At 49.5% G+C, this 55,452-nt stretch overlaps 1 protein-coding gene across 1 annotated transcript; it reads left to right on the forward strand.

The window, feature by feature from the left end:
* The first annotated feature begins 32,458 nt into the window (after nt 1-32,458).
* PDX1 (pancreatic and duodenal homeobox 1) lies at nt 32,459-36,495 on the forward strand. Its single transcript, XM_086481849.1, has 2 exons — nt 32,459-32,858; nt 36,119-36,495. Exons 1-2 carry the CDS (start codon nt 32,459-32,461, stop codon nt 36,493-36,495), a joined length of 777 nt encoding a protein of 258 aa, XP_086337975.1.
* Nucleotides 36,496-55,452: the final 18,957 nt, after the last annotated feature.

Raw genomic sequence — 55,452 nt, forward strand, 5'->3', positions numbered from 1 at the left:
TCAGACACCCGCACACACACACGGAGCCTCCAGCCATTGTGAGCTTTTTTGACCTGATAAATGCGCTTGGCTGGCATCAAATAGTCCAGCTTTGACCGTTCCCATTTAAATATGTGAATTAGTCATGAAGCATGACACAGCTTGGTGAACTTGCTAAATTGCTGGACTCTATAGGAGCAAGGGCGGGGGGGGGGGACGGGACGGCAGAGAAAACCATTCAGCCTCCTGCCTTAGGCGGAGAGGTGAGAGCCGCGGGGCCGCGCAGGGCAGGGCAGGGGCTGCAGAGCGGGTCCCACCCTGACCCCCGGAGTCCTCCCCCCGGCTGCTGTGCCCCCCTGTGCCCCGGGGGCAGGGTGGCCCAAGGGCTGGCCGGGCTCTGCCGCCAAAAGTGCCCAGGCTTGGGCACCGTCCGCCCTGCCGCTCTCGGGGGCTCCCTCCTCGGGGAAGGTTTTGGATGCGTTCCCCTCCTTCGGGGCTCCTTAGGCAGGGACGGGAGTGCTCTCATCACCACCCCCACCCTAGGCAGGAGAGGCACACAGATGTGAAAGGAAAGGGTAGGGGTGTGTAAGCAGCCGGTTCCCCGTCAGCACAGAGGTGGAGGCGGTGGGGGGATGAAGGCGACCAGAGCGGCGGTGGCGGAGCTCCAGTCATCGGGCCCTTCCCCAGCGGCCTCCTGAGCAGGCGTTGCCCCCCTCTAAGGGCCGTGAGAGGCCCTCCTCCCCCCGGCGGCGATGCCCGGTCCCCCTGCGGGCACCCCCGCCTGCCCCCCTTGGTCCGCCCCGTCGGGCGGCGACACCGCACGGCGCCGCCAACCGTGGGGCCGCAGCGCCCCCTGGCGGCGTCGTGAGGCAGCGGCGGACGAGGCCAGCGGTGGTTCCGGGGGTGCGGGGCGGCCCCGCCGCAAAGCTGCGGCATGGCGGGTCGCTCCGGACGGAGCCGCGGCCGTCCTCAGGCCACTTGGTCTTCCCTGGGGCGGGAGGACGCACCCGCCGACAGGTGAGTGCTGCTGCGTGGGTGTACACCTCCGCACCCAGCGGCAATGCTGCAGGGGAAACGTAGAGCACCCTTAGGTCATGCGGGACTCGTCCTCGAAGGGGAGGCACTAAGTCGTGGTTGGCAGAGGTCAAAGCAGAGCGAGGGGTGCGGTTGCAAAGCCACCAAATGGCGGCCAAACCAGCCGGGGGTCCGCCCTGCTGCTGTCTTAGAATGACAGAATTATTAGGTTGGAATAGACCTCTGAGATCGTCAAGTACCACCGTCGACCCAGCACCACTATGCCCACTAAACCATGTCCCAAAAGTGCCACATCTACAAATTATTTGAACACCTCCAGGGATGGTGCCTCCACCACTTCCCTGGGCAGCTTGTTCCAATGCTTGACCACTCTTTCAGTAAAGACATTTTTCCTAACATCCAATCTAAACCTCCCCTGGCACAACTTGAGTCTGTTTCCTCTTGTCCCTTCATTTGTTACTTAGGAGAACAGACCGACTCCCACCTCACTAAAACCTCCTTTCAGGTAGTTGTAGAGAGCGATCAGGTCTCCCCTCAGCCTCCTCTTCTCCAGACCAAACAACCCCAGTTCCCTCAGCTGCTCCTCACAAGACCTGTTCTCCAAACCCCTCACCAGCTTCGTTGTCCTTCTCTGGACACGCTCCAGCACCTCAGTGTCTTTCTTGTAGTGAGGAGCCCAAAACTGCACACAGTATTCGAGGTGAGGCCTCACCAGCGTCGAGTACATGGGCATGATTGCACCACTGCTGCGTGGTCCTGAGGTGGCCAGGGGATCTGGGCAGCCCCCTGAGTTGGCGGGTTGCAAGAAGTTGTAAATATTGGATCATTCACCTTCCAGGGGCTCCTCCAAGATAAAGTACCATGATTTGAAACTTGATGCTCTTCCTTCTGAAGAGGAGGAACATGAAAAATGAGGACATGAGGAAAAACTTTACTTTGAGGGTGACAGAGCACTGGAACAGGCTGTCCAGGGAGGTTGTGGAGAGCCTCTTCTCCTTCAAAACCCTCCTGGACGCGATCCTATGCAACCTGTTCTAGGTAAGCCTGTTTTAGCAGGGGGGTTGGACTAGATGATCTCCGGAGGTCCCTTCCAACCTCTGCCGTTCTGTGATTCTGTGAGCAGAAGAGGTTGTCCAGCATGTCGCTCTGTGGCAGGGTAGTAAGATTTGTCCTTGGGTCTTAGGTACAAAGAGCCTAGTGCCAGTAATGCTTTTTTACACCAGATGGTTCAGAAGTGTCACATTGCCTTAGGTCCAGGTGCTTTTTCATAAGAAGGATGCTTTGTACCTGTGAGCCTGGACAGAAGGCAAACTTCTTGTGTCAAGGCAGAAATGTCCAGGGGAGGGTTAAGGGCTATCCATCAGGCAGGCAGCTCAGTAGGACCAGAAGAGACAGGAGCATCTCTCCAGGGCTCATGAAGGTCTCTGTGACAGTCAGAGAGGGCTGCTTTGTTCTGTTTTCTCTTTAGTTTTGTGGTTTGACCCTTCAGAAACCTAAAGAAGGCTCTGGGAAGGCCAAAAGCAGGCTGGGCCAGCTGTCAGCCTGGTGGGATCATTTTCTCCTTATTTCTTCAGTGTGCACAGGGAAAGTCTCCGGAGCACTTAAGCATGTTAAGCATCACTACGGAAATCCCACTGAAATCTGGGTTGGTGTGACCATAAAGGCAGCCCTAAATAATTTTATGCTTAAGGCAAGATGTGATGTTGCAGCTGAGCATTGCTAACTGCTGCTGAATCCACTTATCCCTAACACCAGCAACACTGCAGGGCTAGGTACCTGATCTAATATAAGCTTTGTTGAAAACACATTAAAGAGTTATCTAGAGCTCTGTTATAGGCTTGTAAACTACTGGCAAAACATGGAAGGATGTTAAGGGACAATGGGAGCTGGGTTGATTAATCCTGGAGTAAGAAAGGTGTGAATGTGGGCATAGCCAAGCATACATAATGGCTCTGGATAACGAAACCACACACCTGTACGCCCATAAAGGGATGGTGATTCAAAAGAAACAGACTATCAGTATTAATCTGCCATTAAGTCTTCAAAGATAAAACAACTTCAGGACTACATGTGAGATTTTCAGACATGTTTGGCACTGGCCACGCTTGGCTTTCAGCAGAATGAACAAAAAATGTGCTTTCTACAGAAGCTGATTGAACATAAGGCTGGAAAAGATAGGACAATGCTTTTTTTAAGGGTAGAGCTTAAATCAAAACCAAACTACTATGCTGCAGATTTATCGTTTGTTGCTGTCACTTCAAAGTTTTTAGCCTATTTAAATTCAGTTAAAGAAATTGGTCCAATGTCCAGACAAATGTGATTGGAAATGAAATGTCAATAGCTGGTCTGTAAAATGTTTAAATTTAGATTGGGGAAAGAGGAGATTAAATTATTGTCTAAATGTGACTGGAATTTGACAACTAGATTGGTGTTCGGGCCACACCTAGGACCCATGGTTATTTTGCACTTTTTCTACTGCTGCAGACTTCTGAAAATCCCAAAAATGATCTAAGAAATGACCCCAACAAAGGCTCAGTGTGATGGATTCACAAAAATTCTGGATGATCCCAGTGGAAGTTTCCCTTCTGGACTCCTGCTAACATACTGGGAGTAAGAGGAAGGTTCCCCTTATTCCAAATACTTGCTCGTTTCAGAAAATAGTACGTCCTGATTTCCCATGGCTTGTTTCATAGCTGCCACATCCCTTGGACTGTGTCCCTGCATGAGATGACCTTTACTGCCTGTGGGTGTGTAACCCCTTTTGGGCACATAGCATGCAGAGGAAGGGATGACCTGCCCCTCCTTGCCTTGCAGGGTCTGTTCCATGCCATGACGAGCGTTCCTGAGGCTCCGCATTCGCAACTGCTTCCCCTGCGCACACCCCATGACCGTACGGGTGCTGCAGCAGGTTCTCCACTCTGTTGTGGACCTTTTCCCTCTTCCTCCATGAAGCAACCCTCAGGAGCTGGCCCAGTAGTTGAGCACATCTTGGACTTGTTGCATCTCTTACCCTTGCCACAGCCAAAGCCGTCTCCAGTACAGCGTCAGAAGGGCTGACTGGAGCTGTGGGTCTGTCCTGGTTTGAGCTAGAAATGAAACAATTCTCCATTCAGTGATTTTACTTTTCAGCTGAGTCTGTTCTAAGGGACTGCACTTCCTGAAGTAATGACGTATTTTTTTCAGACGGTGTCTACTTCTGCTTGCGATAATTTACAGTTACTGCCAAGGAATGGGATGCAGAAATGCTCCTATAGAAACCAAAGTCACTGCTGAATCTTGTGCCCCATGTTGAAGCGCTGTAAGTAAAAGGCTGCACTTGCAGGGAGGAGCGGACAGGACAGCTGACCCAAACCTGACCAACTAAGTATTCCATCCCACACGTCATGCTCAGTATAAAGCTGAGGGATCAAAACGGTCCAGCCCACTTCTTCTATGGACACTGTCCGAGGAGGATTCCATCCATTCTTCTGCCTTTGATCCCAATCCATGGGATCTGCCTTCTGCCTTCGTTCCCAAACCTAGTTCCTGAATCCAGTTCCCGTCTGGGATTTTCCCAGTGCCTGCCCTGCAGTGTCCATGGTGACATGATCATCATTATTCCATGTTGGTTTTGTATATATTTCTATATATTTCATTAATTTTGTATTAATATTGTTATAATTTCTTTTTATTGTTTCATTGAAGCTGGTTTAGGTTTTTTTCCAAACCATAAGTCTCTCTCCCTTATTCTCTCTCCCTTCCCTTTCTGGTGGGAGAGCTTAAGGGTAGAGCTTAAATAAAAATCAAACTAATATGCTGCAGATTTATCATTTGTTGTTGTTGTTTCAAAGTTTTTAGACTATTTAAACTCAATTAAAGAAATTGGACTAATGTCCAGACAAATATCTCCGTTCTGGGTAAGGAGAGGGGTTAATAAAGAGCATCTGTCATTTGTTAGTGGCTGGTCTAGCCATTATCTTGGAGCTAGGAGCTCTCTGGAGATGCCTGAGAAGACCACTACCTTCTCTCAAGCTACTAGTTCATGTGTTCAGGTTTTCTTCCTTGGAAACTTAGGGAGTGTATAGGCATTCCTTTTAAAAAAAAAAAAAAAAAGAAAAAAAACCCTGAAATTCTAGTGGGATGACCTGAGTCAGAGTTACAGTCCACAGCACAGGCTGGCTGTGACTCTGTAGCCCTTGTTGAGAGACCCCAGGTTTATCTTGCCCCCTATGCACACCATCTTTTAGCCCAGTGGCCTCCAAACTTTTTTGATTGCATCAGTAAAAAATTTACAAGCATACATTCACAATTTATGTATATTTATTTATGAATTTTGAACATATGCTGCTGTACTAATATATTAAGTACATTATAAAGCATAAAAAAATCAGAAATTTCAAAGGGTGAGATAAAGATGAAATAAAAACTAGTCTTAAAATTTAATTTAATTTTATTTTATTTATTAATGATACAAAAAATCTTTTCTTCCCGACCCCAATGGCACTGGTTGGTTCCAGAGGTGGGCAACACTCCATATTTATCCAATTTAAATTAGGAAATGGCCACAGTGGCACAAGAGTTGACATTTCTTGTTGTGTTACTGAAGAGGCTACAAACCCAAGAATGCTTCACTGTTATGAGGACAAATGGAAACTTAAAGTGATATCAAGGCATTGCAAAGACCAAGCAAAAATAAACAGCACAACTTGGTACCAGAATGGAGGAGGTTATCCTTGGAGGTGGGCGGGTGATGGAAGGCACATCTCTGATGCACGAACAGTGAAACAGCGTACCAGACCTCAGCAGGGTTTAGGTGCACCTGTCACCCACTAGTGGGCATTTCCGACAGCACCGTGCTTCCAGATTAGGAGAGTTTTAAGCAATTATCACAGTGTGTTAAGATGTATGAGCTTCTGGGATGGAGCAGGTACAAGTGGACTTACCAGCTTTGGCAAATGGAGTGGTAGCGGAGATGTGGAGGAAAATCTGAAAGTCCAGGTAACAGCACGCTGCCTCCAGAGACTTCAGAGCGTCGCTTATCATCACCAGAGAATTTGGAATTACATGGTACAGAAATGTGACCTTTTCACAATTGTCATTGTTATAGTTCACTGGCAAAGAAAACTGTGGGGAACCGGTCCCTTAAAGGTTTCTGTTTTGCAGCTTAGGAGGCCCTTGGAAGTTAGCTGCTCTGTCAGGAGCCCGTCCTCGCGTGGTCACTGAGTGTGCCTCCGGTGGGGACAGCAGGAGAGGAGCAGAAGCACATTCCCTCTGCAGTCTTGAGCCTGGTTGTGCTTTCCCCTCTTCCTCTGGGAGCAGGGAGACTGGGAGGGAGGATTCCTGGCTGTAATGCTGTTTCCAGCTGAAAAGCAGGGAAGATAGGAAAAGGAATAAATAAAATTCCCTGATTTTTTTTTTTTTCCACAGGACAAGAAAAAGGCAGGGCAACAGCAGGCTTAGCCATGAGCCCCTCTGGCCAGCACAGATAGGAGGTTCCAGCCTCTCCCATTCTGTTTCTTCAAGGTGAACACCTCTGTTCCATGGGTTTTTGTGTGTTCAGCCAGCAGTGTCATGCACAACCCCTCCCCTTTACTTACCCCCTGACTTACACTTGGCTCCAGTAGTCTTTCCCTCACTCGGAAATATCCTTACTTAAAATGTAGCTATCACATTTGGTCTCATCTTCAGTGATGCAGCTGTTGCAAGCTGATTTTTCAGATTGTGCCATGAAGTAAAAGCTTCTACCCTTTCTCCGGGTCTTTTGATTTTTTACAAAACTGTTCCTGTGCTGTAGCTACCTTGGCTATATACTGTATAGCCCTTGTGTTCACTCCCATCTTTAGAAAACCATAAACTCTGTGTACAGCAATTGGCTCATCCTACAGCATGCAGGAATACACTGCTTCAAGCTATTTGAGTTCTGTGTCAGGTGTATAAGCTTCATCCTTACCTCTCATTCTTCACTGCATTCGTGACTCCTGTTCTTTGTTCAGTCTTCAACTGCACTGTTTTTGTGCTGCAGTCTCGGAGACCGGTGGGAATGACACCGACATTGGAGAGCACTCTTTGCCAGCAAATGTGCTGGGAAGTTTCTGGGAGAAGTGGCTTCCTTGTGTTGTCACCTCCAAATGGATTTGCGCGTCACTGTAACAAGAACGAAAATAAGCTGCTGCTTGTCATTAAAAAAGTCTTGGGCCCATCTGTGGAGGGAAGATTTGGAAGCAGAAAACCTTGGCAATTTTAACTTCTGCTTTGAACAAGGCAATGAGGAGAAGGCAATTGTCAAAAGATATAAAACTGGTACAATCTAAAGAATTATAATTAAATAAGCACGGAATATCTCATTTTACACAGGCCTTGGAAAAGCTTGACGTAAAAGATCTGCTACAAAACTATGTTGAGGGAAGGGAAACATAAGGAAGTTGTAAGAGATTTGTATATTTAAAAAAAGAAGTTGAATACTTTACTCTGTACTCTGGCCATGGCTATGTTTATGTTGCAGTTAACCTAGGTTTCTGTGCTCAGGTCAGTCCCACCCTTGTGCAAGATTATTCACTGCACAGCTTACACCATTACTGTGCCCTCTCTTTTTGCACATGCCAGCTGATGTCCTTGCGAGGGCGTAGCTCACTGTTCTTCACAGTGGGACACTTGAGACTGGCAAAATCAACCAAACCTTCTGTGAAATATTACTTTCCTCCTGGGATGAACTGTGGAAAGAGAATGGAAAGTCTCCCATGTCTTGAGAGAACCAGCCTGTGCTCATGCTGTGAAAGAGTTGGCTCCATGCGTGTTAGTGCAAGAGTTTTCGTCACTGCAATCAAGTAAAAAGACTGATACTGTCACAGCAAAGAGGTCTGAGGGTCTAATCCACGGCTTCTTGTAAATCTTAATTAAGCAGTATGGTACAAATTGCTAAATACAGGCTAGGGAGGGCCTGGGCACTGGACCCCTGCTTCGCCATGTTGCTTATGTCTTACCTCCCTGATGCTGTTATGGACAGACCTCTCCACCTAGCTCCCTGCAAAGGGAGAGTTTAGCACACTGCAGCATCAGCAACGAGCCATTCGGTACTTTTACCAGATACCACTCCCTGTCCCATTTTATTAAACAGTACAAATACAGTTTTAATGACCCTCACTGATGGCTAATGCATTAGAGCCCACTTTGGCTGGAGGGCACACTGACGTGGTGGATGAGAGTTTGCTTCTGAACCTCAAAGGTTTCTATTCTCCCCTTGACATACAAGGGTAAACACTCTCTAAGGTTGGGTTTCCATTAGTGTTACGGACTGTGGATGCAATGATGAAGTGAAAATGACGCTCTAGATGACTTCCCATGCTGCCATACGCTGTATCAGCCTGTCTTCCAGGCTGTGTTAAATCACTGACTGCAAAACATATGCCCTCTTCCATCTCACCCCAGGCAAGGGCAGTGATGCATGACCTAAGTTATCCCCAAATGCAGGGTTTGACCCCTGTCCTGCAGTCACCTGCACTGTTTAAGGGTGCAGCACACTCTCTGGCAGAGTTTCATCCCATGCCAGCTAGCCTGGACATGGTTCAAGAGTAGCATAGTTATTCCCAGTAGGTGCTATGGATGAACCACCCACTCTGGGGTGGAAAAGGGTTTAGTTATGTAGATGTGAGCAGTACCCTACTACTTTCCTCCAGTATCTGTTCTCTGACAGTTTGATTTACTGGTGTAGATGTCATCTACGAGTCCTGGTTAACCATGGAAGATTCAGGGGACGCCTGTTGAGACTGTGGTAAAGCATGATTGCAAATTAATAGAACAATTCTTTGGTTTTTAAGCCATCTAAGAACGAAGACTTCTCCCATCTCCATGTGTTTCTCCTACCAGCTCTGTGCTCCACCCCCTACAAGTGAGGAGACTTAATAATGCTATGGATGCTGAGACAAACGCACTCCAAAGGCAGGCAGCAGAAATGTTCACATATTACTGAGCAGGAATGAAGGCTGCAGCAGCCAGCTGAGTAGAAGAAAACAAATGGGATCATCTGACACACATCTCACCAAAGCCTCCAGATGTGGGTTGTGCACCAAAAAAGACATCCGTGGCTATATTCACTAGAGATCAAATAACAAAACCGTAGATGCCTTTTGTTGGTTGAATCCACCCAGCCTGGTAAATATGCTCTCCAATGTATGCAGTATCACCTGGGTACCAAATGATTTATTGTCACTCAGTTTTCGTTTATAAAACTGACAAAGTCTGGTCTGATAAATGCTGATGTATGTTAAATTCAACTAGCTTATGATAAAAGTTGCTTGCCAAGTGGCGACAGCTGGCCGCCTCAGTAAACACGCCATACAGCTACCTTCACCCCTGAGGAATGTTAATTGCTATTTGATATAATAAAGCATGTTTAAGGTCCAAAGGAAAGAGGCAAGAAGGTTAAACTCAACAGATACATAATGCCACCAGACATAATGTCTATCACTTAACATTTACTACCAAATAGGAAACCAGCTAATACCAGCTTCAGCCAAGCCTGCCAGGGCAGTGATAACAGTTGTGAATAGATGTGAGATAATTATGATCATGATGCTTCCAGATTTACAGTACAACACTGCTGAAGTGTCATCCAGATGGCTATGGGAGGAAAAAATATGCCATGGAGAGGTGAGGTCAGTACTGCATTGTACCATTAAGTTCCACTGGATATGCCTACATTGGCAGGCAAAACGCTGGCCAAAGCAAAGCCTGGAACCTGGTTTGAACCATGGTTCACAGACAGTGCATCCTCATCCCTGGTCCTGGGTGTGCTCACTGAATCCAGGCACCGAATGACTCCATCAGCCCTTGGTGCTCTTGAGGTTGGTCCATGTTGCAGGCACACATACTTTAGGTCCATGCTGAGAGACGGCATGAGTTCGATCTTTCTCTTTGCCTTACTCCACATGTCACCCCAAATTTGTGCCTTACACAGGCTTTACTCCAAACAGGTTGGGCTTGGGGCAAGCTGGAACTTGCGAGTGGGCTTTGGTTCATACTCAAATGCCAAAGGGTCAACAGCAAGCAATGCGACTGGGAAAACCCATAGACCTCGGGGGCATCAAAAGCCCTTTCAAACATGGCACAGAAGTGTGAAGAAGGGCTTGTGTTCAGGAAAGCCTGTCCATTTCTTCATAAGGTTTCCACTGGGCTAATTAAAGACATTGCTTCTCCCACAAAATTTGCCCTTTTTACAATATTGAACCTTTGGGCTTGTACAGCACTAAGAGCAACAGGACATTGGAAGTCTTCCCTGTAATATAAATCATAAAATACTAACATATAAAAACCTAACATTGGCATTTCCAGCTCTGGAAAACGTTCATAGCATGATTTACGGCCCTTCCTTGCACAGAATAGCAGCTATTTTATGAATCAGTAGTTCTGTCAGAGCTCTAATATGAGGGCTGTCTGTGATTTAAAACAAGCCTTTGCATTGCCACCCCATGACAATCTGGTTGCTGTGAGCAACCTGGATGTTTTTAAGCGACTCAAGTTTCTTTTGAATCCTTTTTACTGGGCTGTGGGAAGGACAGAGAACTGTAGGCTGGAATAACATATAAACATCTTTGTAAGAACAGGACATGGTAACAACCAAAGTATATCAGAGGTGGTAGGGAAGGCACTTAGTTGCCTAGAGCTTAATTCTCAGGGCCATCTTAGATGTCTAAGATATAGCCAAGACATCCATCCACACATGGCTAGCAAAGGTAACATAAGTCCTGTGGGAGGCTGCCCCATTGCAAAGCAGCAACAGGAGACCAGACACTATATTCCAAAGTAGCTACGTTTCATAGAATCATGGTAGTCAACATGGATTCATCAAGGGCAAATCATGCTTGACCAATCTGACAGCCTCCTATGATGTCATGACTGGCTGGATAGACTACAGGAGAGCAGTGGATATTGTCTACCTTGACTTCAGCAAGGCTTTTGACACCGTTTCCTATCACATCCTCATAGGTAAGCTTAGGAAGTGCGGGATATATAAGTGGAAAGTGAGGTGGATTGAGAACTGGCTGAAGAAAAGAGCTCAGAGGGTTGTGATCAGGGGTGCAGAGTCTGACTGGAGGCCTGTAACTAGCAGTGTTCCCCAGGGGCCAGTACCGGGTCTGGTCTTGTTCGATATATTCATCAACGACCTGAATGAAGGGACAGAGTGCGCCCTTAGCAAGTTTGCTGACAATACTAAACTGGGAAGAGTGGCTGACATGTCAGAAAGCTGTACTGCCATTCAGTGAGACCTGGACAGGCTGGAGAGCTGGGCAGAGAGGAACATAATGAGGTTCAATAAGGGCAAGTGTAGGGTCCTGCACCTGGGGAGGAGTAACCCCATGCACCAGTACAGGCTGGGAGTCGACCTGCTGAGAGCAGCTCTGCGGAGAAGGACCTAGGAGTTCTGGTGAACAGCAAGTTGACCATGAGCCAGCAATGCGCCCTTGTGACCAAGAAGGCCAATGGTGTCCTGGAGTGCATTAAGAAGACTGTGGCCAGCAGGTTGAAGGAGGTTATCCTCCCCCTCTACTCTGCCCTGATGAGGCCACACCTAGAGTATTGTGCCCAGCTCTGGGCTCACCAGTTCAAGAGGGACAGGGAACTACTGGAGAGAGTTCAGCAAAGGGCTATGAAGATGATGAGGGGCCTGGAGCATCTCTCTCTATGAGGAAAGGCTGAGAGACCTGGGGCTCTTTAGCCTGGAGAAGAGAAGACTGAGAGGGGACCTTATCGACACTTCTAAATATCTAAAGGGCGGGTGTCAAGCAGATGGGGCCAGGCTCTTTTCAGTGGTACCCAGTGACAGGACAAGGGGCAACGGGCACAAACTGGAGAACAGGAAGTTCCACCTGAATGTTAGGAAAACCTTCTTTACTTTGAGGGTGGGAGAGCACTGGAACAGGCTGCCCAGGGAGGCTGTGGAGTCTCCTACTCTGGAAATATTCAAAACTTGCCTAGACATGATCCTTTGTGACCTGCTGTAGGTGAACCTGCTTTAGCGGGGGGGTTGGACTAGATGATCTCCAGAGGTCCCTTCCAACCCCTCTGATTCTGTGATTCTGTGATTCTGTTTGGGTTGGAAGGAACCTTATAGATCACCTAGTTCCATCCCCCCCGCCATGGGCAGGGACACCTTCCACCAGACCATGTTGCTCAAAGCTCCATCCAGCCTGGCCTTGAACACTGCCAGGGAGGGGGCAGCCACAGCTTCTCTGGGCAACCTCTTCCAGTGTCTCACCACCCTCAAAATAAAGAGTTTCTTCCTTACATCTAATCTAAATCTCCCCTCTTTCAGTTTGAAACCGCTACCCCTGGCCTATCACGGCACTCCCTGATCAAGAGACCCTCCCCATCCTTCCATAGGCCCCCTTTAAGTACTGGAAGGCCGCTGTAAGGTCTCCCCGGAGCCTTCTCTTCTCCAGGCTGAACAACCCCATTTGTCTCAGCCTGTCCTCGTAAATAAGGTGCTCCAGCCCCCTGGTCATCTTGGTGGCCCTCCTCTGGACCCACTCTAACAGGTTTGAGCAACTGAATCCCAGACAACCTATTTTGTATTCTCAAGTGTTACTTTGTTCTTGTCCATGCAGCCACAGACAGCTCCCCCTTCCAAAGAGCTGCTCCCATCCCCTCATGAGGGTGCAATTGAAGGCAGAGTCCTGGCAGCCTGGAGGGATTCAGCGGGTGATGGGTGTGGGAAGGGCTGTTCAGTCAGGAGACAGATTCTGCTAACCCTCACTGAAAAGTCCTCCAGAGCACAGCGGCCTGGCTCAGGAGTGCTCATTTACTCTCTGGTGTGGTCCTGTCCACCATCTGTTTAACAACATATTCTTGTGTGATTTTCTTTTAGTGATGCTATGCAGAGGGTAAATGCGCTCCACATATGTGGGAAAGGACAAACCTGCCTGAGACCCTGCTGGACTTTACTGGAGAAGTTATACTGAATCCTGGGAATGGATGTCACGTCCTTTCCCCATTGCCAAACTTCAGGACAAAGAAATTTGCTGTTGTTTCCCTGGCAGGATCACCATGTTATCATGTTTCAAACTTGTAGTACTTTAGAGGAGAAGCATCTGCCAACTTTTGGGAACCACTAGTGTTGTTCTGGGTGTCTGGCATAGTAGGAATAACAAGCAGTTTGATGGTTTCACTGCACTGAATCCTCTTCCCCCAAAATAACTCTGAACACAAGATAGGTCTTTAGCTAAATGTGCCCATTTGCACAGTGCAAAAGAGCTATGGGTAGCCAAGCACAGCGGTGTCTCCTTTTGCATACTTCTTTTTGTAAGCTCACATTCATGAAGCTTCTGGGATGCATAACTAGAAGCAGTCACTATGCAAGAATGGCGGTGAGAACTGGGAGCTCGTATGTTTTTTAATTTTCCGTAGACATAGATGAGTTGGCAACCACATAAACTTAGGGATGACTTGGACTTCGGAGTAGGCAGTGTCAAACATGACCTATTGGTATTGGAAAATACTGTGATTAATATGCCATCATCTAATCAAATAATGAACTTCAGTCATATGAATAAGTATCAGAATGACTGTAAAACCCAGTATCAAGGCTATCTTGAAGAGCTAACTTGCTTATCATCTCATCAGTTCTCTTAGGAGAACACCTGTTACCTCTTGGTGAGAACACTTCTTCTGGACGAAAATAAAACAGAAGCAGTCACTTATGTTGGAAATACGCAAAAGCTCAGTCGTCCCGCAGCAGGACCTGTTTGATGTGGATGCTGGGGGATGTGTGACCATTATGGCTTGAGCTGTGCTTCACACCAGGCCAAGCTTTCAGATCACAGTGGATTTTTTGAGACCTTGCTCTGTTTGCTGGGAGTCTTTGGCCTGCAGCCCTTGAGCTTAGGTTGTGCCCTGGTGTCGTACCACCCTATGTCATTACTGCTTTTTCTTATGCCCTTGAAGAACTCATTGACATCATGGGGCTGCTCTGTACAATGTCACGTAACAAGTCAGCTTGGGGAGAAGACCCCCATGGAGAGAGGTCCAGCAGAAATGTGCCTTCATTAACCATCTAGCCACAGCCCTGTGCAGCAACTTGCTGGGTGGTTTGTGCCTGGACGAAGGCCTCTATCGTTTCTGTAGGAGCCACCACCTTGTCAGCACTTTTGAAGGGCACAATGTGTTTATGAAGTGACCTCGTGCACAGAAGAGTTCTCAGATGGCAGTAGCACTGAGGCATCCATAGACAGCATTCCCAGTGCCACAACCACCCAGCACTCTCGTGCCTTTTTGCTACACATTAAGAAAAGCACCACAGGCTTCTGATACAGATGGTTAAGGGGTTAATGAACAGCCACAACCCCACAGGTTTTCATCTGGAAATGTGGGTCCAGGATCTTCATCTCAGGAAACCATTTTGAGCCCCTGGCCTTTTTCTCTTTGCACAGCTGTAAGAAACAGTTCTCAGCTTTATCAGAAAAACAACAAAGATAAATCAAACAAATCCCATGGTAGGAAACAGTGGGAGTTTCATATCATGTTACTCCAGGTGTCTACAGGATCTGAGCTAGGTGTCCCAGTCTCCTGGGACAATGGCATTCATCTGAAAATGTTGGTAACTTGTGGCTATTTATCTCTGTTGACTTTGAAGAGAGCATGGGATGGCAGGATTGTGGACAACTCCTGGCCAGATGAATCTCAAAAGATTAATTTAGATAGCATATATCATTCTACTTTCTGGGATCTGCCGCAGCAGATAGATGGATGGGCTGTTAGGTAGATAGCTAGACAGGTAAGTACTCCAATATCCTATTTACTTGTCTTACCATTTAGCTATTTTCAAAATATATGCATAAATACATACCCACAGATACATACATAACAGTGACATGATTATCTGTTAAACAAATACATATGTTGCTGGTATAGCTCATTCCTAATTTTTGTCAGTTGTGTCATGGAATAACTGAACTGGTCGTTAGAACTAGGGCCTTAATTTTTTCCATAGACGACATTTCCTGTAAGAAGGAATTCTTTAGATTTCTTACTAGCAAAATGTATGGACTGAGCTTTGAATGGAAAAATCCACAAATTTCTAGAATAATGCCCAGAGGCATCTCAGATGACTGCTAGCAAATCTGGCTGGGAAGACTGAGATCCTCTGCTCTGTCCTTCTGGCAAGGATGCTGGAGAAACACGTCCATAAAATAACCCCATCAGTCAGTGAACAGCTGATGACAGTGGAGTTGCAGTAATGGTGACCACCGAGGTCACATTGCCTTCTTGCCACATTTGCTGAAGATGAGAGGCCAAGGGGACTTGTGGAGACAGCTGACAAGAGGTGCTAGCTCAGCAACCCACAGCTGCTCTGAACACTTGAGCAAAAGCCCTCAACATACCCAACACTAACCTGAACTCTGAGCTGCTTTAAGTTGGTCAGTTAAGGGTTTTTTTCTTCAGCTGACCCAGGTATGTGGCTCACTCCCTGGGGATACTGCAGAAAGCTTGAGCAATGGCCCACTTGAGACGTCGGTCAGGAAGGAAAGCTCATTCCCACTTGTATCTGTCTTGTGGTTTGGTACTTGTCTGCAAGCAAGGACAAGGGAGTTTGTTCCCTTTCCTGTAGGCTGAGTCTTCAGCATCCTTGGTAAGTGCTGCAACCAGCCACCCCTCTTCAAAGGCTATATGCTGTTCTGAATTCCACTCCAAACACTGAGAATGTGCCTGTGCAAACATATCCCTGCTGTTCCTTCATGGCACTGCCCAAGCAGCTTCCCACTCCATGGATGTGAGCAGTTGCCTGTACCACTGAGCTAGCAAGACTCCCTGACATTCCTGGACAGACTTAGGCAGCTCATGAAGAATCATCTTCGAGCATCTTCCTCTCTCCTTTGACTGTATATGAAGCTTATGTACTCAGAGTGACTCTTCTGGGCCCAAAGCTTCTGAAGTGTCACTGAAGATATGAAAGACCTGTAGTGACCTACCTCCACTAGAGAGTTTCTTCTTTTCCACTGTCACCAAAATGCACATCACAGATCAGAATCCTGCCTACTGGTCAAGATACAAACTATTTAAGAAACCACCATGTCCCAACAGTTTCTGAGATTAATTTGAACTCAAACACTGCAGGTTTTTACCTAGATCTTACTAATTCTTTTGCTGTTTCAAAGCTTCACTGCATGACATTTCCAAGGAACAAGGAACTCCTACATCTTCAGAGCTGTAAGTGTTGTCTTTTTGGGGAAAATGTAGTGATATTTTTTAGGAGGCCACATTTTCAGTTTGATAGGAGAACCGAAGCAACCCAGTGTATACAGCCCAACACACTTCACCAAAGATGGAGAGAAAAGCTAACCTGTCAGTGTCACTCACTGCTTCACAATCCCATCACTGCCAAAAACCAGGAGCTAGGAGCATGATTAGTCCCGCCCAGAAAGAGAATGTGGTTTTAATAGACTCGATGTGTCAGTACAAACAGACAAAGGGGAAAAAAATCAAGTGTATTCCTTCTGTCTTGAAATAGTATCTGTAGGTAACTGTTGGATGTAACACGCAAGGGCAGAAGGCTACAGAAGAGCTCATTGTGTCATGACTAGTGAAAGAAGTCTTTCGGCATCTAAATTTTCAGCTTAGTTTTCTTCTCCCTCTGGAGCTTCAAAGCAAAATCACTGCTATGCACTAATATATATCAGGTTTTGATGTTCAGAATGGTGCCAGTGGGGTCTAAGCAACTCACGGTAAGGCAACTCACAGTACTCAGACAGAGAAGGGAGTGATTACCATGACCAGCTCACAAAGGCTTGCTCAAAATGCTCTGGCAAAACTGTTTTTCAATTGAAAACGGGGTTCTGGTTAGGGGTTTTTTGAGAATGTGTTTGCCTCTCTATTTTATGAAAAGCAATTGCTTTTCCAAGAGATCTTCTCACTTTTTGCTGGAAAAATGAGAATCCTGAACCCAGTGCTTCTTGATTGAAGACCTGAGAGTTTGGGGGTTACTTTTTCACAAAAAGAAATAAACATTTTTTAAAGAACAACCAGTTTCAAATTTTGTGTTCAGGGATACTGTCTGATTTGACCATCTTGCCAGGCTGTCAAGAGTTAAAGATCCTGGTCCATAGCTTGTTTATTAATTTCATGAGATTCACAAAAGTGTACCTTTTAGCATATAACAGCATCTGGAAAGATTCTTGCACCTGAAATGAGGTGACCCAGGACTTCAGCTTTATTGGAGATGTTTCCATTTTAACAAGTTGTGTATTTTAACCTGTTGAAATGGGTGTGTATTTTTGTGTATTTTAACCTGTTTGTGTATTTTAACCTGTTGAAATGTGTGTCCTTGAATGTCTTTCACTGAAAAATTGCTGACAAACATCAAGTGTTTGTCTGTCAGCCTCTGGCAATCTAAACATTGATAATAAGCCAACAAGAAGTTTTGGTAAATAATAATCCGATCTGGATTGTGATTGTGTAAAGAAACCCTCAAGGCTCCAAATCCCTAAATTGAAATGATGGTCACAAAATTTGCAAGACTGGCAGATGAGAGAGAAAAGGATAAGGTAGTACAAAGAAATAACAGGGTAATATTGGTTTTCTGCTTGGAATACTGATGATTGTCACTCACCTATTTCCAAAGAGCTGCCTTAATTCACATTTATTCCAGGTCTATCCCCTTATCCCCCTTCCCATCTCACATCACCTAACTGTAAACCTGAGCTTCTGTGCATGGACAAGTGTTGCCCATATCCAAGGAAGCGTTGGCAAGTGCACTTCTCAGGGCTTTGTGTATGGGAAGGTGCTCACGCGACCTACTGCCTGCATGCCTTCCTGGAGGGAAGCCGTATCCTGCACGAAGCCATGTAACTGTCCACGCCTCCGGGTGTGGAACAGCCCTGGGCGCCTAAATTAAGCATTCTGGTTAGACAGATGGTGGGTGAGACCCACCTCTTTTCCTTCTCACTGGTGGTAAGGCAAATGCCTCTGGCTGTGCTGGCTGCTGTCTGCTCTCCTCACTGTCAATGGGCGACAGCACCTCCTAGCATGTGTTTGTCTGTCCTGTTTGGGACACTGGCTTCACCAGGAGACAATTGAAACCTGACATCCCTGTCTACTGTTTATAAAGGGAGTTAAGACAACTAGTTTAGGAGAAGTGCATACTGGAAATGCTGAGGAACATGAGGACATAGAAACAGCTGCACAGGTCAGGCTGAAGATCCCTCCTGTTGGCTACCCATTCCCCTGCAGTGACTAGGGAATGCCTAGAGAAGAGGAGATGAGCAGAGTAACTACCTAGGGGTACCCCAGGACACCTTCCCTGGCATGGGAACCTTCTCGGCTGCACTGAAATGATTCTTCACTAGACTGTTTGTCCTGGGGGGACTTGTAGTTGGGGGAGATAAACGCCACCCTAAATTACATCTGTTGCTGAAAATCTGTGCAGCAGGCAGAGCACTGGCTGTGGACGTTGGCCAGACCCTTCTCAGGTAGCAGGGGTTTGAGTCAACAGCCCAATTTATCGGGTTAGTATTTTAACTCCAATCCCTTACCAGGGCAGGTGTTTTGTGTGCCCCGGAACAGGCTCTAGGTCGGCCATTATTTTGTACAAAAAATACCTCCGCCGCAGTTTTTCAGCCTTGTCCTTCATTTAGAGCTAAAACAAAAAATCTCCCTACTGACACTGACTGCTTTACAGATTTTTTTCCTATGACACCTCCAGGGTAGTTTTCCTCTCACCCTCAAACATATTCCCACTTAGTCACACCCTCTGTCCCCATCAGTAACAGCTTCAGCTCGGGCAGCCCTAGAGTGCTTCTCCTAATGGTCTGAGCTGAGATTCCTGACCCGAGATTCCTGACACACTCATCAGCTGCAAGCCTGACCTCCATCGTTTCTAACATTAGAAACTTCTTTAAAAAGCATCACTGAATGCATGCATCCAGGTACAGTCTTTGCTTTCCTGTACTCACTGACACTTCGCAAAGCATGTCTGTAATCACCCGTTACAGTTGTACACAACTTGCAAAACTCATACTTAAGTGTGGGGAAAGAAAAAAGCCTGGATAGTCTGCAAAATTAAATTTGCCAAGCCTTATAGCAAGTACCTTTTCTTTGCCCATAAATGCGAGGTTCATCTTGCTGTCCCAGCCATCAAAAGCTCTAGGGCAGGAGAGTAACTTCGAGCACGGAGTTGGGCAACAAGGAATTTTCCAGCATCACTGCTGATTCAGGGAGCCAGGGACCACCTTCCCAGTACACACTAACCCCAGCCATGCTAGAAGCCTTAGGGATAAGGCTCCCATAGTCCCTGTCAAACAGGAACCTATGCACTGGCGATTCTAAGGGGACGCCTTCTTATCTGTGATGGTCGAGAGAGTTGCTCACTGATGGACTAAGTCATCAGGGGGATTCTGCTAAAAATCAGCACCCGGGATGGCCACCTACTTGCACGTGATACCTGCCCTTCCAAGGGGGCTGTTATAACAGGTCTTCTTCCCAGCCAAACCTCCACTGAGAAAGCAAGCAGAAAAGAGAGGAAGCTTTGGCTTGCTCCAGGACCATCTTGGACACACCACTCCCTGCTGGGAGCAGCTTGAAGATTTCACTCAGCTCCGACATCCCAGGCTGAGGCAGCCCCTGCCATTGGCAGCCTGGGGCCGAGGGCTGCACACCTGTACAAGAGGCAGAGACTGCCAGCAGTGCCTTCCTGCCATGCACCAGGGAATCAGACCATGTTATGCTTGAGCAAAAGCCTGAGAACCTTCTGCTTGCTGCCTACTGGGTGGGTGCAAGGAAACTTGGTGAGGTGAGAAGTAAAGGCTCAGACCACTCTTCAGCTCAAGGCCTTATGCTGATGGCGCATCCCAGAGGCAACAGGCACAGGACCTGACCTGTCTGATCACAGCAGGCTCCTGGCCCAGACTCTTCTTCTGCTTGGGAAAAAACTCAACCAACTGACCAACCGCAACAAAAAAAACTCTTCAAAGTCCAGGAGCAAAGGCTGATGCATCAACTTGCTCCAAGGACATCTTTCCACTGCAGAATGGACTTGAGCCTGGTCCTTGCGCATGTCAGTCAGAGTTTCTCATGTTCGCACAGAGGAGCTGCAGGGAAATCTATGGAAGGAGACCTTCTTCTCTGTGCCTGGCCACACGGATAATGCAGGTGCCAGCACTGGGGGAAGGATCTTTGGGAGAAGACTAGGTTCCTTGGTGACTTGACTGACTTTAGACAACCTGTGAACTTCTGTGTTGTTCCTGAAGCAAGAAACAGCTCTGTCTTCCCCAGCCCTGTAGATAAAAATGCTCTTTGTCTTCCTCTTTAGGTGAGACACCCTTAAGGCTGCACATTGCTCACATCCACGCTCTCCTGCCAGGGACACATAGCTGAACCTGTGCTTTGAGATGTGCAGTGGCTGGTGGCTGCCTGGCTGTTGCAGAAGGACACAGGCCGGGTCTAGAAGGAGGCACAAGGTATGTCAACCCTGATTTCTGTTATCCCATAAGGCAGAAGCACTCCCAGAGGGAGTTCACTCCTGGCACAGTGGAGACACCTACTGCACGTGGTGGTTCCCGTGCATTGACCAGCTGTGGACAGATGTTTGATTGCCAGAGGGCTACTGCAGACACGGGATTGCATTATTCAGAAGCATCCTGGAGCATGGGAATAGATTTCCACACACTGGTGACAGAAATCAAAGTAGCTGAGAAGTTACTGTCAGCTGGGAGCTGACTGTCCCAGGCTGCCTCAGATCAATAGCCTTCTGGTGCAATATTAGCTGTGAGCTCTGAGAATAGGGATATTTGCCATGACATGAATACAGTGGTTTACTCAAGGGCAGTGACCTAAGTGAGGGCCTGAAACAGCAGCTGGTTTTCACAGAACAGGCTGCAGGCATCTCCTGTATCATGCAAACACATCCCCTGCTAAGGGGGTCCTCCTCCAAGCCTTAGTGGGTCATGAAGGGAAGCTTGTGGAAAACTTGTAGGACAGCCACATGTCACAGGGAACTCATCTGACCTTATGGCAAGCACATAAATATTCTATAAGGATAGCTGAATTCAACATTACTTTGTTGTTTCCTTCAAGCCCTCTTTGCCTCCTTAGGCTCAATTGCATGAGAGTGATACCCTGACCACAGAGCAGCTGAGAAGCACACCTTTAGTTGGGGCTGAATATAAGCCAGTGGCAAGATGGTAGGACATTTGGCCAGTGGGTGCCAGGAGGATGCTGTCTTCCAACAGCAGACAGGCTAATGCTGTCTGGCTGAGCATGGTGTGACGCCTGTAAGGAGCAGGCAGGAGTTTCGGTCAGTTCCCCTGAGATCGTGCCGAGCTGCCGGCCTGGCTCAGGCTCCAGGTACAGTCCCAAGTGTCTGTGGGGTGGAAAGCAGGTGAGTGAGGGACATCAGAGAAGCGTGATACACCCACATACCCGCCTCACCCAGGCGTGCAGAGCAGGAAGCAGGAGAATATGCATCTTGCACGTCACACTCGTATCAGGCTATTGCTGTGATAATGGCAGTGTTTAGAAATGGATTAAGGGTTTTGGGTACAACTTCCTGCCTCTTCCTTCTCTCCGAGCACTGAAGCACGAGTGTGCAGTCCATGCCTCTTCATTAGCAGATAATACAGAGTTAAAACAACAAGACACATAGGAGGGATTTTGTTCACATAACTACAGATGTCCAGGCCTGAGGTGGCTGGGCACTTTGCAGCGGGTGAACACTCACACGTTGTGTCCATCTGCCTGGTGCCCATGTCAAGCCAGCAATTGGCAGAGGCCCTTTGCCTTTCCTGAGCACGGCTTGGACGTTGTCTCGGAAGGGCTTGGCTGGCTGCCTGGTCCTGCCCAACAGGGAAAAAACTTGGGGAAAAAAATGTACTGCTTTGCGGTCTGCAGCTGGCACCCCCCAGAGCCCAACCCTGCTGCTCCCACCAAGGGGGGATTAAAATTTTTGCAGCTGAATGCTGGGACACACACAGCCCTGGCTGAAAAAGGAGGTGCTGGCAAGGCAGGGACATGGAGACAGAGGGACCTGCGCCAGGGCCTGGTTTGAGAGCGGTGGCAGAGGTGGGAAGCAGTACATGGTGCAGCTGCAAGCCACTGGATGGCAAGAGGGAGAATGGGCATTTCTGCTTTGCTGAATGCTAATTTGGACCTGTTTTCCCCTTGGGCTTACTGAACGTCTAAGTCTACCCTGAAAAAAAAGGCATGAGGAGCTTGGCTGAAATCACAGAGAAAGGCACAGATGGTGTTTGCGGTGTGAGAAATATTCTCACCTCCAGAAGAGATTGTTTCCTTCAGCATCCCTTCCATTGCTCCCACTCGGCTCCTGTGGGGGCACCAGAGTCCCGGAAGCTGCTGGTCTCACACATCGTGGCTCCAGAGAGGAAGGAAATGCTTTGAGCTGTTTCCATGTCCACCCAGAGCTAAAGTTGCATCTTGGGAAAAGTGCTATATCCATCTAGGCTTTGAAAATACAGTGATATCAAATCTGAATTTAAAACAATTTATGCATAGACCATCATAACATTTTAATGGGGAAAAAATACACAATCATTTCAAGCTTGAAGAGTCTAAGTAGTATAGTTTTGTATAAATGGCTGATACGTTATTTGTTTATTGGGCAATCTACTTTTTTATATTGTTTGTCAGGCTATATAATTTTAGGTGAAAGCTTTTTAGCATGCTGTGCCTGCCAGAAGAACTTCCTTTATATACAGGTTTCTGCTCCAATGTGCATCGAAAATAGAGCACTAATTGCCACCTTACCCCTTCTTGCACTGTTAACCAGAACCTGGCTACTCCATAAATTAGACAACCATATTAAAGGTGCTGCTGCACCAGTGGGTTGAGCGGTAAAGTAGTTGATTTCATTTGAGGTCCACAAGAGGATAATTTAGTTTAAGAGGCTGATTTTGGCAACTGTAGCACTCTTTTATTCAATTGGAGATTTCCTAACCACAACGAGGCAGGGGCAGCAATCTCTTCACAGGACACCAGCCAAGGAAGGGAGACCTGGAGTCTTTCACCAGGGTTATTTATTGGGGCAAGTGCGTTCCTTCCCCTGAGGCTCTGTCTGCCTTGGTCTGTTCTGAGTCTTTGGACTGTGGGCTACTCCCAGAGGAGGTCATCTTCTAGGTTGACCTGATGTTGGGACCACACGGCCCTGGTGGCTGTGGGGCCTTTGAAAGCTTCTTTACTAAAACATGATGTCTCACTTCCTTCAGTTGCTATAATGAAATTACTCTCGCCAAGGTTTCTGCAACGCTGTGTGGATTTTATTGACTCTGAAAAACTGTTGTGGATGTAATATAGGAGAACAGTCTTAAATCAAAACATCTAATGATCATGCCTGGCTAGAAACCCAGTGGCTAGGTGTTGCTTTGTTGAAGCCCACCAAGTGGCATTTTAAAGTTTAAAACCCAGCAGAGCCTCTCAGTGCTGGCTTAAGTGTTAATCTGTTCCTTGTCAGTGCAGACACCACCTGTGTCAAGAATCAGGGCAGGACAGCCCAGGGCTTTTGCAAATTCAAATGAACTGAGAGTGGCCAGACTGGAATTTCTTCTTCCCTCTGTCTTTCCATATTACTCCAGCTTGACTGTTTTACAATCCCCGTGCAAGCACTTCTGTGTTCACCGTGCATGCTTGGGCTTTCTACCCACTCGCTAAGCACAAGTCGAGAGATGTCCTTCCAAGGACCAGATGCCCTGTGCATGCCTTACCATCCAGGAGAGACTCTTCCCATTCAACTCTTCCTCAATGGACAAGACCAATTAGTCTCCTAAATCACATTCAGTGTTTTCTGACTGCCATTTTTTAAAGCCTCCTGTTATTCCTAGGGCTTGGACCAAACACTGAGTTAATGATTACTGGGTGGAGTTTCACTGGCTATTTTGAGGAGACAGCCTTTTCCAGCCTTCTGGACACCTGAGGCAGGACATTTAATCAATGTCTTTGTCCTTTTCAGCTGATGCATTAAATCAGGTGGTGTTTAGGTACATAAAATCATTTCAAGCTCTGACAATGTTCTTTCCAGTGTGCAAGTAAGGAGCAATAAAACCTACATGCATCGTTTAGAGAGTTAAAATCTAGTTGAGCTTTCAGATAAATGTGCAAATTTATACCCATTATGTGTGAACAGTTCTTCATCGCTCCATAAAGATATTCATTTTTTTTCTGGTCTACTATGTAATTATGGGTTTAAATCACAGCTTTTCAAACTTGAACTGGGCTTTACTTGCAAGTGTTATACAGATATAAGTATATAAATATTGTCTAGAAATAGTATGCAAATGCAAGGAAATAAATGTATAAATAAAGGACTGGGAAATACTAGATGGAAATATAATTAAGAAGATTATGATGGAGAAAAAGAAAGTGAAAGAGAAAGCAAGTGAAAGAGAAAGTGGGGGAAGGGAAATCAAGGCAAGCCAAGGCAAGCCAAGCGCAAGGCAAGGCAAGAGGCAAGAAAGGCAAGCAGAGGAGCATTGCAGATAAATATTTGAGGCTATATGGATCCTTAGTATGACTAAATTGCATTTGAAACATTGTATTATAAATAAATAAGCAAGCTAATAGAGGTTAAACTGCACAATAAACATTCAGATTATTTTATATACACATGGAAAACAGCGGTCATTGCAGCTGAGCAAATGAGCAATCCGTATTATTTAACAGGTGCTTATTTTCATGTTTGTGAACTGTCTGTGAGAAAATTCTGATTTCTCTTCCTTCATTTTTAAAACGTGAGAGGTCCTAAAAAGTTTTCAGACGGTAGATGTCTGTTAATTTAAAATATATATATTTATTTAAATATTTAGAATTCAACCTGTGTTAATAACTGGCTGGTCATGTAAGGTGTGGCTACATCTCTCTTCCCTTGCTGGATGAACATAAGAACTAGGCCCATTACAGTGTATTACACAGGCAAGGAAATACGAGCAAGGAAGTTGGCTGAACAGCTTCAGTTGATGCTGCACTCTACATACTCTGTGAAAAGGCATTTTGTCTCCTACCCTCCTCCTATTCCTTCCCAGGACTCTTATTTACAACATGTTATAGAGAAAGCCCAGTTAAACCAATTCTGCATTTGTTCTACTTTCCCTCCCAAGGTCCTTGAGTCCAAGACTTACTAACTACAGATTTTATTACACCCATGTTCAGAGGACAGGGGTGGAGGGTTTACTCGCAGGCTCCTTGCTAGCCCTTCCCTGTGTGGGCTCTGAGAAGTTCACAGCACCTCCAAGGCTGATGTGGTATCAGTTTACGGGGGGGAGAATGAAATCTGGTGCTCTGATTTTCAAATGGATTTAAATTGTTGCATAACTGTGTAAATCACAGAACCATAGAATAGTTTGGGTTGGAAGCATCTTTTAAAGGTCACCTAGTCCACACACCTCCCCCCCCCGCCCCCCGCCCTCCATGCAATGACCAGGGGCATCTTCAACTAGATCAGGTTGCTCAGAGCACTGTCCAATCTGACCTTGAATGTTTCCAGAGATGGGGCTTCTACCACCTCTCTGGGCAACCTGTTCCAGTGTTTTACCACCCTCATTGTAAAAAATTTCTTCCTTGTATCTAGCCTAAATCTGCCCTCTTTTATTTTAAAACCATTATTCCCTGTCCTATCACTATACTCCCTGATCAAGAGTCCCTTCCCACCTTTCCTGTAGGTCCCCTTTAAGTACTGGAAGGCCACTATAAGGTCTCCTCAGAGCCTTCTCTTCTCCAGGCTGAACAATTCTCTTAGCCTTTCTTCATAGAAGAGGTGTTCCAGTCCTCTGATCACCCATGTTAGGTCTAGTGGGATTAAGTTTTAAAGTCTCCACTAATTCTCAGTGCCTAGTTGAAGTGCTCAGAGGTGCCACTGGACCCACCAGCTCAGAAAAAGCATGTGTGGATAGCACTGGAGGGGGTCAAGGAACTTCCAGAGCCCAGTTCTTGTGGCATTGGGTGTTCACAACCAGACTCCCCAGAAGCTTCCCCTTCTCCTGGGAGTAAATCAAGTTGCTGCAGACCATTCACCCAGAAAAACAAGGTGTTTGCAGCTGGAAACCCTTTCTGGGATGTTCAGCCTAAGAGGTTCATCAAGGTTACATTATGTCCCTTTGGTCAGACCTGCTGGAGCATCCAGCAGCGCAGCCCAGGGCCTGCTTCCCGCCTGGGCAGAGGGCTAGTTGAGAGCACACTCTCCTTCTCTCCTGGCTCCTACACCCATGTTTCTCCGCGTGGGCAGGGACAGGGGAGGGGAAAAAGGGCAGGCTGGTACATTCCCGAGTGTCACCCACAGCTGAGCTGGGAGCACGCCTAAACCTAGACCTTCAAACTCTTTCCTCTGAAGGGTGAGCATCTTCTATGTCCTTAGCATAAATCATCTTCCTCACTCACACTGTCCAGGGCTGGAGTATGGAGCATTAGGAACATCTCCCAGCTTTTCAGCTCTTGGGCTCACTAGCCTGACTGCGATGCAGTGAGCTCTTAGCCATTCCTGAGGGCCAGGGCAGAATGAAGTTGTAAAGGGCTTAGCTGCTATGTTTTAAGACATGTCTGTGGAGCCTGTGTGACATGCAGCAGTTCATAGTTTGACTAAATGTAGGCAGGTTTGCACAGACAGATTGGTCTGGAGGGACATTACTTTGGGACAACATCCCAGCAGGACTTCTGACATACATAAATCCAGCAAAGAAACACAGCAGTGAAGAAAACAGGGCAGGAAAATTCTGTGTAGGGTTGTTGTCTCCAGATGTCAGTTATTCCAGTCTTCTACACCAGTCTGGGATCAGCCATACATCTGTTGCTCCTATTTCCAGAGACTTGCAGAGGCAGCGACTCCACACCCTCCCCATACAGCCAGCTCCAGTGCGTCACCATTTCCCAGCTTCACTTTCATACCGGTCCAAGCAATTTTAAGGAAAGTTTCCCCTCATGTTTGGTGAGGGGTGGAGATACAGAATGGAAAATTTCAGCCCCAATTGGTTGAAGTCCGGCAAAGTTACGATGGACAAACAGGGGAGGGCTGTGGTGAGAACTGCCAGGTGCCACCTGCATGACCGGGCTCCGGCTGAGCCTGAAACCTGCCCTGCCCCGACAGCCCGGGGTCTAGGAGAAAAATCAAGCAGGCAAGGGATGTGAGGAGGAGTTCTCTCTGGGTTATAGTTCTGCCCTGACTTCCTCTTTCTGTAACTATCTGAATATATACATATATTGAGGTTTTTTCTACTTCTACCTGATATAATAAACATGAAGGGCAAACCAGAAAGTTGTGTGGGGCAGGCAACATGAAATTGCTGTGTTTACAGTGGAAAGGTTCACAGTATTTAAAAGTAATTCCTCAACTCTTCTTACAAAAAAATGAAGTTGTGCTTCCCTGGTGATAGGCAATATTCCTACCAGAAAGTGAAATTATGAATACTGGGGGGGATGGGAAGAAAATTAAAAGGTGTAAAAGAGAAAGTGTAAAAAAGAGACTACACATGTAAGATCCTCACCTGCCCTCAGCCTTTCCCAAGGCAACTTTCCTACATATTTCCTGGACAAGGTCTCATTCAAAATGGCTTACGTAAACATGTCTTCCTGCGGTTCAAGGTGTGGCCCACACCTATGGTGTGAAGAAGCTGGTGCATGGTGGGAAGAGCGAACTGAAGTTGCCATGTGCAAATGCAGAATAACTCTGAGACCAAAAAAAACCTTCTTGCCTAAAAAAAAGCTGATGAACCAGTGTTACGTTAAGGCAGGTGGAATAGTTTGTGCTCTTGTTTTTATCGTTAATGCTAAGAGGGAAAGACAGCTTTGTTTTCACATGGTTATTGATTATTAACCAGCTCTGTGAAAGGTTACCTTTCTGCTAGATACAGCCACCGGGGGGGGGGGGGTGGTGGTGTTAAAAATCAATCCCTGGGAAAGCTCAGTTTCCCAGTCAGCTTCTCCTTCTCCCACTGCTGGCCCTTGCCATGGATACAGTTTCCCTGTGTTGGTTTGAGCACAGCTGAGAGAGGAAAAGAGATTATTTTGAATATGTTCCACTCACCTTCAGTACTTCTCTTCTGTCCAAATCTGGATTGCAGAAAAATGGTTGAGCACTGAGAAGTCATTAAATATCATGCAGATAAGGAAAATCAAACCAGATTACTATAAGGAAGTGTGACTGAACTATACTCCTTACTAACTTATACTTTAGTTAGATAGTCAGGGAGCTGGGAGGAATGATGGCACTACCATCAGTCATAATGGGAAAGGGAACTGATTGAGTAGGGGTTTGCAAATTGTCTAGATTGAAAGGCAAACAAAATGCTCCTAGGGAAAAAAATAACGCTATGTCCAGATGGTTTTACATTTCACTGATCTCAGCAGCCTGCAGTGATGTCTATCAGACACTACTAGGGAAGAAGTTGACAAGACTTTCAAAATACAGTGACTCACACTAAGCTTCTGAATTAACCATTTAAAGGTAAGATCATTGAAAATGCCATTGAATTTCAAGAGGTATGTTGTATATGTTGGCACACGTTTTAAAAGCATGTAGATATGACTTTAGGTATGTGGCTTGGCTTTCCAAACCTCTGGGCACTCAGACACATTCGTATTATATTGTAAAGTTTGAGGCTTTATGTAATACAGAATAAGAGTTAAACACACAGACAGCATTAACCTCTTCTCTGTCAGGCAAACACCAAGCTAGAGGAATACGATCAGATCTTAACAAGTCCTTAAAACATACTTGAATCTATACGGTAATTCAAGTATTTCAGTGTGGTTATTGTGTGATCTTACTGTAGGACAGCAACAGCTGAATACCTGAAACATTTGTTACTGGTGCTCGAATATCTGAGTTCCTATGCTTAAGTTGAGGATAATTACAACCTGTCTGTTCTCCTTAGCGTTGCTGCTACCACCATCAACCTTCCATTACTCATGGATTAATTTTTGTTTAATCTCTTGGAATAACAAAATTTCTATAAGAATTTACCTTCTAAGTAGATCCTCACAGCAACTTTAATGAGAGCATTGAGTAGTCCAGAAAAGTCACCTGAAAGGAGTAAAATGCTGTTAGGGGAAACAACCTGGATCTACTGGGGTTGTTCTCAGTTTGAATTACAACTGTGTTAACAGTTGTGGGACGGTGCTCATAATCAGATACAACATAGAGCTGGAAGTGTGAGTTTTCCAGTTCCATGGATGAAGCTCGGTGACCTAAATACAGCAGCTATAAATATCCCCCAGATCTCTGGGATTTCTATGGTCCATAGAAACTTCCTACCTCAGGTAAAGTATAGGACCTCCAGCTGAACTGCAGCATACATCCAGCCAGGCTTTAAAGTGAGGGAGAAGCTACCCTACCCATTGTTAATTTGTTCTAGTGTGCAACATGTCCCTTACTTCTCTTTTCTCTGTGCTCAATAGTTAAAACTCTGCTGTACATTCATCATGTATAAAATAAGCAAGTTTGTATCAGCCGTCTTTCCTTTGCATGGTTACCTGTAGACTGAGGATGGCCAAGGTTCTTGTCACTCTAAACCTGCCAAAACCACAGACTTGGGGAGTCAGGACAGGGGAAGTTCTCAGCTAGGAGATGACAATGTTTGCGTGGAAGTCCCTGGGCTCACTGTTCAAACTGTTCAAGTGCTGCTAACCTCACAGGGTCCACATTTGAGCTAAAGAGGCAATACTGTACCTTTTAATTTCTTATATTGTTCCTACCCATCTCGAGGCTTTTCTAGTTGGAGAATTAGGCCTGATTAAATGCAGCCAGGTACAAGGTCAGCAAAGGGTGGTAGTGCCTCACACAGCTGCCATTAATCTGGAGAACTCTTTGCCACAAGGTGGTGGGAGGCAAAAGGTTTACATGAGGTTTCAGTGGAGACAAGATGTGGAAGAATCAGCTGAGAACAGTAACATCCACGTGGCTCAGGAAATCCCTGGAGCAGAAAATTCTGGGAGTTTGGGAGAAGATCTGTGATGTGATATCTCATGTGCACACCCTGCTGCCACTGCCCAAGGCAGTGCATGCGGGCATCATTTAGGGAGAGGGTATGGGGTCACTGGACCTTTGCCTTGAGTCAGCACAGCAGTGTCTGCAGAGCCTGGTTCTGGGGTGAGCAGGGCCATTCCCACTCCCACCTGCCTCCTCCATCACTCATTTCTCACACCAAGTGGGCATTGTGGTGGGACCCACATCACCTATTTCTCACACCAAGTGGGCACTGTGGTGGGACCCACATCACCCATTTCTCACACCAAGTGGGCACTGTGGTGGGACCCACTCATGGCTCAGAGGCTTCACTGGGGAACTCATGGCTGTGGAGGGGCTCTTCAGCCAGATCTCAGTGACTGCATCCCAGGAGGAGGAGGCAGGCACCGGTGATCCCTGGGCTAGGGTTCCAGCCGTGCTCAGTTCCCCACCCCGTGGCCCCCCCAGCTGTCGGACGTCACCACCCCCTAGGCCCGGCCGGGGTCCCCAATGCCAGGATACCCAGCGGGGCCCTTTTCCTGCACTGCAGCTCGCCACCTTGTTGTTAGCACAGCAAAGCGTGCCCTTATCACCTGCTCACGCAGGCAGAATGAAAGAGAATTAGCTCTAAATTATACGAAATTCATTTGCTTTGGAGGGGGAAGTGTTTGCTCTATTTAGAAACGTTCGTTATAGAGAGAGGACCGCATTAAGACACCGGGTAATGGTCCTCCCTGGAGATGAATCAATTTGCTCTGGGTTTTATGGCCTCGCGTTTGTTTGTCCGTGCTGGTTCCGCGTGGAAAACCCGGGGCTGTAAATGCTCCGGGGAGCAGATTTCTGGGGAAGGGGCTGGGGTCGCTGGGCTGGGTCGGTGCACAAGAACTCTCCGGATCAAAGGACACCCGTGACTGCAAGAGACCTCGGGGGAGGTATCGCGGGCACGTTGGTGCTGAGCGGGGTGGGGGGACACAAGAGCACAGCCTGGCTCAGCGCACCCCCCCGGCCGCACACCGGCTGCCAGCCCCGGCATGCCAGGGGATGGAGAGGGAGGGCGCCGGGCGGGGGGAGCCCGAGCAGCAGCGATGTCTATCGGTAATTCCTGCTAATAAAATACTTTTTCACTATCCGCACTGTAATTGGTTTACAGCCCTTTTTGTTTATTTATCCATAAGAGCTGCTGTTAAATGGCTTGGGAAAGCAATCGCTTAATGGCTCAATATTGAATCAAAGGCTCAGTGTGCTTTCTCAGAGACGGGGGACCCGCGTGGGTTCAGAGCGGAAAGTCATTTCAAGTGTAATGGACCGGGCGGGTTTATGATCCCACGGAACCGGGCGAGGAGCGAGGTACCGGGAACCTCCTGCCCCGCCAGCTCAGGGGATGCACCGCCAACGGCCAAGCGGAGCCGAGCCGAGCCAGGTCGGGCTTAGCCGGGCCGGACCGAGTAAAGCCAAGCCGAGCCGCCCGCAGCTGGCCCCGCAAGCGCTGCTCCCCGCAGCCGCGGGTGCGCGCCCCGACGGCGGCGGCCGTAGCCCCGGTGCCGGGGGAAGAGGCGGGCCGGGCAAGTAGGAAGCGTGCCTGGCCCCGAGCCGGCGAGAGCGGCGGCCGGGCCGAGCGCAGGGAGGCAGGGAAGTGATCTTTGTCCCTTTCGGTAGCTCTCCGCCTCCTCATAGCCTCGTCACCAAGTCAACCGGCACCGGCTCGGAGCAGATTATCTCCGAGGGTCAACACATTGCAGCCCAAGCCGCGGGGAAGGCTCCCAAATTTACCCCTTGGGCAAACAATCCGCTGCCTATCGCTCGCTCTGGTGATAGCATTGTGGTCCCCACCGGCCGCATCCCCCCGGGCAGAGGAGGAGAGAGCAGAAAGCAGGTCCTTGCCTACTCCCGGGGCTCCGGCACTCGGCTTCCCCCGAGGGAGAGACCCCCCGGCGCACCCTGCCCGTCCCCGGACAGCGGCATCCTTGCCCCAGATGTCCCTGCAGCCAAAAGTACCCTGATGTCAAACCCCTCCAGGAGTAGCGTGTCGGTCGTGCCCCCCACCCACTACCGGGCCCCCCGAGAGGTTTCCTCTCCGGGCCGTCCCGGGTCGGGGGGGCGGGGAAGGCGGCACTGGGGTTTGAGCAGCCCCTGGGCAGGAGGTGCGGGGAGGCAAAAGATGGGACCATCCCTCCCGAAGCGCCCCGCACGTCAGATCAATCCTCCGACCCCCCACGCCCCCCTCCGCGGGGCTCCTCACCCCAAAGAAGGGAGCGGCACCCCGCGGCGCGGTCGGGAGGGTCCCGGGACACGCATGGATAAGGGGGAAGGGGGTTGCGGGGCCGGGGCCACCCCGGGTGGCCTCTTATGGGTCGCGCCCCGCCCAGGAGGGCTGCGGGAGGGCTCACGTGGGGGCAGCGGCGCCTATGGGGAGGCAGCGGGAGCCGGGCAGGGCGGCGGGGCCCGACGGGGCGGCGAGCTGTCAAAGAGGCATCCCGGGCGGCGGGAGCGGGAGCAGCCCTATGTGTCCCTAAGCTGCGAGACCCTCCCCCGGCCCCTCTCGCCATGAACACCGAGGAGCAGTATTATGCCTCGGCACAGCTCTACAAGGAGTCGTGTGCGTTTCAGAGAGCCCAGGCGCAGGATTACAACCCCAGCCCCCCCGCCTGCCTCTACATGGGCAGGCAGCAGCAGACTCCTTACCCCAGCGCTTTAGGGGCTCTCGAGCAAGGCAGCCCGCCAGACATTTCACCTTACGAGGTGCCCCCCATCACAGAGGATGCCAGTGTCTCCCACCTTCATCATCATCACCACCACCACCACCCTCACCTTCCTCCTGCCCACCAGGACGCGCTGCCTTTCGCAGACGGGGCGGACACGGGGGCGATAGAGGAGCCCCGAGTGCAGGTGCCTTTCGCCTGGATGAAGTCCACCAAATCACACGCCTGGAAGGGACAGTGGACCGGTAAGCCCCGACACCTCCCTCTGCCTCTGCCTCTCGTCTTGTCTCCCTCTCGGCGGGCAGGAAGCCTCCTCTGCACCGGTCCTGCTCCCGCCGCTCGGGTGTAGTGTGGAGATGTCCAGGAGGGTCGCCTTCCCGGGACGCTCCTTCCCCCGCTGCCAGCCCCTCCAGCCCCACTGCTGCGGGTCTGCTACCGTCGGGTTAAACGCCGGGGTGGGAGCCGGCCCTCTGGTCCCCGCCGGCAGGCTCGCCGCTCCCCGAGCCCTGACCAATTATTAACGAATTATTCTTTCACCAATTAACTAATTGTCGCCAAGTCGGGGCGACGTGCGAACGCTTCCCGGGCGCAGCTGCCTCGCCGAGCAGGGGAACTCCGCGGTGCGGGCGCTCCGCGGGCGCGGTGAGCTCCGCGCTGGGGCCGAGGCTGCGCAAGGGCGAGGCTGGGGGCGCGGAGACAGCTCGGAGGTGGAGCGGGCGGGGAAGCGGCAGGCAGGGCTGCGAGGGTACGGCATGGCCCCGCGGGGCAGCCCCCGAAACCCCGGGGCAGCCGCCTTGCCCCTCTCCGCTGCCTCTCGGCTCCCCCCGACGCCCGGGCGGCAGAGTCCATCTCCCCTCCGTGCCCCTCTATCCCACCCCCTCCTGCTTCCCCGGTGGGTTTTAGCCGTAATTGCAGGTTTCCAAGGGAAAACCCAGGGCAGGGGAACACAATGCACAAACGAAACAGAGCTGCCAGCCAGGGGAAGAAACTCTATCTAGGCAGAAAGTTCCGCTGCCCAACAATATTTCTGTCTCTGCCTGCACAATGTTATCGAGTCCTGCGCCTTTGTCACGCCTATACGGCAAATATTATATTAATGGCTTTGTTCAAATAGACAGTTGAAAAAAAGGAATGGAGTATTAAAATCACTATGAAATAGTTTGGGAACTGCATGGGCAGGGGGGAGGAAGGACAGGCGGCGGTCCCCAGTCCCCATGGAGGCGCATCCTCTGGGAAGGGGAGAAGAGCTGCTCCACGCTGCGGACCCGACGGCAGAGGTTGTGCCAGAGAGAAGGGTGGAGAGAAAATCACATTGTTTTCCTTCGGTTTGAATTAAACTCACGGGGAAAAGAAAAGGGAAAAAAAAAAAAAAAAAAAAAAGCAAAAAAAAAAAAAAAAAAAAAAGCTAAAGCCAAACTCTTGAACTACCCTTTTTTTTTTTTTTTTGTTTGTTTGTTTTCTCTACCTCCTGTACCCGAGAAATGACAGAACGAGCAGCAAACCGAAACTTTTCCTGTAAAAGCCGAATATCTTCCCCATTCTTCCCAGCTCTCCCGGGAGGTCCAGGCAGGGGCTGTGGTGCAGCTCTGCAGGGTGCAGGCGGGTGGGTGCAGGCTCACGCCCGCACCGGGCCGTTAGCGTCGCGGGTGCCCGGTCGGCACCCAGGCAGCGAGAGGGGCGCAGGGCTGTACCGGGCGCCCGCACAACGCTCGTAGCCAAACCCCGGTATGTTTTGTATGGTATATATTGCAAACCGCCCAGCCATTTTGATGGAAACCCGCTTGGTTTTAAGCGTCCATGGATTCTGCGGGATTTGGCGTTGTTATTGCCGGGGAAATGCGCCTAGAGAGGCCCCGGCCGAGCCCGGGTCAGTGTCACCCGCCGTGCCCGGGGCTCGCCCCGTCCCGCGGGCAGGGTTCCTGGGGAGCACGGCCCGGCGACCCCGCGGCCCTGCCGGCCCCGGCCCTCCGCCAGACCCCCTGGGCGCTCCGCCTTCCCTGTAGCACCACTTTACTGCACCGTAACAGACCAATTTGTTTCAGCTCCATACGCACGCACACGTGTGTGAGCATAGGTTTATATCTACCAACATTTTCATGTACATACATTTACTTTCATGTATCTTTTAATATATATACACATAGGTGTATATAGATAGGTTTGTATTCATAAAGGTTTTTATGTATATACGTGTATTTTTAATAGGTTATATATATATAAGTTTATATACATAGTTTATATTTATAAACATTTTATTTATATATATATATATATAATCATGGGAGTAGGGAAATGAGAGACGGGAGAGCCCTCGTAGCTCCCTTGAAATGGCTCTTCCAATCGCGTTTTTGTTTAGAGCACTGTCCCCTACAGATGATATCGCCACCAAAAGCGAACTCAGCTGGGCTCCCGGCGCTGCCAGCAGCGGTTTCTGTGCCCACCCGGCCTCTCCGGTCGCCGCCGCCTGTTCCACGGGCGCCCAAGTCCCCGCAGGACGGCGGCGGCGGCGGCCGCGCTGGGAACGGCGGTTCCGCTGCTGCCGCTGGCTCCGGGAACGAGAAACCAAACGCTTCACCAACCTGGCGAAACGGAGGGGCTGCAGTCCCGCTCTTGTCCCGCTCCCGGCCCGGCAGCCGCCCCGGAGCCCGCCACATTGCCTCCCGCGGGCCCGGGGCTGCTCGGTGGCGATACCCCGGGAGAAGCACTCAAACCCCTGTTCCGTGAGGTTTCCCCGCACCCTTTTCCGGCCTGTGCCGCTGGGCGCCTGCGGCGAGGCCCCGTCGGGGAGAGCCTCCCCGCCGCGCCGCCTCCCCGGGACCCCACCGGCCCGGCTTCTCCTCCGGGCCCTTTACAGGAAAGGTGAGATATTTGGGGTTTTTTAAATTATGTTTTGTTTGGCTGCTTGTGCGTATGTGGCACACAGGAAAATTGGTCTGGATTTTTTTATATTATTGGGGTTTTTTTAAAATATTTTTTTTTTGTTCTGGTTTGGGTTAGGGAGCTTCTTTCTTTGTCTTTTTCTTTGTCTTTTTCTTTGTCTTTTTCTTTGTCTTTTCTTTATAATTTTCTTTCCTTTGTCTTTTCCTTTTCCTTTGCCTTTTTCTTTTCCTTTTCATTTTTCTTCTTCTTTTTCCACGAATCTGAGTAATTGCCAGGCCCTGGAGCTGGAAGCCCTTCGGAGCTTTCGGCGACACGCAAACGGTGGTGCTTAAACATGTCCCTCAGCTTGAGGGACAGCGTTTCCCTGAAAACTTCGACCAAATTATTGTTAAAAAACCCCCCATTATTACAAAATAAAATAGCAGCGTTCTTGACAGCCTCCACCAGCACTGCCTTGCTGTGCCCGGCCAGGGGAGGCTCCCCGAGGCCGCCCTCTCACCCCGCTTGCTTCCCCCCGCGTGTCCTCCGCTCCGCGCAGGGCTGCGGGGACATGGCCCCCCGCAGCGGGGACATGGCCCCCCGCAGCCCGAGGGGGCGGCCGGAGCTGACTGTCCCTTCTCTCCAGGGGGGTCCTACGTGGTGGAGCCGGAGGAGAACAAGCGGACGAGGACGGCGTATACGCGGGCGCAGCTGCTGGAGCTGGAGAAGGAGTTTCTCTTCAACAAGTACATCTCCAGGCCGCGGCGGGTGGAGCTGGCTGTCATGTTGAACTTGACCGAGAGACACATCAAGATCTGGTTCCAGAACCGGCGGATGAAGTGGAAGAAGGAAGAGGACAAAAAGCGAGGGGCGGGCAACAGCAATGACCCCGAGCAAGACTGTGTGGTGTCCTCCGGGGAGCTCCAAGGCAAGGAGGATCTCCAGCCGTGTCCCTCCGGGAACCTGCCCTCGGGGGCCTCCAGGGACCTGCTCGCCTCTAGAAGGCAGCAGGATTCTCGGTGAGCCGTGGGGCGCCGAGGAAGAGGATGGGACCGGGGAGAGGGCCGAGAGGCTGGCGCCGGCTTCCCGCCGCCGTGCTCGACCCTCGCCCGCCTTCCCCCGGGGAAACTCGGTGCCTCCGCTCCGAAACTCCCGTCCTGCGAAAACTAGATGAAAGATGTTCAGCTGGAGCACGAAGAGGCTCGCTGCGGGACGTAGGGCCGGAGGAGGCCGCAGCGAGCCGCCGGGATGGCGCCGACCTGGGCCCCGGGCACCCCGGGCACCCCGCGCTGCGGCGGGTCCTACGGGGCAGCTTCCCCCGGGGAAGGCGGGTTTCGGCCGGCCACCGACGGTGTGTGCGGCCCTGGGCGCACGGAGCGGTCTGGAAACCAGAGGAGAAGCCAGAGGACCCCGCCTCACCACGGACGGCTGCCCCGTCGGGGCGCGGGTCCCGCTGTGCCCGGCGCTGCAGAAGCGCGGACGCAGAGCCGGGCGTCCCAGACGGCACCCCGCCGTCCCCGAACCTTCCAGCGGCCCCGGGGCATCGGCTCTACCGAGGACTCCCCCAGGACTGTTACTCACTTCTTTGGAAACGGGAACCTGGTTTGTTTCGTTTTCTTTCGCATTTGGGAGAAAAAAGGAAAGAAAAAAAAAAAGAGGGGGGGGTGTAAAAGAAAAAAAAAAAAAAAAAGAAAGCCCGAGTGTCCTGCGGACAGGATTTGTCTCCCCCGATGACCAGCTCCCGATGAGCGGCACAGGTCGCCAGACCCTCCTCCGGGCTCCGCCAGCGGCTGCGGGAGACGCTGCGCTGCGGCCGTCGGCTCCGCGGCCGTCGGGGCTCCGCGGCGCCCAGGGTTGCGCTCGCCTCCCCGAGCGGGGGCTGCAAGCCCAGAGATGCGGCGAAAAATCCGCGGGTGACCTCAGGGCACCGAGCAGAGGCAGATCGGACTGCGAGCCGAGAGCGGGACTTGTCTGGGGGCGTAGGGCTACTCCCAGGGACATTTCCCTTGGGGAAAGGCTCCTGCCTCCTTCCACCTCTCCCTCAGGCTCGGACTCTGTCTCGGAGAGAAGAAATCTCCCCGCAGCACCAGCTCCCGGCCCGGCGTGGCTCTCTGTATGGTTTTTCGCTGCCAGGCAGCGAGGTCTCCACCGTCCTGGACCCAGCCTGCCTTCCCTGCAGCCGCTGCCCGTCTGTTGCCAGAATCATCCTCCCCGTCGCGACAACGGCGGGAACAGGCGTTTCGTGCAAGGAAAACAAGCTGTTCCAGAGATCGCCTCAAAGAGCGTCGGAAATTCAACTAAGAGGGGAGAAAAAAAAAAAAAAATCACACCCAAACTAGAAACAGAAACCAGCGGCTGGAAGGAAGCAGGAGCTGCCCGGGTTTGCGGTGGGTCAGGCGGATCTGCCTCCTCTTCCAGACGGGGAGGTTCCAGCCCTGCCCCCGGCAGCATCCCTCGGGGACCGCCACGGTCCCTCCCGTGCTGCGGGTGCGGGAGTGCCCAGGGAGGAGGAAGAGAAGGAGGAGGGACTGTCCCACCCTGGCCAGAGGATGTTCGCAGTCCCTCGGCTGAAAGAGAGGGGGAGAGAAGTAACTTGTCACAGCTTTTCGTTTTGGTTTGTTTTTGGTTTTGTTTTTGTTTTTGTTTTCCCCCGTTTTACATGAGACTTTTAACAATAAGGTGGAGACTTGACCTGAAAGCGTAATTCGTCTATTACTTTTTTTTTTCCTTTGAGAGCATTAAGATGTGTGTGCAAATAGGGACATTTCTCGTAATTTTCCTACAAGTTGCCTGAGAAATTTTTCATCCGAGCCTGTATATCCTTATTCATCAAAACGCAGTCAATGAGTGAGAACTTTACTAATGATTATACGAGCAAAATTCAAATAAAGGTTTTCTGCTTAAGAAGTGAAGCACCATATTAATTAAAGTAACATTTCTCAAACTTTTGGGGGTCCTAAGACCATTTTTAAACCTCAGTATTTCTCATCACTATTTATTAGCATCAACCTGTCACTGGTAACAGGCACTGGAACAATTTCCGTGTACATTTTACAATGTCTGGCACTGAAGTTGCAATTCAGGAGCCACTATAAAAGTAGATCTAGCCGCAGAAAGGACATGTATCACACAAAGTACCACCTGCTCTAGGCGAACCTGCTCTAGCAAGGGGCGTTGGACTAGATGATCTCCAGAGGTCACTTCCAACCCCTGCCATTCTGTGAGTCTGTGATTTTCTGCCAAGGTTCATACAGCGCATTGCCCTGAGTAAACAGCAAACATGGTAGCTGAAATTTCCCCCGTCCCTTCTCTAGCATAGCACAATCAGTTTCGATTTTCTCCGTGCACTGCTGTAAAAATGGAGAAGTTGCAGAATTGATATGAATTATTTGACCACAGTGCCAAGGTATTTTTATGAGTGGAAGTAGAATCAGACCTGCATGGTTTAGTTTTAATGAATAAAGGGTTTTTTTCTTAAACAAATTGGCATAGTTTATGGGTTTAGCATTTTTATATATATATTCATCCTATTTACAACTTCATCAATGGAAAAATCACCATTAACTGAATCAAGATAGCTCTGAGACCTGGTAGCGGTAAAGGTTCATGGTAACCTTCACCTGGCAGAGCAGCCAGCCCTGCACCATGCTGGGGAAAAGCAAGGCTGACATGGAGAGTTGTAAGGCTGCTGGAGTTCTTGTGCTATGTCATCTCATCAAAACCAGTTGTCCAGTGCATTTTTCCTAGGAGACACCGCCCCCTTATGCAATATATCATAATTTATATGAAGAAATAACTCATAGTTTATATTTAATCACCTTTAATCCTAGGATAGGGTTTCCACAAGAGTCTAAAAGTCCTTACTTTAAAATTAGGCAAGAGATGAAAAGCATGGCATGTGTTTTTATTTCCTTCTTAGGCAATACTCAAGTCCTTTAGGCATGTGTGGGAGAGGTATGTCCCCAAGAATCACATGTATTTGGTGTTAATTATTTTAAAGAAAAGCTGAGTAAGGTTCAGGGCAAATTTCCCCTCCCTGTGTTGCACTGGCACGGGAATTCACAAGGAACTACGGAGACATCAGTTCTGCCTATGGCTCCAGGGGAAGACAGTGAGGTTGCGGGTCTTGATGCAGCTTTGCAGAGGCAACACCTTTGTTGTTCCTGCTTTGCTCACAAACATCCCCCAACACGGCAGCGAAAGCTTTCTTCTCTGCTTCTGCACTATCAAGATGTTGACTGTTATTACATGAAGGACCCGAAGGCAGGGAATATTTAATGCTCTCTTCTTTCTGCAACAGGGCTGAGCACCTAATGTGAACGGCGCACAGTTAGGCAAACCCTGGCCAGGAGCTGGGGGCTGCTGTCACACACCGGCCAGATCCTGCCACAAAATGGTTTGCTGCCGCCTGAGAAGCTGCACCCAGCAGCCCCTCTTGGGGCCATGCTGAGGCTGGAGAAGGGAAACCGGACTTCACGCACCCTCCGTGCTAACCCCTGCTTTACCTCCCACATACAGGACCACGTGCCAGGACCCCGCAGGGACAGCCATATGAAAGGTAGCACTGGGAGACTGTCCTTGTGTCCTCCATTACAAACCCATACGTTTGCCTGAAAATCCCTCCACATACGAATAATTATGCCCATAAATCAATTCTGAAAGCAGTGATTTAACCTAAGGTGTGAAAGTCTTTCCAGTCTGACACTGAAGCCTGCTACCTCCCACGCTGCGGTTACTGCTGCTGCCATGACCACGGCTGAGGAGAGATGTTGCAGGCTGAGAGAAGAAACATTGCTCAGGAAGGCTTCAGCGCTTTGAAGTGCAACCAGGAATGGGATGCCAGCCCTGCAATGACCGACAAAGCAGGGTCTGTTGGGCTGGGCAGAGCACCTTATAATCTGGTCTCTGCATGCAGCAGAGTTGGCTGGGAGTTAAAAAAATCTTGTGTTTCAAGGCTTGCTTTGGGACTGGAAAGAAATGTCATTGGGCTCGCTTCACTCCTGATGGCTTATGGAGTTGTTCTTAGGAGAGGTTTTCACATAAGTGTAGGCATGTACACACACATGCACATATATGTCTTCCAAAAAATTGTGACTCAGAAAGGCAGTTCCCTCCTTGCTTTCTTCTACCCAAGATGGGCATAAGAATGACCAGATTTTCAAGGATACTTTCCTAGCAGTCAGGAATGTGTCTAATTTAGCATCTAGGGAGGACAACGAAATGTGGAAACACTGCAGTGTCCAACATAGTAGTGAACACTACCTACTTTTATTTATCCACTGCTTACTTGCATTTATCATTCATCCTCATTACTCCTGTTCCACTGGCTTCTAGCACCCTCTACAATATCTTTTTGTGCACCTTGTCAGCACTGATGTGCCCCAGCAGCGCTTTAGCTGCAAGCACAAAGAGTGGTGAAGCAAACGGGAAGGAGCATGAAGGCTTCTCCTCATCTTTGCCTTTCACTGTCTCCTCTCCTCCCACCACTTGCTATCTTGGAATGTAGCTCCTCTGTTCCCCAGTGCTTCTGGGATCACAACATTTGCAGGGGCAAATAAAATGCAGAGGAAACGAGCTGAGTCCCTCTCTCTCCCCAGCATGCCTTGGTGATGAGTCAGGCGTGGCTAGCCTCGTTCGTGGAGTAGGAAACTCAAACACACGGTTCCTCTACTATGAGGCCTCACGCACTTGCTGCCTCTTATCAGGGCTTGTTCCAGCAACCACTGGCTTCCAGCAGTAGCACCACTGGAAGGAGGAGAGGCTGCAGTTGTGCTGCCTCTGAACAAGGTGCCTTTAGGAGGGACCCCATATTCACAGGAGCCCTGGTGCCTGTCTCCATCCACCAGGATCCACTGGGCACAAGAGGCAGGTGCCTTGGCAAACAGATGTATTCTTCATGGACAACCCAAAAATACATTGGGAGGGAAGAAACTTGAGTGATGAGGGTGAGCTAGACCAACAGATCCAGAACAGATCTCAAGCAGGTGTGGTGCATCCCACTTTGAAAACATTGGTAAAGAGAGGGTTGCTGGGCTTTGTTTCATGACGGAGCTGGTCTGGGTACAATGAACTGGTGCCGGTGGCAGCTTCATGTCCTCCCTGCCCATTGACCCAGAGGGAGAAAAGCATCTGCTCAAAGAAGCCTTGACACAGTATGTTTAGGATTCAAGAGTAAAATACACTTAGCAGGCATGGAAAGCCGAGGGTGTGATGGCTTGTGTCTCCACCAGCGGGGTTAGACTTGACAGTGGGTAGTAGAAAATAGTTGTCTTCATGAGCAACTGGTAGCATGCTGGCATTTTGTCTGAGCAGAGGCAGTGTGTGACATTATATATTTAGCTAAGCCTGTTTTGGAATTCCCTCTGGACCTCAAAGCACTGAGCAGAGACAGGCAGGAGTTAGCAACTTCACTGGCACAAGAAGAAGCCAGAAGAAGGAAAGGGCTCTCCCTTTGGAGAGAATGGAGGGTATCCACAGCCCGTGCTGGAAGACCAAGGTGGAGCCAGGGGAGGGATACCAGGTCCTGTACTGTGCAGAGACCTGTGTTTGAGCACCACTTCCCTGGGCTCAAACCCTTCTCCAGAGAAAAGCAAACAGTTACTTGCTGGGAGCCTTAGCTGGGTGCGGCATAGTAGGGCTCCAGTGAGGTTTCAAGCGCAGCCCCTCCTGGAGAGGAGGCTGTACCTTCCTATAACAAGCAGCAGCGAAGCAGCTCCTTTGCATCCTGGCTTTTAACTACACTCCAGCACAACTACTCAAGTCCCTCTGATTCAAAATACGTGTCTTTCACTCTCTGCCAAGCTTCCAGCAGTAAGAGCTGATCTGTCATCTGGTATGCCCTCTCTCCTTTTCCACTGCTAACCCCTTGTTGGTGAGTCAGTATTTGGCTAAGGGTGAGACTGCATGAGGTGACATTGCTCAAGATAAGATGGCTGAATAGCAAGAATAGCAAGTCCTTTTTTTTTTTAAGTTCACTCTGTAAGATGGATTTTTATCCCAAGAAAAAAAAAAATTATCAAAAAGCAGGGAGGGGGAGCCCCTCTGAAGGCATCAAATCCCTCACCGTCGAATGAAAGTGGTAAAACTAGTTGTTGAAGTCACAGCTAGCTCCTGAAGTTGTGATTTGAAATCTCACAGCTTCGTCCCCTGCTGCCACATCATTAGTAGTTCTGTCATATTCACCCCACAGACCTTAGTGAGAGAGTTTTGCTTCAAAGAGAAAGAGGTACACCTGATAGCAGCTGTGCAAGACAGCATTTTGAGCTGTACGTGAGATTAGGTGGAGGTAAAGGCAGAGAAAAGGACCATAATGCATAGAGTCGCATGACCCTTACATGAGAATGAAGGGGATTCCTTAGGAGCATCCCCAAAGGAGCAAAAAGAGAAGTGAAACTGGAACCACTGAGGTTTCTACTCTATCCTTCTGCCCAAAGCAAGATCATTCCAGACATGTTGCTTTGTTCTCTTCACTAAGGCCTACAAAGCTGCAGTTTTCCCAATCTTCTTCTGTTCCAGTGCATCATTATTCCTACCATGGGTTCATTTTCCTAACACCCAGCCAGTCTTATCTGTTGCAGTTATAGCCTATGATTTCTTGTCCTGTGAGCAAGAAGACAGTATATTTCCCCTCTCTTTAAAACAGCCTCCCAAGAAGCCAAGAAGCCACGATTTTTGAGAAGAAAATGAAATTTCTGGCTTGTAGAGACTTACTAGAGACACCAGCAAAAGCAGTTTCCTCGGAGCTCAAAAAGCAGAAGCTGGAGAGGGTGGGACCACGAGGCAAGTAGAGGAACAGTACTTCAAGCAGTGATGGAAGGCAACTCCGTCAATGAATGGACAGGCAGAAGGATGAGCTGGCACTGAAAGAAGGAGGGGTCAGATGAGACGCAAGCAGAGGCTGAAGTGGTTTGGTTTGTTATGGGGAGAATCCAGAACAAGGCATTAACGGAGAAGGGTGAATAAAAAGGTAACTGATGTAGTGCCAAGACCTCAACAGCTACAGGATTATGAAGCCAATGAGCTCATTAGCTGGGAATGCCGTTCTGCTTCTAGGGAACAAGTCATGATACAGAAACCAGGTGCTTTGTGTGTTTTACTTAGCTGTTAATTGCAGCTTGCACCTTTTCTGTAGAAGCTTAATTCTCCCTTGTGATGTGATGGTGTTTGCTCACCCGTCCCCACATTCCTCCTGGTCCATGTGCTAAGGGAAAGTGTTGGAATTCCAGCAGAGGTTTCCATTTCGCTGTTAGATGTGAGGTTTGTTCCAGCTGTCCCTGGTCATTACAGATCAGGTACACACAGTCCAGCTCACCCAGGGTTCTAAATCAAGCTGATTTTGGCAAAATATCCCATAGAGCTGCCCCACAGTTCCTGGGAAAAATCATCCCAATTGGTTTAGATGCAGGCACTGGAAATTGTCAGGAAACCTGCAGAGATGTGGGAGATAAAAATCCATTTGGGGTGGCAAATTTATGTCCTGTTCCAGCAAACTCCCATTTGCTCCTATGCCGGTTTTTATCCCATCCTCTCAACTTGGCCCTGAGAAGTGAGGTAAGCCACATGCTGGAGCTGCTCATGGAAGAGCTGAAAAATCCTGCCCTCCCAGTGGAGTCCCAGTGATTAGATGAAAGAGGGCTGGAAGCAGCAATAGCTTGTAGGAAAATCTTCGTGTTCATGCTCCTTCTCCAGAGGTGGTCACTAGATACGTCAGGGCTTCATTCTTCACTGGTTGTAAACTTGCGAACACTGGAGAGAGGGAGGGTCAGGAGGGGAAGAGCTTTTATAGGTTAAGGTCAGGGCCAAGGAAGAGACAAGCTGGCACCTGCAGGCCATGCTGGCATCAAGTTGGGGAAGTCTGCCCAAGTGAAATGTGGTGTTTCTTCTGCACGCCCGTGCGATGCCAGCCTGGCTCTGTGCCTGGTACGGAGTCTGGAGTGGGAGATGAAGGAGGATGCAGCAGGAGCTAAAAGCCAGCCAGGGAGAGAGTAACTGGAGAGGCAGAACTTCCCTCCATGGCACAGGGAAGAAGTCAGGGCTGGGAGCCAGGAGATTGGCAGAGATCAAGAGAAGAGGCGCAATTTACTTTCAAGCCCCCTTTCTCCTTCAGGAATGAAGCATGGGGCAGAAAGCAGTGATGCAGATGGAGCAACTATCAGGCACGGACTGTGCTGGGGAGCACCAATGGATGGGAAGGAGCCAGAAAGCCGTCACATCCCAGTCTGAGGGTGCCCCAGTCTGAGGGTGCAGTGGCCTGCCACATTAGTCCAAAGCGGTAGTGCTCCCTCTCTGCCTGCTGTTTCTGTAGCAAACATGAAGCAGCTGGATGAGACAGCTCAGCTTACCAATGCAACAAAATACTCAGGGTCTTGCAAAAAGTGCCATCTCTCTTGTTTTCAGGAACAACTCAACCTTGCACTTGTATCTGCACCAGCTTTGACATAAAGCAGGAGCTGGGTGCTCCTGCAGGATCTGGGAGACAGGAAGAGGCAGGAAGGGAGGCAGAGGGTGATCCACGGGGCCATGGATGCAGTACAGCCACTGGCAGACCAGGAAGAGGATGTAAAACCCATAGGAGATAATTTTGCCCAGCAGCTCGTGAAGTGCTTGGAGGACACTTCTGTCCCTCTAACCCCTCTGAACTCCTCTGCTGGACGTTAGACATGCTTCTGTCCCAGACAGACTTCTGTTTAGGGCTGAACCCATAAGAGAGAATAAAAGATGTGTGAAAGCCTCAGGTACCCTCAGAGCTCTCTGTGTAAAGCGAAGTCGGGGAAGGGGGATGTTCACTGTGCAGCCTTGAGTTTCCTCCACTGGTGCAGCCTCTGTATGGGGATCCTGAGGGAGGGAAAGGTTGCAACTGCAGCACTTGGGAGTGGGTCTCAAACCCTTGTGTATGAGAAGAAACTGAAGGCTGCTCAGACAAGCTCAAGCCTTGCAAGTTCTGTTTTCCAAGCATTTGTGTATATAACCATGATGCTGCACTTCTGACATTTCTTTTAATATTCAGCTTTGGAAAGAACCATAGGGCTTACCCTGTATTGCAGAGTGCTGTGGAAAAAAAAAAAAAAAAAAGCAAAGGTGTTTCTCTGAGGAGCTTATATTTAAATTTGGCCATAAGAGCAGAGTGAGAGAAAATATGGTAAGTTTTAGAAACAAGGACATGGCTGTGGAGAGGAGAGGAGAGGAGAGGAGAGGAGAGGAGAGGAGAGGAGAGGAGAGGAGAGGAGAGGAGAGGAGAGGAGCTGTCCTGTGCCTATTGTGGGAGGGCTGCAATGAGAAGAAGAAATATGAATGGAACAGATGCCTTCTGACTCCTCCTTACAGTGAGAAAAGTGAGGAACAGTGAGAAGAGACAGAAGAACCTGCCTGGAGAGGCTGTAAAATCTCCCCGATAGAGAGCTTGAGAAGCAGGTTAAGCGGAGCCTTGTCAGCAATGCCATGACTACAGTCAGTGCAACCAAGGAAAAGGAGGCTGGATGAGATGAGCCCTTGAAAATGCTCCAGCTCCATTTTTAAGGAGTCCCCTTGCCATCACCTTCACCTCCCCCAACCAGTACTGGCCTGTTTGAAATTGGCGTAATACATTCATTTACTCAGGATGTGCATAGGTTTGATGCTGTCCTTACTGTCAGCCTCCTACCTTGTCCTGCTGAAGAACTTCCTTGCCTTCCTTAAGTTTCCTTTTGAGGCCCAACACATCTTGGCTGTTGGCCACCATTATTTCCCTGCTGACGCTCCAGGAGATACCACCCTTTGCCAGTAATCTCTCCATCTTCTGCCATCTCTTAGACGGTCCCTGCTACATCCCAATATGCTCTCTGAAGCCATCATTCATCCAGTGTAGAGAGGCACCCTGAATGAAATGAGACTAAGGGAAATTTGATGAAAGAGAGCCTTCAGGCAGGGAGAGACTGTTCCAAGTGAGGGCATGGAAGAGGCGCAAAGCCAAGAACCAGCAAAGGAGATCTAGGCCGTGGTCCAAACCATGGCAGTTGCAGCCAACAGGACTGATTTGAATGGGCTTTGGACCAGACTCTTGGAGAGCAGCTGTGAAGGAGGATTCCAGGGGTATAATGTGTGTGGAGATCTGAGGATAGAAAAGTGAGGAGGAGGAGGGATTTGTTTAGCCATTCAAGCACGGTTCATGTAGGCCATATAATGGCTTTCTTTAGTGCCACTAGGGCTCTCCAGATGGTGCCATAGACATTTGCAGGTTCCGCTCCATGGGGTTGTGTTTTACATGACAGCAACGGCTGAAGTCTTGTATTGTGGTATTTGAAGAAGGGAGAAAAACCGCAGAGGGAGGAGGACGAGTGGAATTGTACTCGGTGCTGCTGTGCCGCTCACTGGGAAATGGATACGGAGCGGCTTCAAAACTCCTCGCGTCGATCCCTGGTGGCACAAGCCCAGGGAAGGGAGGGAGGATGTGCCAGCCGAGGCGAGCACTCTCGGGAGGGCAGATCAAGGCAACAACGCGGTCCCGAGGGGGCAGCACGGTTCTTACCGCCAGCTCCAACGGCTGCTACCGACCTCGGCGGGAGGGGCGCCGATGGCGGGAGCCCAAAGGAGAACTGCGGGTCTGGCGGAGCGCAGCCGGAGCCGGGGGCCGTCCCCTGGCGGAGCCCAGCGCCGGCTTCGCTCCTGAACCGGGGACCAGGCTCAGCGCGGTGGAAGGGCGGTGCAGCCCGGCCAGGACGGGCGGCGGGTGAGGCTCCGCCCCCACCGTTCCGTGCCCCGCCCCGCCCGGCGCCTCCCGCGGCCACGCTGCCACCTGCCGGCCGCGCCGCCACAGCGACGGGCGGGGCGGGGCGGGGCCGGGCGGGGCGGGGCCGGCAGGCGCGGCGCTCCCGCGGGTCCCGGGCCGGGGCGGGGGGCGCTGCCCCGCCGGTAACGGGCGATCCCGGGCGGCCTTGTCTTCCCGCCTGCCTGCCTTCCTCTCTTTCTCTCTTTTTTCCTCTCTTTCTTTCTTCCTTCCTTTCTCTATTTTCTTTTTCCTTTCCTTCCTTCCTTTCCTTCCTTCCTTTCCTTCCTTCCTTTCCTTCCTTCCTTTCCTTCCTTCCTTTCCTTCCTTCCTTTCCTTCCTTCCTTCCTTTCCTTCCTTCCTTTCCTTCCTTCCTTTCCTTCCTTCCTTTCCTTCCTTCCTTCCTTCCTTTCCTTCCTTCCTTTCCTTCCTTCCTCCCTTCCTTTCCTTCCTTCCTTTCCTTCCTTCCTTTCCTTCCTTCCTTTCCTTCCTTCCTTCCTTTCCTTCCTTCCTTTCCTTCCTTCCTTCCCTCCTTCCCTCCTTTCTCCCTCCCTCTCTCTCTTTCTTCCTTCCTTCCTCTCTCTCTCCCCCCCCCCCTTTTCACTCAAATCCTTTTGACACCCACCCACCAGGCAGTTGCAGCGCAGTCATGTCTCTGCAGAGGGAGAAGTGAAGGGGGCAGGCAAGTGGCAAAGCAGAGGAGCGCTGGGTGATGCAGGCAGCGAGCAGAACGTACTTGCTGAGGAGCTGGGCAGCACAGAGACCACAGCTGGACTCTGATGCAGATTGGAAGCGACCAGCTGTGCTCCCAGACCTTCCTGATGCAAAAAGCACATGCTCCTGGAGCGTGTCACAAGCCCACCCCAGCCCCACAGCAGAGAGATGCTGCAATGAGAACAGTTTTTGATGTGAAGGAACAGGTAGTAATTCCCTGCTGGAAGTCAAAGACTCAGGTGGCTCTCGGTCAGCATGCCAGCAGGTTGGAGTTGGCAGGCGGGTGTTGGCAGCTGTCCCCACCTGCCCATTCAGCCCTACCAACAGCACAGGCTCAATTCTGGGTGGCTTCTTGACAAGAACAGCAGAAATCAGTACCGCGAGTTCAGCACAGCTGGAGCATCTACCCCGATTCTGCTGCTTCTGCCTTCCCGCTGAGGAAGTAAATGGAAAAGAGTAGATCCCCCAGGATCTACTCACTAAGTGTGTTCCCATCTCCAGGTATCCAGGACTTCTTACAAATCACAAGAAGGAATGCCTTTCCTGAACCGGCTTATGTGATTTCAATGTCACCTACGAATCTGAGACTACACCTACACTGCTAAGTTGTGCATGCCCTAGATCACTCCCCAGCGCTGAGGCCAGCTGTCACCAAATGGCCTACATGCAGACAATTTCTCTGCTACCCTCTAGGATGGGTTGGTTGCACCCAAACCACGTCCTGGGAACAGGCCCTTGCTTGTACTAACTCTCAAACCATGCCCAGGAGTTGTTTGGGCCAGCAATAGCTGGCCCAAGCCAAGAGCTGGCTGCAGACCATGCTAACCATTTACCAACACAGCTGATTCAGCTGCAATGCCCAGGAATATTTCCTGGCACTTTTGAATTTATTAGGACGGATGTGGGAATGCAGCCTGGCCTTTGTTTCTGTGGCTTATCGAGTGGTCATCTTGACAGCAGCAAGGAAGATTTCTGTCATCTAAGCAGGTTCTGGATGACTTCAGAAAATTTCTGTGAGAGTGAAGAGAAGCCACTGCATTGAGCTTGACTTTGTGAGACAAGTACTCCACTCTTGCGGTTTGCAGGGCTCCAGAGCAATGAACAGCTGGGAGCCAGTCTGAGAGCTTCTAAACTAGGACTGCCTTGAGTTTGAAGAGCACTGCTATAGGGATCTGAACATGTGCTGATTTGGGAGAAAGCAGAGGCTCATGTCTTTCATAAGACAACGAACACAGAATGTGACGTTCGCAAAGGAAAAATGTACTGAGTGAAGTTAAACGTCAGGACTGTTTCTTGAAACGTTTAAATTCAGATAAAGCCACACTGCTGATTCCTCCTGCATGAATCATCGGTTTGTGCTGACGTGCTCCTAACAGTTCGCACCAGCCCTTGCCTTTCCCTGGGCTGTCAGGAAGGGACCCATGGGCTGAGCAGGCCGGGTGGCTGGGGGAGGGAGTGGCATGGTGGCACACTGTGAGGGACCTGGCTGGAAAGGAGCAATGGCTGCTGGGCTGTCACTCTTTCCTGTCTTTTTTTTTTGTGGGCTCTGCAAGCTGCCATGGTGCATTTACTTACGTCCCTCTTAGCAGTGTCTCCCTTTGCTCTGGACCTCAGAGCAGGTCGCAGAGTGGTTTGGGCTTCCCACAGGCCACAGAAACCTCAGAAGACACAGGCAGCTGCCAGCTCGGGGCGGGTGGCACCACTGCCTGTGTTAGCTGGGCCTGGGCTCCTTCTTGGCAGGGAGGCAGCAGGTACCACTGAGGAAAGGGGAGCCAGGCAACCCCCTGCCCCTAGGGGCACTTGGCACTGCAGCCCCAGCTCTTCCATTTCCTGCAACAGAAGTGGCCTCACTCCCTCTCTCTGAGACAGAAAAATTCCTTCTTGCCTTTTCTTTCTCGTTCTACACTTGAATTTTCTGTCTTACGCATGAGGGGCCAGCACCAGGATGCTTGTGTGATGGCAGCCCCCAGCCCATGGGGGATACAGGATCACTTTCCTAGGCCAAGAAGGGAAAGAGGTGGGCTTTCAGGTGCCCATGGTAGGATGCCTGGGGAGGGATGTTCATGGGGAGGAGGCTGAATCCCCCCAGCACCTGGACCACCATGGCCTTTGCTGGAGCTGCTGAGCCCTCGCTGTGTCAGGCCCAGCTACCCCTGCTCGGGCAGCTGCTTTCATTGGACCAGTTTGAGGCTGTGGTTTCCTGCCCCAGTTCAGGACCGTGTGCCCACAGGCAAAGAGATAATGCAAGGCGTGTTTTACCAGCAGGAGCCATCGGCAGAGACCAAGGTGCCAAGAATGGAAAACACCTTTAGAACCACAATGGGAGCTTGGCGAGGGAGTGACTGAGAATGAAAGAGAGGTCCAAAGCATTGCACTTGCTTTGGAAGAGCAGTGTCATTACTGGGAACAGAAAAAGGATCATGTTTCAAGACTGAAGTCCTGGAGGAAGAAATACGCTCCTGATAAGAGAAAGTCGCTTTTTCTTCTGAGTCACTAAATTCCTGGGAGTAGTTGCGCAAGATGTTTTTAGAGTCCAGCTCACTGCAATTACCTCTACATCTACAGATGCATACAAGATTCCTGATGAGCATCAAAGAAGATCTAAAAAATGAACGTTATGCCACAGAAACAATATACTGCACTTACTATATAAGAAAAATTAGTGGTTTGATTTTTTTTTCTGTGATTGCAATTAATGATTCATAAAGCAGCATTTTTTTATTTTAAACTAGAATAAAAATTCTTTGGTATTGCTGATAGGAGGCGATTCTCACCAAGAGAATCATGTTCTTAAATTTTACAAATAACAACAAGAAAAAAATCCCTAGATTAGTTAAGGACTGGAATTTCCCTAAAACATAATTGATAGCTTGAACTATCTTTAAAGAGACCTCAACAGTTAACTGCTACACAGCTCTTTATATTGCTTCTGAGAAGGATCGGCTCACTTTCAAACTGTGCAAAAAGGAAGAAAAATCTTGGATGCTAGTGCCTCTTGACTCCTGCTTGATTTAGGACCTTAAATGCCTTTAAAGGCTCAGAAGCCCTCTGGTGTCTGTCTTGCCTGTCTCCTACTCGAGATGCCTGAATGCAGAATTGTGATCTTAAAAATCCTGAGACCCATCTGATCTTGGAGGCCGCTAAATCACACCCCTAAGTTTCCAACGTTTGAGCTTTGCAGCAGTATGTCCTCCAAGGCCTTGCTCACAAGCAAGCCCTTGTTAGAAGCCCTAACTGGCCTTTCTGCTGTCACTCAGGGAGGCAAGGACCAATCAAGTCTTGTGGCCCTGAGAGATTTTTCTATTTGCATGGTCGGACCATGCCATGGAAAATTTAGACCACAAGCAATCTCAGTTTCCAGGGCTGAAATTAGAGGAAGGGACATTCTTCAGCGAGGAGCATCGCTTTCTGAACGGTGCTGGAGTTAAGGCAGCTTTTCTCTCACAAAGATCCTTGACTCTATGCAAGTTATCTGAAGGATGGGCTGTGACTCCGTGGAAGACAACAAGGCATGTCAGGGGAACAGGATCTGACTCAAAAGCAAAACTACACGAGCTTGCAACAGCTGCCAAAAAATACCTGGCTGACTAAGGGAAGAAGAATGCTGAGAGCAGGAAAGGTCCGTGAGCTCTGTTTGGCTTGTTCTCTTCTTTTGGCAGAGCACTATGAGAAGTGCTTTCTTTCCAACCCCGCCTGTTACAGCTGGGTACAGGAGCACTGGGAGGCAGATAATGAGTCCAGGTGTTATATTTGGCATCTGTCTAGTTGTCCTCAGTCCAGTTCAAGTGCCAGGGATCAGCAGGTTAGAAATGAGCGGTTAAAAGTTTAAAGTAAAGGGTGCTAGATTTAGACTAGATATAAGAAAGACATTTTTTATTATAAAGCTGCTCAGAGAGGTGGTAGAAACCCCATCCCTGGAAACATTCAAGGTCAGATTGGACGAGGCTCCGGGCAACCTGATCTAGTGGAAGGTGTCCCTGCTCACTGCAGGGGTAGTTTGGGCTAGATGACCTTTAAAGGTCTTTTCCAGCCCAAAACATCCTGTGGTTCCATGGAGCACACAAGACCTTTAAGAAAGGGAATGATGCACTTTCATTAACTTGAGGAATTGAATCAAAACGTCTATCTTGACCAATAGGTTAGATATTGCATTAGATAGGTTATCTATGATAGATAGATAGATTATGTTAGACATTATGTAAGGTTAGAGATTATTATTATTACTTCTACTACGACTACTACTACTACTATATATGAATTAGGAACAAGAGGACAATTATTCCTGTTGCCTGCCATCTTGCCAAAGATTAATTGCACTGGGGCCTGCTGAAGGCCACAGATCTGTACACAGACATCCACATGGACATGAAATGAGAATGATCCGTGAGTTTTCATCCTATCTTTTCCCATACTTCCCACACTTTGAAAGCATCTGCAGGGGGATCCAGTGGGTGTCACCCCCCAAAAAGATGATGCTTCAATTTAGAAATACAGGGCTAGAAAGGGATTCTTGGGTCTCCGACTTCAATCTCCTGGCAACAAAGTATTTGTTTTAGTGAATAGCTCAAATTTTTCCTGTCCCTTTACAAGCGAGCGTCCCCAGAGGTTCCTGACACTTCTCTGCCATGGCTTTCCCCCAGTAACCAAAGTTGTTTTGCTAGGGAGCTTCCTAGCATGCACCTCCCTGGCACTTGTCCTCCCCTGCATCAGGCCACCCATCCCATGCCCTCTCACATCAAGGTGGTCTATGACACATATGGTCATTTCTTGCCCAAAACTCAAAGAGCTTTCCTGAGAAACTCAAGAGAAGGAATCCTAAGTGCCTTGTTATTGTACGGTGATAGGAGCAGGAAAATCTGTCAGGAGAGGGAGAGCAGGGGACTGACAACCTGCAATGTTGAGGCGAAACCTTCTGATTTCCTGGATTTTACTCAGCCTGGGCAGAGGGTCTCCAAGGACACTCGCTCCAGCCCCTGACAGGCAGGCAAGGTCCCATGGCTCTGACACATCGTGCCTTACTGGTCTGTCTCAGCTTGCTGCTGTGAGGGATGAAAACTCCCATGGGTTGGGTGGGGGGTCACAACAACCAGCTCACCTCTCCCAAATGGTGCTTCTGGTTCAACGTCATGGTCCAGCCACCGGACTGATCCAAGTGCCTGTAAATATCCCCCCAAATAAACAAGATATCCAGTTTGTGCCTTTTTACAATCCTTTATGGTGCACGAGGAATATAAAGGAAGCCGGAAGGTTGGTGATTTATTTGTTTGGAGATGGGAGCGGGGAAATGTTTGAAATTGGGTGTGGATATAATTTGCTTGGTCAGTTCCTTTTACACTGAGAAATTTCAGTTCTGCATTGCCATCATCTAGAACTTGAGGAGAACTCAGAAAATGAACTTTTGCTAGCAAAGAGGGGAAGAGATCTGGAATGGGGATGTTTAAAATGTGTCAGGCTTGTTTATATACCTCTAATGAAGTTTTTGGAGACATGAAACTTTTGTGGACGTCGAGCAGTTCACCTCAATGGTGTCAACTCTCTTTCTCAAAAGTTCTACAGGCAATGAAGAGAAATGTTGACACTTTCAGCATAAAATCAACCAGGAGCACACTGCTGAAGGGTTATAGGAACTGTCCTAAATGTTGCTGTGCCCAGGCTGGTGCTGGGGGCAGCTGCATGCCACCATCGCCGTGAGCAGCCCTGGGTTCTACCAGTCCTGTGCCACCCCAGCCCTGCAGACATGGAGAAATGCCAGCAAAACCACACCGAGCAGCACCTCTTACACCCCCAAATCCTCTGTGATTAATTTACTTATCGATGGCCTTTCATAACTCCGTGGTCATCTTTTTTCACGTTGCCATTAATTATTCCTGGAAGCAAATAAAAGGGCCCACCGATATCTCTCCCTCCCTCTTGCCGCAGCCAGATTTTCCTTAGGGAGAAAAAACTTGTGCCTGTTTGCAGTGGGACAATGCCGACTTTTGAACCTCTAACCACTAAACAAACAAACCTTGCGCTCTGCTCCACAATCTAAACAGGGTTTATTGACAGGCGTATCGCAGCAACGCGTAGCAACTCGGGCAGCAGCCAGGCCGGGGATCAATGCTGCGGGGGTGGCCCCGGGCGCCAGAGGGCATCCTCGAAGGGACGGCACTGCCCTGGGCCACCCACGCCCTGGCTGCTGGCATGGCTGCTGCACCCCGAGAGCTGCCGTACCCTCTTGGGGACAGCATGGAGGAAGGAGTGGGTCATGGTGCTTGCAAAGCCCTTTTTAACTCGGCCATCCCTGGAACTACTGGGGTCGTTCTGGTTTAAGGTTCGTGCTATAGAGCCAAGACTCTCAGTTTGGGTGCTGCTCAGCTTTATAGAATCATAGAACAGTTTAGTTTGGAAGAGATCTTCAGGATCATTGAGCCCAACCTTTGTCCTAGCTCTACCAACACTAAACCATGTCCCTAAGTGCAACACCTACCCGTCTCTTAAACACCTCCAGGGATGGTGACATGGACTTTAGGTATCCCCAAGGAAGCAGCTTCTCCAGAAAGATCCAAGGACCCTTTAGAGGCAAAGAAGGATGGATCTGGCTCCTGCCTCCCCCTGGTCCAGAGCAAACCATGGACATTGGACCCAGCAGGACATGATGTGTGTCAAGCCCATCTGCAACGAGCCTAAGTGCCTGGGTACTGCACCCATGTCTCTTGGCCAGACCCGCTTCAGAGATTGGGCACGAGGCAGAAAATCAAGCAGGTTCCCTGCAGTGGAGGTGCTGCCTCCCACCATGGTCTTCCCCCAGGTGCAGGAGCCCTGGATCAGGTTTGCACGGCCACACGTCCTCTGTCAGCCTGCCAGCCAGCACCCAGCCCCTGGCCCAGCAAGCCATGGAGCTACGCACAGTCAAAATCCAGCAAGGAGGTTTTGGGGCTGGTGCTCACCATTTCCCCAGGCACTCGCAGGCAGAGAGTGCTACCTTGTCTGTGGGGCCAGGCCCTGGCAAACCAATCCTCCCCGTGCAGTCCTGCAGATCCTGCTGGCATTTGGCTTTGGCTTTCAGCAAAAAGGTGAGAACACAGTCAGCAAGGAAAAAAACAAAGTGCCACAAAGAAGGCAAACGGAATATCTTAAAGAAATTTGACAAGAACAACAGAACAACAGGGGGGCAGATGCTGGAGAAGTCAGAAACCCACTTAACGTGTTTGGGGCTGGACAATGTTTCCATCCCTGCTGGGGCCCAGACCCACATGAGCTGGCCTTACACCCAAACCCCCGGCAATGGCTACAGTGCAGCCACCCCAGCCCAGCTGCAGGGCCTTGCTTCTCCATAGGGTTTCTCCTGGCCATCAGTAAGACATACACACAGTAAACCGCCAGGGTGATTTGGCTAAATCAGCTGGACTTGTCTTGCTTTTATCTCTGGCCAGGTGAGTCGTTTGGCATCTCTGTCCTGGTCCCCACCATCTAGCCACCACGTGGAAATGGGCCACGGCCTGTGGAAGGTGGGCTCTGGTACAGCACAGGGCTCTTCCAAGGAT

This window comes from Leptosomus discolor, chromosome 1 (assembly GCF_034619465.1).
Source record: "Leptosomus discolor isolate bLepDis1 chromosome 1, bLepDis1.hap2, whole genome shotgun sequence".
Classification (NCBI taxonomy): Eukaryota; Metazoa; Chordata; class Aves; order Leptosomiformes; family Leptosomidae; genus Leptosomus; species Leptosomus discolor.

What these genes read in the sequence shown, in the direction of transcription:
- PDX1 (XM_086481849.1), top strand. Translation starts at nt 32,459, where the DNA reads ATGAACACCGAGGAGCAGTATTATGCCTCGGCACAGCTCTACAAGGAG. An exon ending in CTGGAAGGGACAGTGGACCG is followed by an intron (nt 32,859 to 36,118) that starts GTAAGCCCCGAC and finishes CCTTCTCTCCAG; the next exon opens with GGGGGTCCTACGTGGTGGAG.